We start from the raw sequence: 72,089 nt of genomic DNA on the forward strand, positions 1-72,089 counted from the left end.
AATCTTGGAGTGGTTTAGTTAAAAGGTTCTATCCTTCATTCATGATGAGATCTCAGAGGGCCAGAAGATATCCTTGCTATGATGGTGGTTCATCTAGCAGAAATGACAGGGAAAGCTGAGTATTATCTCCATAGCAATGACAACCCCTGTGAGCAGATGACCTGGCTCAATGAAATTCTGTAGATGACAAATGGAGGAGACACGAGCACCGAGCCTTGTGGAACTCATGTGGAGAGGAAGTGAGAGAGGGTTGCCCTTGCCATGACACCTTGCTTGAATGGCCAGTTACCTACTGTATATGCTTTGCCCAAGATGCAAATATCAGAGAAGACTAATAACAGAGTCCAGTGACGAACCGTATCAAAGGCAGTTGATCGGTCTAGTTAGTAGAATGAGGATTGATCTGCTATCAAGCAAAGATGATTGTGTAGTGACCACTTTTGAAGCCAGAATGGGAAGGGTCTAGGATAGGGGTCTCGAAGTCGAATAAGCCAAGGACCACTGAAGATACAATTATCTCATAGGAGAGCCACGTCAATATTCAAGTTAAAGAAAAAACTGTTTCAGAACATTTCTTTTATTTGAGTTATTAAAAGTTCCATTAAATTTGAAAAAAATACATTAATGCAGGAGTCTATGCATTATCATATATGGTTGTACTCAATACTTTGTGCAGGTAATTAGGGCCCGAGCACTGGCAGTGCGAAGGCCCTATTGCATCTGTAGGTATTCTTTCTTTATTATTCTTCTGACGAAAGGAGGGCCTTTTTGCCCCCCTAAACATGCCCCAAAAGTCACCAAATTTTGCACGCAAACCAGGCCTGGTGAAAAATTTGATATTTCATGGTTTGCATTAATGGCCGTTGCAAAATGGCTCAACAGCGCCCCCTATAAAAAACTTTGTGCCTAAAGCCCCACAATACGGTTTGATGTACATGAACGAAAATCGGTACACACCTGTATCATGTCGCAACTTAAAGAAAAGTCTCTTGGTGCCATGGCCGAAACCGAACAGGAAGTCGGCCATTTTGAATTAATCGTCGTCATTTTGGCAAAATATATGCCATTTCTTCAGCCGCTTCAGAGCCCGAACCGTAATGTGCACCCAGGTGTGTTATACATCAAAATGTGCGTCTCCATCCTGCGACGACGCGCATTGCTTTTCTTTTTCAAAAGCGTTACCGTGGCGACGCTAGATGCCAAAAAGCGCGTCCCCCCTTCATCTGATTGGTCCATTTTTGATAGATCCCCAAAAGTCACCAAATTTTGCACGCAAGCCAGGCCTGGTGATAAATTTGATATTTCATGGTTTGCATTAATGGGCGTGGCCTAATGGCTCAACAGCGCCCCCTAGAAAACTTTTCTCTGCCATAACTTTTGAATGGTTTGACATAGAGAGTTGTGGGTGGTGTCATTGGACTCGGTATTGAGTCCTTGACCATAATTGGCATGAATTAGCCCTGCCCCTTCTTCTTATTGGTCAATATTTGATAGTCCCTATTTTCTGGCATAACTTTTGAATGGTTTTACATAGTCGTGGGTGGTGTCATCTGACTCGGTTTTGAGTACTTCACCATAATTGGTGCAAATTAGCCCCGCCCCTTCAACTGATTGGTCAAGATTTCATAGTTCCTATTTTCTGCCATAACTTTTGAATGGTTTGACATAGGAAGTCGTGGGTGGTGTCATTTCTGAAATGCTTATTGGGGGTGGTGGCCATGAGTGCGAGGGCCCGTTCATCGCTGCTTGCTTTTACACTAAATAAAAATGACAACTTGGCAACAAAATGGCACTGAAAAAGAAAAGTCACATTCTACTTCTACTTCTGCCTGACAGCATTTCTGCTCACAAAGTTTCGCTACATTTGGCTTATTAGAGTTCACAGTTGAAACCCTGAGTACTGCTTCAAGATTGTTCTCACTCAGCCTGGACCTGTACTTGCATTTATTAAAGTTGATAGTGGAGAAAAGTGTCTCACAGAGAGATGCTTCTAAAGAGGCACATCACATGACTAAACACGTTTGACAGATCTGGGAAGGATGGAGGCAGTTCCCTCAGAAAATGTCCAGTCATGTCTGCTGATTCCTGTGCCTCTCTGAACGTATTGACTTGCAGTGCAACAGCCTGGTAAAGACTAAGTTCAATTTGCAACACTCTTAGGATGCTGTCCACATCAGCTGAAAAGAGGTCTGCAAAAAGCTGGAAAGTGTCGTGGTGTGCCTTAACATCAGCAAATTGCTGATCAAACTCCTGCAGCAGGTTATCAATAGCAGACATGTAGTCCTCACCACAGAATGCTGTGCCCTCCTCCACAAGAGATTTGCATGTTATGAAAAGGCTGATGTTTTCTGCATAAAGCTGCCTTTTCCATAGCTTCAGTTTTGAGGTGAAAACTTTCAAACTGTTATAGGCTGCTGTGAAAAGATGACCAGCCTCTGCAGCTTCAGGTTAAGGATCTTTAGCTCCTGTATTATGTCCACTAAGAACGAATGAATGAATGAATGAATGAATGAATGAATGAATGAATGAATGAATGAATGAATGAATGAATGAATGAATGAATGAATGAATGAATGAATGAATGAATGAATGAATGAATGAATGAAGTTTATTCAGTGATGACAACACAAAAAACAACACAACACCAAAAAACATTGTGGACAGCATTAACATTTCACACAAAACCAATAATCATGTGTTGAACAATGACTGAAAAGGCATCGGCTGAAGCAAACTGCTTATAAAAACCTATCCTATATTATCAACTTTCTTTTTTTGGCTACCAACCTCCAAAAAACCAAAAAGAGAAAAGAAAAGCAAAGAAACAACAGAAAGGCAAAGAAACATTAACAGATAGTCAATGGCACTTATAAGCTTCAAAAATAGCTTTACAAACCATTTTCTTAAAAACCAAAAGAGAATGACATGTTTTTAAATTTGTGTTGGCATCATTTCTGAATTTAACTCCAGTAATGGAGACACGTCTCCTTTTTTAGCTTTTTGTACAGTAAAATTGCAGACACCTCTAAGATTATAGGGAGTCTCCTGAATTGAAAAGAACCTCTGTATTGAGTCAGGGAGCATTTTTGATTTTGCTCTGAACATAATTTGCATGATTTTATAATAAAACAAATCATAAAATGTAATGACATGATAATTTAGAATGCAAGATCCTTTACCCATTTGGGATCATCAAATTCAGGAACATCCATTCGACCATCTTCCATGAATTCTTTTCACCTCTGCTCTCAATGCAAACAAAATCTCTTCAGCTGTTTAGCCAGCACACCAAAGTGAAATAAAGTACATCACCATATGCTGCCTCATTTTTTGAAAAAAAAAGGCTTGGAACTGGCGATGCTGTAAGCTCCTGGACCTGATGTAATTTATACACTTCAGGACGACGGATATGACATGTTTATGTTTCAGACTTTGGCTGCACAGTGCCTATTGGTGAAAAAGTGCAAAACAACAGCTGGATCTGCATTTTCCTCCTCCAACTTCCTTTGTATCAGTGCTATCAGCCCGTGTTTTTTACTGGTTGTGGACGGGGCTCCATCAGCGGCGATGCCAACCAGTCTGCTCCACAGCCATCCAGCACGCTCCAGCGCGTCACACAGCTGCAGAAATACTATGCTTGGCTATTGTGTGACCATGCATTGGACACAAATTCAGTAACTCCTTTGTTATTTCAAGAGGCTCATTGATACTACTCATAAAAATGACTAGCTGGGAAATGTCCTTTATGTCCGTGCTCTCATCAAGTGCCACAGAGTAGCCTATGCAGTGGAAGTTTGAGCTTTGATATGTAACTATTCATAAATACCACTTGATAAGTTGCTAATGCGCTCCGTGACCGTGTTTGCAGATAGAGAGAGATTAACGAACAAGTTTCTCTTCTCCGGACACAAGATATCAGCAACTTGCATCACACATTTTTTCAGAAATTGTCCTTCAGTGAATGGCTTTCCCGCTTTGGCGATTAACTCGCTCTCCACGTAACTTGCTTCAACAGCGGTATCAGCGTCCTTCTCGGCCTTTTGGAAAAGACTTTGCTGAGAAGTTAATCCGCAGTGTAGCTGTGTCGCTCTTTCATTCCTCTCGTCTCCCCCGTATTTCTCATACTGCTCCCAATGTTTAGCCGAGTAGTGGCGTTTGAGATTGTATTCCTTTAAAACTGTGACTTTATCTTTGCATATCAGGCATGTTGGACATCCATTGAACTCCAAAAAGAAAAATACGGCGATGTCCAGAGTTTGTGAGAAATTCTGTGTTTGCTGTCCACCTTTCTTTTCTGCTTGAGCAACATCTTCGTTATCAGCTGCAAAAGGACCTTCTGAGCACAGATACCTGTGAGCCTTTGTTGCCAAAAAAAGTCACAGCATAATATATGTGTTGAGTACGGAAGAGTATTAGGGCCAGGCAGGAGAAAAAATATTTGAGAGGGGAAGATATTCTTCTATTGTGCACTTCGAGAAAAAAGTCAAAATGTCGAGAAAAAAGTTGAAATGTCGAGAATAATGTTGAAATAAAATTTCAAGAATAAAGTCAAAATTTCGTCTTTTTTCCCAATATTTCAACTTTTTTCTCAACATTTCGACTTTTTTCTTGAAATTGTGCTTCAACATTAATCTCGACATTTCGACTTTTTTCTCATCATTTCGACTTTTTCTCAACATTTCGACTTTTTTCTCAAAATTGTATTTCAACATTAATCTCAACATTTCAACTTTTTTCTCGAAGTGCACAATAAAAAAAAATCTTCCCCTCTCAAATATTTTTTCTCCTGCATGGCCCTAATACTTTTCCGTAGTTGGGCGGGCCGGATGGAGGGGTGAGTAGGCCAGGACCCTGGTCAAGGTGCTTGTTCAGACACAGGAACTAGGAAATCCTTTTTTTTTTTAAACTGCTCCTTCATTTACTGTAGACAAGAAAACAATGTTGAGGCCACACTATGGTTCTCAACTTAAGCAGGATTTAAGAAAGTGGAGGCTTTACATGCTCTCGTCTGAGGGTAGTGGGAACTGTCCCTGGACCGGAGGAAATATTGATTACATGTGACAATGTTCAACAGACAGGGCATTGGGTTGGCGGAGTCTTGTAGGGGTGGGATCGAGTTGACATAGCCAGAGTCTTTCCTTTCAATAGCTGACCAACTGTACTAATGTTTTCCCTGCAGTTTTCATCAATTAACTTTCAACTGGATACAGAAGCTGCACATGACCTCTTCTGAAAAGTGAGGCCAATGAATAGTAATTGCTCTCAACCCTCTTTCTTGCTAAAATCCTGCAAGGTAAGACTACTATTGTTGCACAAATGAGAAAACTATAGAAATTGTAGAAAAAAAAATCATACTACTCAATTATCTTTATACGCATGCTAAGTGTATTGTAACTGTGGATAGATTCCTCCTTTTAATAAATCAGAATGATCTTCACTTAGTAAATTAATCTTTGACTTATTGTAAAAAGCAGGAGTTCCAGCTGGCAGAAAACTAGGTTCAAATGTGTGACTGTCCATCTTTTATGTACAGTCTGGGCTTTTGACTGGACCCACCCATCAACTTAGTTCTCCACATATTTTACTAGCCCTGCAGTGAATAATTCTTTCCGTCAGAAAAGTTCTAAAGTTTCTTTTCAGAAAACTATATGACACTCTTATGTGCTTCACACCTTGTTTCCTTGTTTATTCAGGGTTTTGTACATTTTATCATTTAATTAGGGCCAGAGCACTTACAGTGTGAAGGCCATATTGTATCTGTAGGAATTTTCCTTCTTTTTCTTTTTTCTTTTTCCGACGAAATGAGGGCCTTGAGGTCCCCTAGAAAACGTTGTGCCTCAAGCCCTACAATACGGTTTGACGTACACGCACGGAAATGGGTACACACCTGTATCATGTTGCAACTTAAAGAAAAGTCTCTTGGCACCATGGCCGAAACCCAACAGGAAGTCGGCCATTTTGAATTCATTGTGTAATTTTGCCGCAATTTATGCCATTTCTTCGGCCGTTTCTTCGCCCGAACCGTAACGTGCACCCAGGTGTGTTATACATCAAAATGTGCGTCTCCATCCTGACGACGTGCATTCATTTTCTCAGTCAAAAGCGTTACCGTGGCGACGATAGACGCCAAAAAGCGCACCCCCCCCTTCATCTGATTGCTCCATATTTGATAGTTCCTACTTTCTGCCATAACTTTTGAATGGTTTGACATAAAGAGTCGTGGGTGGTGTCATCGGACTTGGTTTTGAGTCCTTGAGTCATACAAGCTTCCACTGCAGCCTGAACGTGCACAAGGGTGTGAGGCCCGTTCATCGCTGCTTGCAGCTTTAATTTAACTCTGGGTTTCCTGCAGGAACTTTTTGTGTTTGGGGAACAGGGGGGGGCTTCCCTGGCCGGACGCAGCCCCCTCAGCCACCCCGGTGCCAAAGAAGGCAGTGTGTAGCCCACGACTGCTGCATGTTTTTGTGAGGGTCACATTAGCTACCCGAGGGAACACAGGGGAGAACATGCAAACTCCACACAGAAAGGCCGTTCGGCCAACCCCACCGAGGGGGAAGTGAACACGCCCTAGAAGGTCCTGGGTTCAATTCTGGTTGGGGACACCGTGGGTACGGTGTCCCCAACCAGAATTGAACCCAGGACCTTCTAGCTGTGAGGCGGCTGCACTGCCATGCCCCTTGCATTATCTATATGCATCTTGCATATAGATAGATAGATAGACAGACAGACAGACGGACGGACCGACGGACGGACGGACAGACAGACATACATCCTTTGGGATATGGATAAAAATTGAAGTTTCCATCCTGGTGAACTTGTGACTTCCTAAACACCCCTGATTCCAAAAAGTAACCCCTCTCAATTAGCCTCTTGTCTGTAACAGCATCTGTCCTGACTGGCCAGCTGCCGGTTACACATCTGTCTCTTCAAGCTTCTCAATAAATTGCTTGCTAGTCTTTAAACTGATTCACTCACTACATTGTCAAACTTGTTGCATCATTAACTTCAGAAAATCACCTCAAGCAGTCTTTCTAGGGAATCACGCTAGAGCTAAGATCAATCCACAAAAGAAGGTGAGTCAATTAACGACATTGAGACTCCAGGTGAAGTCATAGTTTGCAGTAATTTATCGATTACTGCAAACTTCAGACACCTTCTGCAGTAGGTTGAGGCAAACATTCTTTCTTTATAGGTCTATTGCTTTCTTTCCTCTGGCTTGACAGAAAGAAAGAATGTTTCAGAGTCCAACATTGCTTCAGCCCCTGGGATGGGTGTCCCCTAAGTTTCCAAATTTAACTTTGTCTGATATTAACAGTCTGATCAACCTGATGTCTTTTTGCTCTATTAGTTAGTCTGATCTAGCTGGTGTCCCCTGTGTCCCTGCGTCCAAGTTCACCTCTGTCTCTCCAGTCTCTCCTCAGGCTTGTGCCGGAGATTTCAAACTCCTCAGTGCTTTCTTCTCCTTGAAACCTTTCTCAGCTTTTAATGAAACTTGTTCACAATTCAACCTGCTTAAAACAGGACGACCAATACCTTTTACATTTATATAAAGTCACTGAACACCTTACAATGGGACTCTATCTATTATTATTTAAAATAACAAGGTTATCAAAAACCCAGCAAAAGGAGAGGAAATCACAATTTTCATAATGAAAGAAAGAGGAAAAAATATATTTTCGCAATGCATTATACATTTTCACTAAGGTACTTCTTAGAAAAGCTTTTCTCTGCCATTTTCTTCAATATGTAATCCGTCTGAAAGTGTCTCCAAATGACTACAGGAACCAATACCAATGCTGATAAAATGTAAAGTGAACACGCTACCTCCGATGGATTCAGGACCGTCTATTTCAGGACAAAGATCACACAACCTGCTGATCAGCGCGTGGAGGGGGAACTGATGCCACTCTGACGGGCGATGACACTTCCTGCATGATATGCCAGGGTATGATAATGAACCACAACAGCAAATGATCCCCGGATATACTAATGTGTCCCATCCCACCTCTCCATCATCTCCACATCCCATCAACCCCACTCTGTTGATCATTTACAGAAAATAGATACAAAAACAAACCATATCCAAACCAAATGACAGAAGAGGAAATGGCAATTTCTTATAGAGAGAAACTTTGTTTTTGTTCTATTTTAAAGGTTTATTTGCAAATTGCAGTCACTGTATACATTTATAAAAGTAACAAACATTGGCTGTTCCTATTCCACCTACTACTAACAAAATATACCTTCTCGCATCATGTCTGCTGTAGGTCACTCCCCATGCCCGTTTGCCATGTTGTGACAATGATTGCCCTGAATCTGCATGACCATATGTCCAACTAGTTAAAAATATCCCATTTAGAATTTCAGAGTTTATTACTGAATTCTGAATGAAGATATTGAGGAAAGAGGAGCTTACAAGTTTGATGTTTTACAATGTTGATCTTTTTCTTTTCTTTTGATCATACATCATTTAAGTCGATATTCCAAACTTGCCTTTGATTTTAACAATAACATATTTATGCTCATGGAACATTTAAATCAACTTAAGAACAAAAATAAATTAATTAATAAAACTGTTAAAGCTCTGAAAATATCAGCCCCCTGTGAAGATATTAAACCTTTCCTGTCAGCATTCATATTACACCAGTAAAAAGTTTACTTTTAGTGGTTAAATGTATGCACATAGTCAAAGTCTGTTAGAGCAGTCTTGTGGTCCTTTATATCTTTGAAAATACATGTAATATAACTGCAACAGAAAAACAAGCCTTTTAAAGTATTTTTAAATGTGTAATGTGTCATTTGTCATCTGGAAACAATCAATATGAATACTTAAATAGATGTTTCCCTTACCTACTGTACTTCACTCACAAAAATCTAAAGTGGTCTTACTTTAGGGGCAGGGTAACGGCCCGGTCAGGCGGGGGAGAGGTTTGTCCGTAAAGACTCCTCTCCCTGGCCCTGCCCCTTCTCAACCTTTCCCCGACCCTGCACCTAACCTGGGGCTTGCTGATTGGGCCGGAGCTTCAGGAGCTGGTGCTGGCCTGCAGTCCCCACCCCCGGTCATCCCGCTGCTGCTTCCACCTGCCTGTGGTCCCCACCCCCGGTCATCCCGTTGTTGCTTCCACCTGCCTGCGGTCCCCACCCCCGGTCATCCCGTTGCTGCTTCCACCTGCCTGCGGTCCCCACCCCCGGTCATCCAACTGCTGCTTCCACCTGCCTGCGGTCCCCACCCCCAGTCATCCCGTTGCTGCTTCCACCTACCTGCGGTCCCCACCCCCGGTCATCCCGTTGCTGCTTCCACCTGCCTGCGGTCCCCACCCCCGGTCATCCCGTTGCTGCTTCCACCTGCCTGCGGTCCCCACCCCCAGTCATCCCATTGCTGCTTCCACCTGCCTGCGGTCCCCACCCCCGGTCATCCCGTTGCTGCTTCCACCTGCCTGTGGTCCCTACCCCCGGTCATCCCGCTGCTGCTTCCACCTGCCTGCGGTCCCCACCCCCGGTCATCCCGTTGCTTCTTACACCTGCCTGTGGTCCCTACCCCCGGTCATCCCGCTGCTGCATCCACCTGCCTGCGGCCCCCACCCCCGGTCATCCCGTTGCTGCTTCCACCTGCCTGCGGCCCCCACCCCCGGTCATCCCGTTGCTGCTTCCACCTGCCTGCTGTGTGCTGTTGACGTCCCCAAACCCCCAGTCTGGCCCTCGGCAAGAGGGTCCCCCCTTATGATCCAGGTCCTGGTCCAGGTTTCTTCCCTCCTAAAGGGGAGTTTTTCTGGCCACTGTTTGGCTTAAGGCTTTTCTCCCACTATGGGAGTTTTTACCTGCCATTGTTTATGTAATAATATGTAAGCGTCTGGAGACAACTTTTGTTGTATTAGACACTATATAAATAAAATTGAACTGAATTGAATTGAACTTTATCCATTGCTAGCAGTATCCATATTTACTGAAGTCATAACTGCCTATAAGAACTGCTTTAACTTCAACTGGGAGTATCGTGGACTCTGGGTTTTCATTGATATCATGCGTCCCTGCACGACCAGCTACTACTGGTTAGGAATTCCACCTGTTCCTAGAAATATGGCCATGGTTTCGACCTCTGAAGTGTGGATAAGCAGTACAAACGAAGTCCATCAGCCACTCTTAATGCCTCATTACCTTCCTGCTACCAGAGGAGGCGCCACCTGCTCCTGCTTCAAGGTTACACCGTCCTCCCTCGCCTGGCAAACGCCAAAAAAAGTGGATAGTTGGCTGATTCCAGGCCCACCTCCACACTCTGCTTCTCTTTATCTCCTCTTCAGTCTTTCACCCTGCCCTTGACAGAAGTCGGCCGTTGCTGCCAGAACTGCTGACGGGAGTCCAGGGCGAGTGTCAGCTTTGGCCACAGTCGGATGAGTGAAAAAAATGGAGGGAAAGATAGAAAGATGGAAGGAAAGGAGGATTACTTGATGCTCTCTGCCAAAAAAACACGCTCTTTTTGAGTTTTGGCACAAGGAATGGTGATTAGACTGCGACACAGGACGATAACACAGTAGTTGGCTTCTAGTTTTGCTGTTCCACTGAGCCACCTGCAGATTACAAAGATCAAGAAACTCTAACACAGAGAAGCTACCATTTAAAGTGTTGCTCTGGGATAAATCTATCTATCTATCTATCTATCTATCTATCTATCTATCTATCTATCTATCTATCTATCTATCTATCTATCTATCTATCTATCTATCTATCTATCTATCTATAGATAATGATGAATTTGTGTACAGAGAAAGAGAGAGGCAAGAGAGAGTGTGTGACTGAAAATAATCATTCTCAGTTTGAAGGTACAGCTCTGCAGAGGACTTGTATTATAGATAAACAGATAGAAACACTGTGCTTCTGCCTGTACTTCATTATTTCACAAAATCCCAAGTACAAATCAGCATAAATTCAATGATAATAATGAAACAAGTTGAGGGAACAAAAACCTTTTATTTCTGTTTCATTCAGAGTTTCATTCTTCTGACAAATCAGAAGCCTTGCAAATGTAGCACGGACACGACGGAATGTGAAAGGAAGCCAAAGTACATGGAAAAAACCTACACAAACTTCATTTGTGCAGGTTAAAGCAAATAAAATAACTCTTTTTTTTATTTCCTCATATGAACCCAACTTTTTTCTGATTTGTGGTGTATTCTGTTAAATCACTGAAAAGTGTGGGCATATTTGCTTCTCATAATAAGCCAGGTAATAGTTTTCTCAGTAACATTACTGAAACAGCATCTTGGAAACGTGCTTGTGCATCTCTGGATGGTATGAAATTGAGTTTCTGCATTTTAACTTTATTGGCTCACACTCCAGCTGGCAGCGGTCCAACACAGTTCATTGTAAAACATTTATCTGCACTCAGGCAAAGAGGTCAGCTCTTTTTTCTCAAATCAGCATGTTACCTTACTATGGTATGGTTTGGTCTCCATGGAAACTGCAGTAGAAATTCTTCTTAATGTTGAATCCACTGGAGGTGGTGCAGCACATCATGTCTAAGGAGCAGTGATTTTGGAGAACTGCTGCCTGCACACACTGCTGTGATGGGAGAATAGAAAACATGTAGTCTGAGTCCCAAAGTTTTCAAACAACTAAATGTAATGTAGTTGTTTTGCAATAATTTGAATAACTTGGATTTATTTATGCAGGAGGACATACTGTACAAACATTTTTTCTAGCTATCTCACACATAAATATTATTCTTCTATGCTCAACACATACAAATTCTTACAAATTCCTAAGAATAGCAACTCTAAATTAAAGTACAGGACTGTCTCAGAAAATTAGAATATTTTGATTTTCTGTAATGCAATTAAAAAAACACAAATGTCATCCATTCTGGATTCATTACAAATCAACTGAAATATTGCAAGCCTTTTATTATTTTAATATTGTTGATCATGGCTTACAGCTTAAGAAAACTCAAGTATCCTATCTCAAAAAATTGGAATATTCTGGGAATCTTAATCTTAAACTGTAAACCATAATCAGCAATATTAAAATAATAAAAGGCTTGCAATATTTCAGTTGATTTGTAATGAATCCAGACTGTATGACATTTTTGTTTTTTTAATTGCATTACAGAAAATAAAGAACTTTATCACAATATTCTAATTTTCTGAGACAGTCCTGTATTAACTAAAGACCTTTTCATCAGCACAAGCTGATCAAAACTTCATTTTTGATTAAATAAGCCAAGCACTTCAATCCGTCAATCATGTTCAACTTTGTTTTACTATGACCAAAAATGCCACTGTCCATCCCGTTGTACGAACATATTTGGTTCTCGATCGTGTCTAAGCAAACGCACATTGCAGCACACATGCTGAGCTTCTTCTACTGTAAGTGGTAACCATAGATACCACATGCTGAGCCTCATGAAGTACAGTGGGTCCATCTCACGTGGGAGAAATCATGTATTTATAGAAGCAATTTGGTGTGGCCAGAAATTAGTTTAGACAATGCACTTTTATGAGCACTAACAAGGAGTGAAGAGGTGCAGAATGAAAGGAGGACTTTGAGCGACGGTGCTCACGTATGTCAGCAGATCATTTAGATCGTCTTTGAGTGTGTGTTCTTTACAGTAATAAGAATATGTTCTACATGTGAAGTGTTCAAAGTGCTAAACTAAATATGTACAGTAGACTAATTAGAATATCACAATCTTCAAGAGGATCTGGGTTTCCCCTTTTGTCTTTCTTTCTGCAGCCTATATTTGTCTATTCTATTTCTGTAGCTCCTCTTCTTCTCTCGGAATTATTTTCTTAATATTTGTATCAGTGGTTAACAAGGGAACTGTCTTGTTCTCTTGTGTTTTTGCCGTCTGAGAGCCCCTGGTCCCTCAAAAGATCGCCAGGTTTTGGAGGCTTTCATGTCAGAAATGTGCTAACTCTGCATCCAACTGCCATACGTGTTATGGGGAATCAAATCTGGAGCGTATATATCCTGATGTGTTCAATTAAATCCTATTTTGTTGAATAATGAACTCATTAACAAACTCCTACTGAAAGCTTTTTTTTGTCTTCATCAAGACACACTGGATTTTGAAGTATTTCCCCTTATCTTCCAAGCAATTGTGCTTCCAAAAATGACATAATTGAATTCCTTCCCACTCCGGCGTATACGAGGTGCATTGTTCTCATAGAATGAAGCATAGTTAATTGCAATCCATCATAATCACTGCGCCTTTTTCATCTCAGTTCAGAGTCTAAGTCTAATGAATGGTTAAGTGATTATATTTTGAGGAAATATTGTCCGTTAGCTATAATGACCTCCTATTATATGAAATTGTTCACTTGACATGGGCATTAAAATGTAATGACCAATTACAATGAAAGCATGACCTGGACCAGATGGAGTTGAAAAGGAAAAATGTCGCAGGATGTTTTGCTGTGGCAGCGTGATCACTAAAACCAGTGGACGGATTCTCCAGAGCTGACCATTATCAGTACCGACATTTAGGTTCTAAGATTAATGTGTTTTGATAAGACAATTTGAATTTACATGGATTCCACTTAAGTCAGTATAACCATCTGCTTCTCCACTCCCTGCATCACTGAGAGTATTTGGGGCACCGTCCTGCACGGAGTGTCCCGGCAGACACTGACCCAGTCAGGAACGCAAGCGCTGCATTTTCAGAGTTGGCTATAAGGCAGTTTATATGTAATTAACCTGTTTAGGAAACATGTTTGACAAGTCAGCAAACCCTTATCTCATTCAGCCATTTAACAATCTAGTCAAGCCCTCAAACAGAAAACAAGCTTGCATGTGGAGGAAAGAAATAACGATAAAGTCAAAAGAATCACTTGAGGAAAGGAGGACACCCATGCTTTTTCACAAATCTTAGTGCAGATTTTGCACCCTGATTTAGGTCATGCAAATCACTTGGACTTAACGCAATACTGTGCACCTACATAAAATGTGTGTGACTTTTCCTACAGAATGATTCTGATCTTGTCCTGGCTCATCCACAGCCTGAGCTTATGACAACGTAGTGAATGAGGTCAGAAGCAACACATGGCCATCGCGCTGCAGCCCATCACATGAGTCAATGGGATCAGGCTGATCATAACATTGGGTTTAGATTATTACATTGTTGACATGCAAACATCAAAAATAAATTTGCCACTGAAGCCCCATGTGCCTACTACGGCTGCTGCTGATTTTCCCAGCGTTGTTGCTGCATCTACTACTTTACTCCCACAATAGTCCTGTTATTGACATTAATGGTCCACTCGTCACTTCTACTCCAACATTTATGACTATTACTATTAATATACAGCACTGTTACTCTTAGAAAATAGGTTAGGAAAGTGTATAAGACAACATATATCAAACACAGCTCATCTCAGTATGCCCAGCGAACTTGCCGCTACGTTTGATGTCTATTGAAGAAACTGTTTAATCATAACTTCTCTGAAGAAATGCATATATGATCTGTCTTTGTAGAACATGTGGAAACACAGTAGACACATCTAAAATGAAATCTTTACTTTTCCTTATGTTTACCCTATGAAGATACATCCATGAGTGATCATACGGTATATTATAGCCACATCTAATCTCCTTTGAAAACACTGATTCTGAATGCAATTGATCTGAGAGTGATGCATTGTTTGCATATGATTTCAGCATGTTTTCAGGTCATTACATAAGTAGTGTTTTTAGCACAGAGACCAGAGTTGAATGGTTCATGTTGCGCAATCAGTCTTCACGTTTTAGTGCTGTCAGAAGAAAATCTCACATTTTTTTCTCCCTCACATGAATTATTGATCATATATCCATGATACTGCTTATAATGAAAAAGTAATGGCAAACACTTAAATAAAGTATTCTACCTCATTGATCGCTAAAGATATAAAACTACAGACGTGCAGACACTGATCACAAAGCATTGGACTATTTTCTTTTCTTTTGCAGGAAATCTTGTCTTTTTTTTCTCCCTCAAGGTTTGCTGTACTGCAAGAATCATGATTAGTCTTTTTTTCCTTTTCCCTACAGCAGTGGAGGTTGATACAATAATGATCCTTCCCATGCAGTGGTAGTATTACCTCCAACATGTTCAGCAACCTTCTGATAGAATAATAATCTATTGTGGCGTAAAAAATAAAGAAATAAATTAATTAATAAAAAATAAAAAGCTACAGTTGTGACCTTCTCCATTGCACTTGGCCTACACGTGTCTCATTCCTGCCCTGAGTGGATATCAGTGCAGATCACTTGAGGAGCCATTAGAGCTCAGCTGAGCAACACTGGGTGTGATAGAAATGCCTGTAATGTCTCTTGTCTGCTTATCCTTTGACAGCGTGGCGTGTCCCCCTGGTTTTTCCTCCGTGGCGTTTTGAAGGTGCACTAAATGTACCTACCACCCACTCCACTCAACCACCCAAACACTATATGAATCATGTTTTATCTCTAGTAGCATTTTTTTTTTTGACAAAGCCCTGTGTTTCCACATGCAACATGCACACGAGTATCCAAGACTGACAAGACAAGCCGTGAATATTCTTTAAAAATTATGCTTGCATGCCAAAAGTCCCCGATAATGTAGCTAAATTGATATGGGAGTATGTGCAAAGCTCTCTCTTCCACTTCTCCATCCTCTCTCTCTCTCCATCTCTCCATCTCTCCCAGCTGCTCAGCTTTTTTTCCCAGTCTTGTTTATCAACAGCACAGGAAGCGTGGAGATTTCGATCAAAAAAAAAAAAAAAAAAAATCAAATACACTACATTTTTTAAGTCGCGCATAGACAAACTGCGCACTGTATCTCTCACGAAATAAAGCTTAGTCTAAAAAGCCCCGCTGCCCTCCTCGCACCCTCCTCCTCCACTCTCTTGAAAACTCTTTAGGCTTTTCCAGCTGAGCGATTCAGGCTGAGGCGCAACCGCACTAGAGTGAAGTCAAGTCGTGCTGGAACCGGCGCGCTCTCCTCGCAACCAAAACCAGACCCGACCCGCACCCAATCATGCTGCTCCAGGATGGAATATGCTGATTTTAAAAGTTGACCTGGGATATTTTCCAGTTGTCGGATGTTTGCGAGGCATGGCTTTCCTGTTAACTTGCTTCTTTCTGTTTTGGTGAGTATGACAACTCTTTTCTTTGCATGTTTGTCGGGACTTTTACGCACGGCAAAAAAAAACAAAAAAAACGCAAGACTGTTGACACATACGCACGTGAATAAAGCCTCAACTATTTTCATATCAGTTGTAAAAGGGGAATTAAAATAAAGCTGTGCCACGATGTGTATGTGTTCAGTTACAGTGCGAGCAGTGTTTGGGGGAATGAGCACGGTGAGTCCAATATCTATTTGGATAATATCACGCGCGTCTTGGATAGATTGCTGGATGGATATGACAACAGGCTGCGACCTGGATTTGGAGGTATGTTAATGGTCAAATTAGCATGTTCACATAATTATCGGCTGGGCATTCCTTCCCTCGGGGGGATAAAGTTTTAGTTCAGTACATGTGAGATAGTCCTTTTTTCAAGAAAATGAATTTCAGTGTCTGAGGTGATCCTGCTCTTTCATGGAGCATGCATTGCAAAAATCCTTCTTTTCTAACTCCCTTTTTATGCAATATATAAATATATATTGAAGAAACAGAATCAGAAAAGGGTTTATTGCCAAGTTTGTTGAACAAACACAAGGAATTTGTTGTGGTGATTGGTGCAATACAATACAAAATATATAAGAGATAAAATGTATAAACAGAAATGTACAATATGAGGTTTTTAAAGTGCTGGAAATGAGTCTGAAACTGCCTGAGCCAAAGTTTTTTGACAAAATGAGAAACAAAACTACTTATTCTTCTGCTCTAGGTCCAGTTACAGAGGTGAAAACTGACATCTTTGTCACCAGCTTTGGACCTGTTTCAGATGTTGAGATGGTACGTACAGTAAACCACACCGGCTGCTGCAACACTGACTGGGAATTCACAGGCTGTCACTGCAACTGTTTAATTACGAGCTGATTGGAGCTCTATTGCAATGAAAAGAAAATATACAGTTTTCACAGCAACTCAAGGCACACGGTCTTAACTCATGCTTCTCCCAGCCTTCATTATTCCAGCATTTGGGCAGGATGTCATTAGTACAGCTTAGAATTTAATCTGGTTGACAATCCCTCACCAGAGAGGGAGAGAGCAATGTGGCTGATGCTGGGATGGGACGGGATGGCCACTCCTTCCATGGGATAGGCTGAGTGATATATGTATTTTGCGCACTACACTGCCCGAGCTTTGGAGACTATTTGACAGCTTATGAAAACGCTGATATGCTGTTGGCAGTTGTGGTGAGAGAAGCTTGTAAACAGCTCTTTAGGGGATCAATGTCCTCCATTTAAAAACCAAAGCTAGACTCACAGGAGACTTTGTTTTGACTTTACAGATACAAATCAGCTAATTAGTTGTATTAAAAGTTGTTTTTTTTGTTAGTTTGGTGTTGTTTCTTCCATCAATCAGTGAATTTACTTTATTCTCAGGCCTCATAGCTAATGATTACAATACAGGATGGTTTTAAGGTTGTAAAATTAGAGAAAAATATATTTTAAAGCTTGCAGTTATTTACGGATATCTTAGCTTTTCAGCTCTTAGCGGTGGAAGCAGTTGTGAAATAGACAGAAAAAAAGAAGCTCATCATATTGCCAATACTCTACGAAGCCATCTGCCATTCTCTCTGGGGGCACGAGATGATAATAATGGCGTGGGGAAGTAGATGCAGGAACAGAACCAGCAGGAGTAGTAAATAAAATATTAACAAACACTCTAACCCCTGTCTAGGAATACACCATGGACGTGTTCTTTCGTCAGACGTGGATTGACGAACGGCTTAAATTTGACGGTCCCATCGAGATCCTGCGGCTCAACAACCTGATGGTCAGCAAGATCTGGACACCGGACACCTTTTTCCGGAATGGCAAGAGGTCGATCTCGCACAACATGACCACCCCCAACAAGCTGTTCCGCATCATGCAGAACGGAACTATCCTCTACACCATGAGGTAACGGTGCCGGACCACCAGATCCAAACACGGCCAAGACCAGAATAGAGCACAGACCTGGAAAGCAAATCAAATAAACAAGCATCATCCAAGAATATGCACAGACATGAAAAGGAATGAAGGAATGAGTGCCAGTCCAAAAAAAAAAAGATATGTGCCATCTGATACTGAAAACAGGCCTTGAATGCGATTCAAACAAACATGACTCCTGGTTTGGTCCAAAAGGAGATGTATTATGGAAGAAAAGAAAGTGCCCTGGACTAAATCATGGCAGAAAAAACAGATTTGAAGTTAATTAGATTATATCAGGGGATCCAATTTATGATTGAAGATTAAGATTAAGTTGAAAAGCTTAACATAATCTTGTCAGTAAACTATGATATATTACAAAGCCATAGTGTATTTATGTTTAAAGAATTTTAGGATGAACCAGCTGATTAAAAACTATCAGTGAGAGAAAAGAAAAAAAAAATGTCTAATGACAAATAAACTAGATTCAAGAGTCTTTGATGGAATTAAAGGGCAAACATGTTCATTTCTTGCTCTTTTCAATTCAATTCAATAAACTTTATTTATCCCCAAAGCTATCTGACATTTGGCACTGGTGGAGGAATGTTCCTCACCTTGGTGTTGGCTTTTTATCAGTAGAATGATATGAATAAGAAATTGCTGCAGAATATAATTAGTTTTTATTAGCCACACTCTGACTTCTTGTGATAGCATATTAAAAAAAGTATGAAGTTATTAAAATATCGATACGCCTACAGCACATCCGCAATGGAACTTTCTAACTTTCATAGCGACACTGTATGCTTGTCTTCATTTTCCGTCTCCGGCTACCAACACATTATTTTGATTTTCTGCAAGTAGCCACATTAACAACAGACCTATATAATAGGCATACGCATAATATACTTACATTTAAGTAGGTGCCATTTCTGTGACTCTTTTATTTAGTTAGATTTCAGGAAAGATGGTGGATTTTGCAGTCTGACCTCACCAGTGAAATGATGCCTGCCAGTCTCAGTCCTTTTCATAGAAAGTTTTTTTTGTCTTTTGACAGTTTCTTTTTTAACACAGTACTTATGGAAGTCTTCTGACGTAAATAAGGGCTTGCACTATTATTTTGATTATAAACAAATGATGGTGTCAGGGTTTGACATTTCCCCCAGTTTGTGTTTTCTGTTCTGCCCCCCCTGTTTCCATCTGCCCTGATTGTTTGCACCTGTGTCTCGTTACCCCCTGTGTATATCTGGTCTCGTCTTTCCCTGCTCCCTGTCGTCCGTACTGTTTGCTTCCTCCATGTCTCCTGTAGTTTTTTGGATTCCCGTTTTTGTTCTGCCCTGGCGATCCTACTCTGTCACGTTGTGGTTGTTTTAGGACCCAAAAGCAGGAGAGCGAGAGGCAGGAGTTCCAAAAACTGAGTTTATTCCACAAAAAAACAAGAACCAAAAAACGCTGCAGAGGTGCGAACAATCAGGGCAGATGGAAAACAGGCGGGGCAGAACAGAAAACACAAACTGGAGGAAATGTCAAACCCTGACAGATTGTGGGTTGGATTGGTCTTGGTGAAATAAGTCTTTGTCCATCGGAGTGATTTGGATATAATTAAATGTACAGAATGGCACCACAATGTAAAAATCTTACTTGAACATCAACTCAGCTTGGTTTCTCCTCACCTAGCTGGCATCGGAGACTCAAGCAGAAATCAAACATTTATTCCAGTTATTGTCTGTTCCAACAGATTAACTATAAATGCAGAGTGCCCCATGCGTCTGATGAACTTCCCAATGGATGGACATGCTTGCCCACTCAAGTTTGGAAGTTGTGAGTGTTTTCTTCCGTTAAGCCTGGCTGATGTGACAGATGGTGTCACTCTCAAATCGCCACTCTGTCACAGAGTAACGAACCATATGACAAGCTCTCTTCAAACATCTCAGTGTGAAATTGCGGATTCTTTCATTCTTTTTTTGGTGGGGGTTTCATTTTAACAAAACTATTTGTCTCTTTTGTTTAGATGCTTACCCCATCAGTGAAATTGTGTACACATGGAAGAAGGGCCCTCTGTCTTCTGTTGAAGTGCCAGAGGAATCATCCAGTTTGTTACAGTACGACCTCATTGGTCAAACGGTATCGAGCGAGAGGCTGAAGTCCAACACAGGTGGGCAGAGTCTTTGTTCATTGTATTCTATCATTTGCTGAATCCAACCCAATGCACAGTACGTCCCCCTACTGGCGAGGAGGTTAAGACTCATTTATCGCGTCCAAAATGTGCTCGTTTGGTCTCTTCTGTCATTTCATTACTTTTGAGTGTCTTACTTGCCTCTGTCATCAAATCTGCGGTAGCTCTGTGAGCGAGTTTCATCGCTGTTGATGCGACATGATACCAGCGATTAAGTGATTAGCAGTTTAAAGCAGCACAATGTAACTTTTCCACCTTAATCTAATATTTCCAGAGTCATTGTGATGAAACATCAACTTCCAACAGGTTTAATGACACCTCTGTCATGGTCTGAGGGGTCTGTATCGCCTTCACTGGCACTATGTAACTTTGAGGTGCATTGTAGGAACCCTTCCACACTACTGGTAAAGCACTACCACTTTTGTCCAAAGGAGCCGCCAAACTCAACAAAAGCTGAAAGTTACATTGTGCTGCTTTAAGCTAGAGACCACAGAGTCCAAAGTTCCCGGTTTAAAAACGAGAGGATGCTTCCTAAAAGTAAGAAAATATTCATTCAAATAAAATTGAAACGGATAATTTAGAAAGAAAGCTTTTTGGGCTACTTTAGGTTATAAACAAGAAATGTTCTGAAAGCAAGTCCAATTTTGAATGGAAACATGTATTTTGATTGGAGCAGCTTTGCATCAAAATGGCTTTGAATGTAAGAAATGTCTGGTATTTATCCTGGCAGGTGAATATGTCATCATGACCGTCCACTTTCACCTCCAAAGGAAAATGGGCTTCTTCTTGATTCAGACTTACATTCCCTGTATAATGACCGTCATCCTTGCTCAAGTTTCTTTTTGGATTAATAAGGAATCAGTTCCAGCTCGCACTGTGTTTGGTAAGTTGCCTTTATTTTTACCCATAACTTTAATACTTTTTTGTGTTTAAACTGGAGAAGAAAAACAGATGCAGCATGTTAATTTGTCCTTGGAATGAAATAATAAAAACCAAAAATGTTAAGAGAAATCTGATTTATTCAGCCAAAAACTGCAGCGAAATGGTCTTGCAGATAAATGAGGTTATTTTCTGATAAGAAAAATTCCTCTGTTATAATTTTGCTAAACTGCAAGAGCTTTGAATGTCAATATCTTAGGAGAGTCAGTACAGATTATGTCAATGCAGTCACACCTGTCACGGAGTGGTTGATTTAGGACCCAAATGCAGGAGAGACACATGGGCAGGAGTTCCAAAAACCAGTGATTTATTCACTGAAACAAACCAAAAGCGTTGCAAAGCAGGGTTAACAAAAAACACAAGCGCTTACCAACTAGAGCAAACCAAAAAACCTGACAGGACACAAGAAGGGTGGAAACAGTACGGACCAGCCGGGAGGAAGGGAAAGACAGGACAGGAAATACACAGAAGGTTTGACGAGACACAAGTGCAGACGGTCAGGGCAGATGGGAAACAGGGATGTCAAGACGAAACTAAGGCCCCGTTTCCACGTAGCAAAAACGGTGGTGTTTTCATGTGTTTTGACCGTTCGTTTACACGAAAACGAAGCTCAATGTCTCCAAAAACGATAATTTCTGAAAACTCCGGCCAAAGTGGAGATTTACAAAAACTCTGTCTTCACGTTTGCTTGTAAACGGACAGAAACAGACATTTAGGCTTCAGAACGTCACATTATGAGACAGAAACGTCACCAGCGTCATTAGTGCGACCTGTGTTTACAATTTGTTTGGCCACGTCAATATTTTCTTGTATTTTACCTGTTTTATATTCTAACATCACACTTAAAAGTAACTCCACTTCTCTGTCACTCCAAACCAAAGACTCCCGTTCATCTTGGAAGTAACTGGAAGTTACTCGTGTCATTTGTTGATGTTTTTTTCCAGGATTCTGATTGGCTAGCATGATTTTATCTTCTCGTTACACTGCCCCCTGTAGGTTTGGCTGCTCATAGCACCTTAACAGCGTATTTATGCGGATTCGTGTAAATGTATTTTTCAAAACGTAGAGGGGGAAATATCTGTTTTTGTAAATACCTGGCTATGTGTAAACGTGGCCTAAAACACAAGGGATTTCAAAAGGAAACAGGAATTAAATACCAAAATACCTAGTCCCAGATTTTTTAAATTGTGACCATGCTGCAATATCTAATATTGAGCAGTTAATCACAATCATAACAATATGAAATCTTTTCATTGTTTAAAACTCAACTCATGTGATATGTTTCTAATGCAATTGTGAGGATGTATATATCAATGTTTCTGCACCACTCTGTAATTAAACTGCATGAATGAAAAGCTGGTGGATGAGTGTTTTCCTGCTGATGTGTAAAGTTCCTTAGTGCTGGAAGCGAATTTCCAATCTTTATTCTATTTAAAACGGACTGAGAGCTCTTCTTTTTTCAAATCAAATTCAGTAAGTGTATCACAACAACATGTACTTATACTTCTGTGGGAGTACACATCAAGTTTAAATGTAGCAGCAGTGTTAAATAACATAGAATCATAAATAAAGCTTTAGGCTTGATCAAACACACATATCCCTATATCTTATGCACATTTATTGATTGGAACTTCACATAAAAACCTTGTAAATATTTCAATGCAACCCCCTATAGAGACCAAAGTCAGACACAGTCATCACAGTCTGTTTTAACCTCTTTTCATTATCCCTTTCTTCCTCCACTATAGTGGAGCTGAATTAATTGGGTATAAATGTCCTTTTTGAAATTGGTCATGCCAGGGCCAGGGGAGGGGGGTGTTTACTTGGCTCTCTTCCGAGCACTCACAGGTTACGCTTGCTCGCATTACATTACGCTACAGTTGCCACCGAGCTCTAGCCCCGGGAGCAGAGAGGGCGAGAGGAGCTGAACAACGCCGGGGATTCACAGAGAGAAATGACAGGGACAAAACGAGGCAAAGCAGAAACAAAAGTCACGAAAATAAATGAAACAACAGGGGTATTGTCAAAATGTATTGTATTTTATTTATTTTTTAACACATTTCAACTTTTAGATGTTAAAACGAAACAAATTGCAGTTGAGGGAAATTTAACATTGTTGGCTTTTTTGAATCTTGTTTTCTCCTTGAACCAACCAGAAGTCAGTCAATGCATAATGCACCAACAAAACAAATATATGCAGGACTGTCTCAGAAAATTAGAATATTGTGATAAAGTCCTTTATTTTCTGTAAAGCTTAAGAAAACTCAAATATCCTATCTCAAAAAATTTGAATATTCTGGGAATCTTAATCTTAAACTGTAAGCCATAATTAGCAATATTAAAATAATAAAAGGCTTGCAATATTTCAGTTGATTTGTAATGAATCCAGAATGTATGACATTTTTGTTTTTTTAATTGCATTACAGAAAATAAAGAACTTTATCACAATATTCTTATTTTCTGAGACAATGCAAGAAACAAGTTCTTCATGTAAGACAGTTGAGAAGAGAAGAGAAGGGAAGGGAAGAGAAGGGAAGAAAAGAGAAGGGAAGAGAAGAGTGTATATTAAGTTATAGTATGTTGTGGGCTGGCTTGTCAACATCCTCCCTCAGAGCTGAGAGTCCCCTGAGCTCAAGTCTCACAGACTTAATTGAGTGTGGCCTAATTTGTACCTTACTTTTTTCCCTATAAAAGCACATAAATGCCCCAAGCATTTAATTTCTATCCTGTCTTTATACTTCATCCCCCTCCCTCCTACACTTCTCTTTTCTCATTCTCCCTCCTAGCTCTCTTTCCCTGACAAGCTTTCTTCCCAAGCCCCTCCTCCTTTTTGCAACCGTTCAGCTTGTGCGTGTGATTGAGACAGTCGTGCTGGTTGACAGCTGGGGGAGGATGGATTTGTTTGAGAGTTGTGAGTTTCAACTCAAAGTGCTGAAAAAAAACATGCTTTTGATGCATTATTAAGTACATTAAATGTCTCTGTATGTTATAACATTGCTAATGAAATAGGCCCAACTACGCCAGCGATTTGGTAAAAGCGTGTACAGTATCGTGCAATGACACTTTCCTCAGCGTGCTTTAGCTTGATGAAAGTGAATTATATGTACTTTGTTAATGGACTACCGAAAGAGTTGTTGATATTTTATCTATTTTATAAAAGTAGGGATTAAATCTGGGCAAGAACAAAACTAATCATTTTATAAAGATTAAAATGCAAAGTCAATTTGAAACAAATGCATTTATTTACATCTCATGGGGATAAATCTGACATCAAATTTATAAACGGCAACCGATGGATGTTGTCTATATTACAAACCACTTTAAACTAATCATTTAATGTTTTCTTTTCAGCCTTTTGATCAAATATTAATAGAATTATGGATTTCTGCAATTAAATTTGAATGTTATAACATATATATATATATATATATATATATATATATTTGGTCTGTTTTACATCCATGGGACTATAGACTAATGGTTTTTTTCAGTTCATCACTGTTTGGTTTTTTAATATTAATGTGCATGATTTGTCCTTTTTGTTCAGATATAAACCATTTCTTAAACAAGGTTTCACTACATATTTAAAAAAAAAATCTAAATGATATTGTGATACATATAAAGTCCACCCAAAAATACAAGATACTTGGTAATTTAAGTTTAATTAATTCTTAGTATGAATAAGAACTTTATCAGACATTTGTTATTCATTCGGCACTATTTTATTAAAAGGGTTAACATAAAAACTCAAATTTACAAAGATTCTCACAGATCTAAAGAGCAGGTTTTGTTTTTTTGTTTAAAAGTGCATTTTCAATCATTTGCAATTTTGAAAAGTTTTCTGGCAGTAACACAGAAAACAAGAAGCTTCCCCTCCACTGAATATAGATATGTTGACAAGTCCTGCTTATTTCACAAAGGTTTTTCATATGTGCCTTCTTGGTTACCATGGTGATGAATCCAGCCTGATGCAGATGGTAACAACATCAGCAGCACTGTGAAGAAGCTGCACATTCATTCATTAAGACGAGGTCAAAAGTGAAGTTTTATTACTGTTTTCCAGCTTATTTCAGGCTCCACCAGTAATGTTGGTTTAAAACATCACGGAATAGAGAAAGTACACGCAACAATTGGATCACTCTTATATTGTATTCTGTTCTGTTCGCAATGCCTTCGTCTCCCTAAGTTTTGATAGTTCACCACAACCTGAGAATTCACATGTTACAGATGATTAAACCTATATAATCTCTACATTTCTATACAGTGACAAACATTCCCAGGTAATAAAACATGGTTTCTCAGAAACAGATGGATAAACAGCCGTACAGCTTCATATCAATACACATCGCTCATCGTTCTTAAAGTTAAAGTTCAGCTTCAGCAGCTGTCACTTCCACAGTCTTAATTCATATATGTGGCATCATATTCTTCTAGATTCTTTACCGTGCATCAGGAAAACTTTGATGGGCCACTGGAGAAACAATTATTCTACATCACTGTTTAGGTTTAACCTGACCTTTATTGTTAAAAAAAAGGAAAAAATGGCTTGCAAAATTTTAAAAGGTAAATTGTCTCTTAGCCAAAATAACATTTGAGACAAAACATGTGGCAAGATGTGAAATCCAGATCAACTTGTTCTAAATTTCCATCTGCTCCTTGTTTTCAGGTATCACAACTGTCTTGACGATGACAACGCTCAGCATCAGCGCCCGCCACTCCCTTCCCAAAGTCTCCTATGCCACAGCCATGGATTGGTTCATCGCCGTGTGCTTTGCCTTCGTCTTCTCTGCTCTCATTGAGTTTGCGGCCGTCAACTACTTCTCCACCCTGCAGGCCACCCGGGAGCTGCGGAAGGCGGCGGCCATGAAGGCGGCGGCTCAAGAGGCGGCAGCTGCAGCCGCGGCTGCAGCCACGGGGACCGATGGAGAGCTCTCATCAGTAAGTCTGGCTCACCCTTTCATACTGGTGTTTACATGTGTCAACGTACTGTACTGTATGTTCTAAAGCAGGGCTCGGCAATCCGCAGCTCTAGAGCCGCATGCGGCTCTTTAGCGCCGCCCTTGTGGCTCCCTGGAGCTTTTTCAAAAATGTTTGACCTTTTTTTTCTTTTGTTCTTTTTTGTTTTTTTTTCTTCTTTTTTTCCTTTTTTTCTTCCCTTTTCCTTTCCTTTTTAATCTCGAAATTTCGACTTTTTTCTCGACATTTCGACTTTTTTCTCAACATTTCGACTTTTTTCTTGACATTTCGACTTTTTTCTTGAGATTGTACTTCAACATTAATATCGACATTTTGACTTTTTTCTCGACATTTCGACTTTTTTCTCGAAGTTCATAATGAAAAAAAAATCTTCCCTCAGTTTGAACTATTATAGACACATGCAGCATGTGTTTCCTTCATTCTAAGGCTTATACAAGACTTTTCATTATTTGCAGCTCCAGACATATTTGTTTTGTGTTTTTGGTCCAATACGTCTCTTTCAACATTTCGGGTTGCCGACCCCTGGTCTAAAGTCAACATATGTAAACTTGTGCTTTGAGTAAACAAGCTGAAAATGTTTTTTTTTTTCTTTACTTTGTCTTACATAAAAACTGGGATATGATAACAGGCTTTTTCAGTCTTTTTTTTAAACTACACTCACAGAAATTCACTTAAAGCTCCGCAAACCACCACAGCACATTTTCTGTATTTTAAAGTCTCAAAAAGAGTGTGGAATTGTTTGAATGAAGTTTATAAAATATATAAGCAAATCATAAATATCTAAATCACTGTGATGGCTGTAAAAATGGTGCTGTACACCATTGCTGGTGTACAGACGTGGTTTAAAGTTTTGGTCGTGAATATAAATTTTGGTTTTTGGCAACCTTTGCTGTTACAGTATTTTTTAGACAATGTTTTTTTTTGTTTTTTTTTTATGTTTTATGTTTTGAGTGTGTGCTTATGATAATTTCATTGGTTCCAGAGGCTTTTATTGTCAAATACAAAGAGCTGATATTTATGTTGCCGATGCTGCTTTTCTGGCACTCTGAATAACAATTTCGTAGTCAAATTTGACTGATGCAAAATCCTTTCTTGCTGCATCAGTGCCCGGAGTTGATCACAACTTGTCATTTTTCTGCTTGTTCATCTGCTTTTTTGAAGATTGGCCACAGTTTCTTGTTTGGGATTAAGATTTAGCTAGTTTTCAGGCCACATATCCAACATTTCTATGTCATGATCTTTGAGCCACTGAAGTATTACTTTTGCCTTGTGGAATGCTGCTCCATTACGCTCGAATATGCTGATTATTACCAAATAGCTTCTGGATTGTTGGGAAAACTTACTCTAAGAAAATATTTTGATATCATTCTTTACTTGTAGCAGTATGTTTGGGTAGCACTGCAACCTAGTCCCTGAGATTCAACACAACGAGCAACATGATTACATCACTGAATTGGTTTTAGATCGCTCCTAACATCCTTGGTCATCTTTAGGTGTTCTTTATTGGAAAATAAGCTACATATTTGAAGTTCTCAAAGGGTATTTCTAGTGCACTATTTTTAGGAGCAATTTATGACACCATTTTCATTCAAGTCATATATGATTGCATGCTTGCTTTGGAGGTAATCCTCTCTACTACCAGAAGTCAATGTCATGAAATTCCTTCATTTTGTTACAATCAATATGCATTTATTATTGAGTCACAATGATAAGATCTGGTTCAGCTGACTTTCAGCTGACTGTACTAACTTTCATCCTTTTGGTGATCAGTAGATTGTTGAAATGATGCCAATTAGTTATGTTGTCCTAGGTTTCAAAATACTGCTGAAACTGAGCTTTGTTTCACTCCATAGTTTCCTCCCAAATGAGAAGTGAATACTTAAAGAATATAAAGGTTTGTCATCACAGCATGGACGCAATTTTGATTTCAGAGGTGGGGGGACACAACTGGCTTGAGAAAGGAGGGGGGGAGGGGGGGGGGGGGTTGAACTGCTTGAACAGGGCCATGATATCTACCTATAAAACTATAGCCTAGAGGCTTTTAAATAGTCATAGACAGAAATTTCACAGACACAAGTATGCAAAAAAAAAAAAAATTTTTAAGAAAACTCAAACTCTTTCAGTTCACTGTGTTTTCTAGTAGTTCTTCTAGTTTTCTATTGTTACTTTTAAGTTTACTGTTCCCTTTGTGGTTTGACTGGTTGTAAAGCATGTAGCTTTAATTATCATGCATGTAGCTAAAATTATCACCCAATTCTGTGTTTCACCTTGTTAGTCAACTTCACTCCAACTCATTCCCACCAATGTTACACTTATTTTTGGAATGTATGGTCAATAGACCTCATTTACATAAAATCATACCTCATTTTTGAATAAAGATAAGCAGAAATTCTGAATTATTTTGACTATAGTTAAACTCAGAGGCATATAAATGGATGGATTATCACAGACGGGTATATGTGAAAATGAAATGAAATCATTTCAAATGTTTGGAGCACCACCCAGCACCAGCCAGTGGTTGGTGGAGAGAATTTGAATAAAATATCCATAATTCAATGCAAGTGTAGTAGTGATCATCAACTTTATTTGAAATGAGTGTAACAGAGCCAGTTATATGGAAGAAAATCATATTTTTTGATATAAAAGAAAAGTGAACATGGGTCAATTTGACCAAAAGACCACAGAAGGGTTAACAGGCTTCAGCTCGAGCGGCCATTTTCCGCTTGGTCCTAGTGCTTGACCAGTCTCCATTTAATATAGCGTAACATTGTTTTTGGACGGTAGAAACTGCAGGGGACCTGTCTTCACTGGAAAAAGTGAATGGAGCAACATGTTGGTTAAGTTATAGCAGAGTTAAATCAGCCGTAGTTTCACTACAGTGTTCCACAACAGTTTTGGTACGAACACAGCGAGGGCCGTGCAGAAAGAGTTGGTACTGTATCAACAGCAGTTTTGAACACCATAAAATAGTTAATTCCAGTAAATGAATGCAGCAGTAGCAAGTTTTAGGTGGAGCACCAACATCTGGTTCATACTGAGCTAAACTCTAAGCTTATTTACGTTAATGATATTGCTCCATTAAAAGTATTGTTGTGCTCCTGTATGCAGTACACCAAACCAGTCCTGAGCTCGGATGACATCATTTGCTTTTATTCATTTATGATTTAGAGATGATAGGCTGCATTTTGCAAAGTAACATAAAGAGCTATTCAAATTAGGGGATTGATGGTCATTTTATTGAGTTTATGTAACTATATGAATAAATACAGGTTTGTTATTTATTCATATATTTTGTTTTGTTAATTGTCATTCATGCTTTTCATTTTTTGTCGTTTCATTTAATTTCATCTCTTTTTTTGACTCATTATTTTCTGCTGCTCGCGTTTTTTTATTAGCATATGCTTTGCTCTTTATATTCTATTTCCCTGAAAGGGAAAAACAACAAGTTTCATTGAAAAATAGTTACACTGTAATAAAAAAATTGGCAATATATATCTTAAACAAGATATTTTAAAGATTGTTGCACATGTTGTGTGCATGCATTCTGAGTTATTTGTTGATGAAGACAAATTTATTTTGAATGATATAGAAGTATTTAGAAAAAAAAACATCAAATAGCTTGAATATAGTTTTTGCAAAACTGAGTCCACCATCTATGGCTATACATCAATAACAACACTGTGATAGCTGTAATGATGCAACTATTTATCTTAGATTCCAGGTAAATGTTCTTTTATTCCATTTGGACTGGGTGAGTGTTCACTATGAGCACATATGATTATACAGTAGTTTGAGTACGTACCTGTACTTACAGGCTCTTGGTGCAAAAATGACTTTTCTCCTGTTTGAAAACATTTATTACATTTCTTTTTTTCTTCCATCGCTCATCACTGACTGAGCTCTTTGTGAGAAATACTTATGAGCCGCTTCTTCCAACCTGTTCTTGTTCTCAACTCATCACATAAAGAAGTGTTCAAAAAGGGCTCCTGACCACAATTCAGTGTTACCATGGCAATAGGGAAAATATTGGCGTAGCTTTCAGCAGTAAAAAAATAAAAAAATAATTTCACTGTGCCTTTTTCCATCCAAACAGGATGTTTTTCTCAATTTTAATTATCCATGGCAAGCCTTCATAGGGACTTTTATTTCATACCTTAAAAGGTATATTCATTTTCTCTTCTTTTTAAATAGGGTAGATTGAAATACTTTTTGAGTACTGCCTTACCTGCAGTACAGCAGTATTCAGTGCACTTTCAGAGAGGAAGTTAACAATTAAGAGTCAATTTTTCATCATTTATATCTTAGTGCTTCCAGAAAACACTGGAATGTCTAATTTTACACCGTGTCACACATCCAGTGTGTGTTCTAGTATCGCTCACATTATTGCAAGCCAAGAAAAGAGAGCGATGCACAGGATGCTTTTATATTTCTTCAAAAGAACCAAACAAAACAAAACACTGCATATCCAATTCTTGCAAACTAGCAAACAGTGCAAGACTTTATTTTGGGACTTAATCTAGCTTCCGCAATCACACCCTGGGGAACATTTTGGGTAGCACTGAGACAACAGTTCTAGGACAGGAATGTTGTGTTTATATTGAAAATCTGAGAAAGATAGCCAGAGTGGTTACAATTTACACACCATTTGCATTAACTTGTGTAACTGCTCCTTGAAATCATCCCGAGCAGAATGTGTCTCAGAAGGCACGACCTGTTAGTTAAGACTACAAGAGGATAGGACCGTGTCATGTAGGACTTTCTAGGGACCAGACTGTTATAAAGATGAATTTAAATGGTAAATGGTAAATGGCTTACACTTATATAGCGCTTTCCAGCTGTATTCCTACAGCCCCAAAGCGCTTTACACTGCAAACATTCACCCACACACGCACACATTCACACACCGGTCGTCGGCGGAGCTGCCATAGACAACGGTGCTGGCCTGACAACCGGGAGCAAATTTAAGTTTGTGCTGAGGCATGCAACAGAAGATTTAGTGGAGAAATGCTTTGTGTGAAACGTCCAGCCAACTGTCAGTGTTCAATGGCGAGATGAACGTTTGTGTCGATCACTTTTAGTACTTTATAACCATTAACTACGTTTACATGCAGTCAAAATTCGGGTTATTGCTAATATTCCAGTTACTGAAACATTCAGAACATTTCGTTTACATGCGTGAGCAAAAGGGTTATCCCTGTATACATGGTAATTAATAATTTGGAATATCTGGATCAAACCAGCGACGCACGGAGAACGTCATGACGCAATTCCCGTCATTTCTGCTTCTTCTTCCTGTATCCAAATTCAAAACAAATGCTGCTTTGCGCAACTTTTCTCTCACCTTCTTGTAAATCTTCTATCCCGGTACTTTCTACCGTCTACAAATGCAGAAATGTTCATATCCTTCATTACATTTATGAAGTGATTAGTCTCCTCCTGGTCTTGGTTTCTCCGTGTTTATAAGAACTTCCTGGACTCAAAAGACCAGGATTCCTTGTGAACAGAGCATGTGCAGAAAACACATTCCTGTTCCGTTTGATGGGGATATTCCGTTTGGTGTTTACATGACTGAATATTCAGGTTTTAAAAGGAGTAACCCAGGGCTCATATTCAGGTTTTTAAAAACCCGAATATGAGCAAATTTGGGTTATTCAAAGGGGTTATTGGTGTTTACATGGCCGTGCAAGTTCGAGTTATTGCCAATATTTGGGTTTTTAAATTGACTGCATGTAAACGCAGTCTTTGTTTACTGTGATCAGTTTAATCTTATCGGAATCATTACTTCTATAATGATCATCCAGAGATTCACAAATAAATTTGCAGTTATAAATCTTCAGACACAATCTAATGCACGTCAGTAAGAACCTTTGTCTCAAAGCATCGTTTGGCTCTTCTTGTTGAAGCCCCGACAGAGCACTTGAGCTGCATTCAAAAGCAAAGGGAGGCCCAACCCAGTTTTGTGATAAAGTGAATGTGTTTATTTCTACTCTTTAAATAACTCAACTTAGAGAAAAAAACAAACCTGTCTACTCCATCTATGTCACTTGCAATCATTTGTGCTGCAAGTAGAAGGCAAACAAGAACATATGATCTATTTCATTTTCTGCCATATGTCTGAAAGGAGTCATGCTCTTGCTAACAACACAACCATATCATCATCCAGTCTTTTATTTTAAAACCAGTCAAGCACATATACATGTACATGATATCTTCCCTCAGCTTCTGATTGTTCTATGCTCCCCTGCTGTGACCTTAATGCAAAACCTTCTATTCTTGCTTCATACAGTCCTTTCCTGTGTGACGCGCATGCTCGTCTCTATACCATTGATTTTTTTGCCCTCTTTTACTGCCGGTGTATTGTCCACATAAGCAAAGCAAAACAACACATCTTAATTTTATCTACAATTGTCCCCTTACATTCACACATATGCTGCGACAGACCCTTCAAACATGTTATACGTCATTGCACGTAATCTGTTCCGATTTATGCCCATTCCCAATCAGTTTGCTCCTCACTCATAACAGTGACTGTGTTTCCATGCATCAATAACCCTTTTAAAACCCGAATATTGGCAATAACCCAAATTTGCATGGCCATGTAAACACCAATAACCCCTTTGAATAACCCGAATTTGCTCATATTCGGGTTTTTAAAAACCTGAATATGAGCCCTGGGTTACTCCTTTTTAAACCCGTATATTTGGTCATGTAAATGCCAAACGGAATATCCCCATCAAACGGAACATGAATTTATCCTAAAGTTTCTTTTTTCCAGACAAAGTTCCGACTTCTTACCTTCAATCTGACAGTTTTGGCGGTTCTCCTGCCTTCCTCAGAGTGTCATGTGATGGGAAGTGACAACGTCCATATCAGCTGTTTTTACTATGAGGGCGTGGCCAACCTGCCAGGTTTGACAGGTCGGCCACGCCCCCCGCTGTCCTCCCGCCGCTCCAAGATGCTGGTCCATGTGTGAGAGAGCATGTACGCTCCCTCATCCCCGTTTCATCGTTTGTTGTCCTTGTTTCCTTATTTCTATGGCCTCCAAAATCCAGCGCTGGTGTCTTTTGTCCTGAGTGCGGATGATTCTGGCTTTGTCCCAGGAACATGAATTAGTTTTCTGCACATGCTCTGTTTGCAAGGAATCCTGGTCTTTTGAGTCCAGGAAGTTCTTATAAACACGGAGAAACACAAGACCAGGAGGAGACTAATCACTTCATAAACGTAATGAAGGATATGAACATTTCTGCATTTGTAGACGGTAGAAAGTACCGGGATAGAAGATTTACAAGAAGGTGAGCGAAAAGTTGCACGAAGCAGCATTTGTTTTGAATTTGGATACAGGAAGAAGAAGCGGAAATTATGGGAATTGCGTCATGACGTTCTCCGTGCGTCGCTGGTTTGATCCAGATATCCCGAATGATTAATTACCATATAAACAGGGATAACCCTGTTTGCTCACGCATGTTAACGGAATATTCTGAATGTTTCAGTAACCGGAATATTAGCAATAACCCAAATTTTGACTGCATGTAAACGTAGTCAGTGTCTTCTCTCTCCATCTATCTCCAGTATATCATTCAGCCATCCCTTTCTCCTAGTCCTCCATTCTTTTCCTGTAACTGTGTGATAACCACAGAGAGTGACACGAGGGGACAGCCAGTGGCTCTGTGAACGATGATGCAGTGGATTATGTAAGAGCCATAGATTAAGGGAATATCTAGCAGATCACTGCAGGCTCACAAGAAGGAGGGCAGGCACCAAAATGAAGCAGAGTGGGGGCTGAGAAAGCAAGCCCAGTCCATTTTTATGGAGAAAGATGGAGAGATTGAAGCAAGTGGCCAGTGTGTGCGCTTGTGTGGTGAGGGGAGTTACGCTGAGAGAAAGAGGGAGTAGGAGGGATGCATCATGGAAAATGACTGCTTTCACCAAATATGTAGGAGGGGATACTCTTCACCACACAGAGTAAAGGAAAATTACATACACACACAATACAGTGGCCTGTTGACAAGTTAAGCATTAACAGGAATGAAAATGTCAAAACAGAAGACAGACACTTTCTTTAATTTTGCTTTTTAAACATCTGGAGGGGAAAGGAACACTTGCAAGACTTTTATTTATTGATTTTTCATCTGCTTTTAATACAATTCAACCCCATGTTTTAGCTTCAAGGCTTTTAGAACATTTTAACATGAGCAAAAATCTTGTGGGCTGGATTCTGAACTTTTTAACTGACAGGAGACAGAAAGTGAGAGTGAATGGAACTGTTTCAGAGCAGGTTTCATCCTCCACTGGCTCCCCACAAGGATGTGTGCTCTCTCCTCTCTTGTTCATCCTCTATACGGATATGTGCCGTAGCAGCAGAGAGGATAGAACTATTTTAAAGTATGCTGACGATACGGTCATTGTCAGCCTGCTGAAAAACAATGAGACGAGCCAAGGCCCAGTTGTCAATGATTTCCTTGACTGGTGCAGTAAGTCTTATCTTCAAATGAACATTTCTAAAACAAAAGACATGATCATTGACTTTCGTAAAAACAGTGCTCCCAACCAAGAGGCTACAGTTTTACAGGGTCAGGCAGTGGAGTGTGTCAGCACATATAAATATCTGGGAACTGTCATCGACAACAAACTGAACTTTGAGGAAAACTGTCAAGCTGTGTACAAAAAGGGACGCCAGCGCCTGTTTTGTTTGAGAAAACTGTCTTCTTTTAACATTTCCAGGACCATGCTCATCTTGTTTTATCGTGCTTTTATAGAATCGGTTTTATCTTTCTGTCTTGCTTCATGGTTTGGAAATGCGTCCCTTAAAAACAAAAACTGCTTAAACCAAATTGTGAAATGGTCGAGCAAGCTGATTGGAGAGTCTCAGCTTCAGCCAGAAACCCTGTTTTCTAAGCAGTTACAGAGGATAGCTGGCTCCATTTTAAAAGACAACTCCCACCCTCTTAAATGTGAGTTTCAGCTGCTCCCATCAGGTCGGAGGTTCAGGGTACCTGCTGGCAAAACGAAACGCTACAGAAACAGTTTTGTACCAGCAGCCATCAGTGCCATGAATAAGTGAGGGAACTGCAACATAACTTTGTATTTATGTTTTGTATTGTTTCCTTTATCTTGTTTTTATGAAAAGGCACATTTTTTATCCTTTTGCTTGGTTTTAATATTTTGTGTTTTTATCTACTGATGTTTTAACTTATTTTGATTCTTATCTTGGGGCCGTCCTTCTTGTTCTTTGTTCTTTTAGCCAAAGCTGTTGTCACTTTATATTATCCTGTGTTGTTGAGTGTATGGTTTTAGATTGTATGATGAGGCACTCACTGTGAACCAAATTTACCCAAGGGTACTATAATAAATCTATCTATCTATCTATCTATCTAATGATTTAAACACACATCAGTGAAATAAGTAGGTGGTGTATGAGTATGTGGCACAGTATGAGGAAGATGCAGGAATCTAGGCAACAATAAAATATTTGAGTGAAGCGGCTTCCTGCTTTAATCAGGACAGTCTTATTTAGACATGATCCTGGTGTCCCAGCATCCTGATAATTAGCTTTAACCTGTTCACCCCTAGGGATTTTGGAGGTGAATTTCGCCTGAACAAGCCTATCCAAATTAAATTAACAATATCTCCACAATTATAAGGACAATATGCATAATCTTGGTCTCAATGAAAAGCTAAGACCTCACAGCATTTCCATTGTCAGGCATGTTCACATGCCTGAGCAAATTGTGATAAACCAAAGAAAAAGAAATGACATTTTTATTCTCGTCCAATTTTTTTTTAGTTTGCACAGTGGAAAACACCATGGTAGCAATGCATATAATTATAAAGACACCACTACATGGATTCAGCAACTCCTTTACTACAACTGTACCAAGTTACATGAGAATAGATTAAAGCACATAGATTTTATAAAGGTTTTAGTGTGGATAGTTCCAGACGGACTCTCTATTTGGGCACTTGGATAGCTATACTGTGCATAATGTGTTTTTTATCCTTTTTGAAGGAAATATGTCTATAAAATACTTTGATGATTTGATGATACATGATTTCATAAATATAAAATCCCAATCCAAAAATCACTGCGCTCTGTGCGAGTCTCTCGGTTCGTCTCTCTCTCTGCGCTGTGCAACTGTGTGTCACTGATCCAAGATGGCCGCCGCGCTGCAGAGTTTACGCTCAGCGGTAGAGGCTTGATGGATGAAGTCTCGTTCAAGTGTAGTATCTCGTTTGAAAGCTTGCGGGATGTAGAATGTCAACAAACTTTATGTAAATTATCTAAACAAAGTCTGAAAGCAGCTCAAGAGTTTTTGAAGACAAAGAAATTAAACATATAGACCTCCCTGAGTTGACCTCAGTTGTGAAAAAAGCTAAATCATCCATATTTCTTTTAGACTCCACCCGATTCGAAATATTAAAAAATGTTTGTTTTCTCTTATTGGTACGACAAATTTGGATCAGCTCAACCAATCCCTGCGATCAGGGTATGTGATGCAGGTTTTTAAAGTCACAGTAATTAAACCTTTACTCACAAGAATTCTGCGGAGGACATAGAGCCTTCTTTGCCAGTGATGTGCTTTTTTTGCCAGTGATGTACAGTTGGCTGTCCAGGACAGGTCCTCACTGATGTGCACCCCCTGCTCACTCACAGTAGCATCATTGTTGGTCAGTGGGGGGTGTTTGGTGCGGCCTCTTCTATGGAAAATCTCCTTTGCCACATTTAAAAGGAGATGGTTATTGCTGCACCACACGGACAGATGGCTGACCTGCTTCCTGTAGTTTGTCTCATTATTGCTTGAGATGGACCCACCACAGTCATATGGCGCTTTCACACTAGTACCTACTTGGCTCTACTCAACTCAGCTCGGCTTGACTCAACTCGGCCAAGTTTCTTTTCCATAACAATTCAGCTGGAGCAGAAGTGGCCAGGGTTGGAGCGAAGCTGCTGTGACAACAAAACTAAAGATGTAGAACATGGAGGAGATGATATATGCTGGGTCTGTGGCAGGGTTTCCAAGTAAATCTCTGAATATCCTCCAGCTGATCCAAAATGCAGCAGTGAGAATGCTGACAGGAATCAACAAGAGAGACCACGTCTCTCCAGTGTTAGCCTCACTCCATTGGCTCCTCTTAAAATTCAGAATCCAATTCAAAATTGTATTACTTGCGTATAAACCCCAAAACGGCCTAGCTCTGCGATATTTTCAAAACCTGATAGTAACGTATGTTCCTAACAGAGTTCTCCGTTCTCAGAGTGCAGGTTTACTCGTAGTTCCTTGAGTATCCAAATGTAGATTTGGAGGACGGTCTTCTGCTATCAGGAACCGTTACTATGGAACCAACTTTCAATCTGGGTTAAGAAGGCTGACACCACCTCCACCTTTAAAAACAAACTTAGGCCTATAATGTTTCTGTTTAGTAAAGCCTATAGTTAGTGTTTAGTAAACCTCTAGTTAGTGTAAACTTTAGTATGTTGGGGCCAGTAGTCATAGCCGCAGATACAGGACCAGACTAAAGCAGCTCGTCTTAAATCTATCTTTGTCATAGATATGCGTCCATAGACTTACGCTGCAGGGAGACTCCAACATGATCCACTGAGCTGTGCCCCTCACCCTTTTGCTGTCTTCTCCTTCTCTTTCCTTTCTTAAGCTCAGTCCACAGTTATTAATTATCAGTATCTCATAACCATAACTGCGCTCCATTGTTCTTGTAGTTTGTTGTGCTGGTCTGCTCCCTTCTTTTCTCGTCTGTGCATGTTTGCAGGCCAGAGCTTCAGGAGCTTCATGCTGCCCTACAGTCCCACCCTCTGATCATTTCAGTGTCTGCTATCTATATCTGTTTATTGTCTCTGTAGTGCATCAACTAACCATTTACCAATATGCACAATTAACTCTTGTTCTCCTGCTAATTAATAATTAATACTACTATAATCTTGTCTTTTGTACCTTGACAATATATCTGTGCCTCTCCTCTCTCTGTTTTTCATCTTCTCCCATCTCCTGTGCTACCTGGCAGGCCTTCGGCAAGAGGGAACAGGTCCTGTTCAAGGTCTCTTCCCTCTCAAATGGGAGTTTTTTTGCCACTGTTTGTCTTGAGGTTTTAGTCCCACTAGGGGAGTTTTTACCTGCCATTTTCTATTTATTAATTTCTTGGGGTCATGCTGTGGATCTCTGGATAGCACCTGGAGACTCGAAATAAATGAAAATGAATGGCCAAGTGTGCCATGTGATCTCAACCTAGTATATCATGAATATTAGTTATTTAAGAAAGGCTTGCAACCAGGAACTGACAGTGATGGCACTGAAGGCCTTGTAAAGTCTCTCTAGGGAGGACATTGGCTCCAGACTTCAGGCAGTCATTGACTGCAATGTATTTTCATTGAAGTATTACAAATTAGGGTAGACTCAATGTGTCCAAATATTTTTGAGTCTCTGAAACATTAAGTATTTTTGCATAGAATTATATCCATGGTAAATGTCATCTTGAAGTGAAAGTTGAGACTGGAATCACATCTTGGTGGTTTTACTTCAAATCCATTATGATGGTAGAGGCAAAATCATGAAAAAATGTGATATTATCTTTTAAATGTCATTTTTCTCATCCCACCTTAGTGTATCTCACCCGGTGAACCAAAAGATGTGATGAATGCAATTCTTTTTTTTATTCATTATATGCTTATATATGTTCTCGAAATATCTAAAACATTTCATATGTATATCTGCTTTCCTCTCTCTCTCTCTCTCTCTCTCTCTCTCTCTCTCTCTCTCTCTCTCTCTCTCTCTCTCTCTCTCTCTCTCTCTCTCTCTAAACATAAAACTGATTTTAGAGATCCCCTTTTCACAAAAGTAACTATAGTTATAGAATTAATGAATGTCCTTTACACTCTTTTTTACAGCTTCAGTGTAACATTTACAAATTCAAATGTACACAAACACCTTTTTCTTTTAATAGAAAAATCAAGTCAAATTTATTTATATAGCCCAGTATTCCAAATTCCAATCTATATTCTTTCCTTGAGCCATTGATTCAGATGGCTAACAACCGCACCCACATCTTTAAAATGAAAGAAAAATGAAAGAAAAAAAAACGTAGTTTAGCATCAACAAAACAGATGTGCCTTTAGAGAAAGCCTAAAGTACCCATACAACTTTTTAAACTAGAGTTTTAAGTACTTCCACAGTTTTATTTTGCTTCTTAGAAGCTTTTTCATTCTTATAGACTATTTTTGTCATCAACAGACCAAACCCATTGATGGTTTTGGGCCAAAAACCATAATTCAAATGAAATATTTGGTCTTAAACACTACTTTCACTTCTTGACAGCCATTTAATGGAATAATTGTGATCTTTTGCAAGAGGGTTTCTGTGAGGACTTTGCATGTAAATGAGTCAATGAGGTCAAGCAACTTTGTTAATGGGCACTTTCAAACCTTTCATTTGTCTAGAAGCAGGAAGCTGAGGTGGTGGTGTAGTTTGATCATACATATGTATCTTCAACAGTGTTACCTAAAAGTCAGAACACTTAGTAGAATTTGAGTAATTTAAGTGGTTAAAAATAGATTGCACTTGAAGTTGACGATCAAGTAGTTTGTGTCTTTCGTCTTGTCAGCTTTATCTTTCAAGTGTCATTTGTTGTGTGTCATAGCTACTATATTCGAGATTCTTACTGTCTTATTTAAAATAGACTATATGCACAGTGCATTTACAGACACATCTGCATCATTTTCACCCTTTAATAGCCATCCACAAATCTACACCCACTCAGCACCCACAGAGATGAACCTCCATATACTCAACAACACACTACGGTAGTATTGCACCTATAGTGTAACCTTATTTCATAGAAACACCCACCCACACACACACACACACACACACACACAATGAAACGTAATCCAACAACAGTAAGCGTGAAGCCCCACAGATGCACCTAAACGACAATTGTACAGCCATCAGGCAACATTCATCCTTCCTGCGACAAAGTGGGTCTATTGAAAATTAGAGCAATGGATGAAAGGAAAGAAAAGCTCATTCCTTTGGGATTTGACCAGGAAGAAGCAAGACTTTGTCATCACTGAAAATAGCTTGTCATTTGGAGGAGCTGAACATACAGTGGTTGCAGTCTGTGCAGGAATGTGTATGCTGTACTGAGGATGTGACACTTACAGCAAAGGCCACAGCTTGTGATGAGCGATGAGTTAGCGTAGGTTGAGCTGACAGGCTTTACTGTAAGAAAGGTTTAAAAGCCGGAGCCATTGCCCTTTGTTGAGTTGCTTCTTTTACACAACATACCTTTTGAGATCCTCAGTTACATGTTTACACTTACCTCTATAAAGGAAGACATATTGAAGAGTTTGTGGATTGCCCACAGAAATTCTATATGTTTCTATCCATCCATCGTTGCAGCCACAATCATATTAGTGCACGTTACGGTTCGACACACCGTGATACAAGTACCTGTGTCATCAACAGAGTTGTGCAGACCTTGGTGACAAGCTAATGAGGATCATTAAAGCAGCACAATGTAACTTTTCCACCTTAACTTAATATTTCCAGAGTCATTGTGGTGGTACATCAACTTACAACAGGTTTAATGAACCTCTGTCATGGTCTGAGGGGTCTGTATCGCCTTCACTGGCACTATGTAACTTGGAGGAGCATGGTAGGAACCCTGCCACACTACTGGTAAAGCACTACCGCTTTTGTCCAAAGGAGCCGCCAAACTCAACAAAACCTGAAAGTTACATTGTGCTGCTTTAATTAGAATCAGGTGTGTTGGTGCAGGGAAACATCTCAAACATGCAGGACAGTGGTACTCGAGGACCAGGATTGAGAAACACTGTATTAGTGTGTCGAGCCTGAAAGTTGTTCAGTTTTTGTCCCAAAACTGTAAAGTGGAAAAAATACAAGAAACCCACAGTGACTTGATTAAACCCAGAAGCTGAAATCAGGAGAGTTCAGTGAACTATGAGACGTTTTTTATTTATTTATTTTGAATTGTGGGCAACTCTTCAAACTCTGCACTAAAGCACCTGCTATTGTTAAAAAAGTATTAACAAGAAGTCATATCAGGTTTTCTGTTAATATTTTAAGAACAACCAAAATATATACGACTAAGCAAGCCTAAAATGATCTGAATACAATAGTACTGAGTATCAACTTTGTTTGTAAATGATTATAATAATGTTGTGTAGTCAAACACACCCAGTATACAATCCAACAGTCAAGGGTTTCACAAGACCATATACGCTATTGATTCTAATGTGCCTCCTCATGGTCATATGTTTAATAATTCATTGGCAACACTGTTCGATTTACCAGAACTGCCTTGAAGATTGTGCTGCGGTTCATCTGTTGGAACAACACTACTTTGCCTTTCAGTCTCTTATGTTCCTCTCTCTGGCTGTACCTGCAGGAAATGTGATATTCCTTGAACCATTTGCTAGATGTATTCTCCCCTCCACTCTGTACACATACTGTATCTGATTTACAGCTCTTACAGCAATATGTGTTGAGAACACAGTTTAATACTGAGAACTGAAGAGGAATAAGATAAGCACGAGCCAACATGCTGAGCTACCTTTTGTTTAATTTGCTGTCTTTATTTCCCAACACTAAATGCAGTATATCTTGATAGATTTGGTTCATTGAATCAAAAACACAGAAACAAAAACATAATTGATTCATTTTGTTTCTGTAAATGCATACACTTTACTTATGTGCTAGTAAACTTACAACTAGTGTGTGACAGTAATGCCAGGGATTAAAAAAAACAATTGTTATTACCTGTTGCTTTTCATGTTTGTAAAATAAACTTCTACTAAAGTGTAGACTCTTGGCACCGACAGGTTTATTACAGCAGTGCACCAGTTTAATTATCAATACTGTACCTGTATATTTCAACCTTGCAATTTTCTTTAGTCTGAATTTCTTTCCTTTTTGCCCCTTGAAGGTGGATGCCAGTAGTGTGCTGAAGAAGAGGATGAACTCTGCCCCGCTGTTTGAGCGCCCTGCCAAAACATTTCCCAACCCACCTGTCAATGCCCAAGCTTTCCTGCAGCAGGGCTCAGCAGTCCCGGCCAACAACGTTCTGACTGGCACCAGCATCATTGACAAATACTCACGCATCCTCTTCCCCCTTTCGTTCGGCGCATTCAACCTGGTCTACTGGATCGTCTATCTCACCAAGGACACTATGGAGATGTCCAGGTGAACAGATGGCATGACTGGCACACATAGTTCAAGGATTTGTGCAGTACGGAGATTATGTATAAGAAAATGTGTGACGATGGGGCTGACTGATTTTATATGCCTCCAGCTTGCAGAGTCATTTCGTTTTTCTAGTATACATATACAGGACTGTCTCAGAAAATTAGAATACTGTGATAAATGTCTTTATTTTCTGTAATGCAATTAAATACAAAAATGTCATACATTCTGGATTCATTACAAATCAACTGAAATATTGCAAGCCTTTTATTATTTTAATATTGCTGATCATGGCTTACAGCTTAAGAAAACTCAAATATCTTATCTAAAAAAATTAGAATATTCTGGGAATCTTAATGAGCAATATTAAAATAATAAAAGGCTTGCAATATTTCAGTTGATTTGTAATGAATCCAGAATGTATGACATTTTAGTTTTTTTAATTGCATTACAGAAAATAAAGAACTTTATCACAATATTCAAATTTTCTGAGACAGTCTGCAGTATGCTGTGTGTGTGTGTGTATGTATGTATATATATATATATATATGTATGTATGTATGTATGTATGTATGTATGTATGTATGTATGTATGTATGTATGTATGTATGTGTTTGTACTTTTATGTGTTTTATACATCTGTGTTTGTCTGTGGATGGTGTAATCTTTAGTTGCATAAATCAGTATGGAACAATAAGTTAATTAGGTTGGTTAAAATTACAAGAAATATAAATGATTAATAGTCAACCGTAGTTTGAAAAAATGTGTGTACAGAACATGTTAAACGAAAAGAAAAATGTTGCTGACAGAAGTACCCATGGTTACTTCACATTTCAGGACTTATTACATTGATTTAATTTATTAATACACTTTCATCCCCTTATTTCAGACCTGGAACAAATTTCAAAAAAAACTTTTTTTATGGCTACTACCTTTGGTAAGATACACTCTGATAAGTGTTGCAAGTGGATGGACTACATAAATAATAATGGAAAATATTCTCTTATTTCTGGACTCCCCTCTGAGTTGGTTCAGCTTTTGAGATAAAACATTGGTGAAGAAGGCAAAGTCAGTACTTTAAAGTGTTTTAGTGCTTTATATACGATGCTGCCAGCTCTTTCTGCCAGCTCTCTCCTTGACTATAAGTCAGCCTGAACTACCAATTTTACTCAGCATCAGACTTCTTCCTCTTTCGACTTTCCCCCTGCCCGGACACCCCAGTGGATCATCCGTTTCCATTTCAGCCTGTCTCCTGCTTCTCCCTCCGTCACATCAGCCAACTGTATATCCTCTTTCATCATATCCTAAAATCTTCTCTTAGGTCTTCTTCATTTTCTCCTGACTGGCAGCTCCATCTCCAGGATTCTTCTGCCACCGTATTTACTATCCCTCATCTTTATGTGTCCTAACAATCTCAGTCTGGCCTCTCTTACTTTATCTCCAAGATTTCTAGCCCTGGCTATTTTTTTAAATGTGGTTGTTTTTGATTCTATAAATCTTTGTAATGTCAAATATGTATTCAGAGGAAATGTAAAAAATATTAATAACTCTGAAATAGATGGATTTTTTTCTTAATCAAGGTAGACCTTTGCGCTGCTAACGATGCAGACGATGAGAGGCTTTTTGTCTATGTCTTTGTGCATTTTCCCTGTTCCTAATAATAGCTTGTCTTTTTTTCATGCATAGTCCAAATGTAAGCACATGAATGATGATAGGGTTTGACAACACTTCACAGTGCTTTTCAAATCTGTCTTTTAAATGCCCCCCATCCAAGGATTCAATATCCATAAATTGAATAGTAGACTTTCTTATCGTCAGTCCAGGTAGTGCACAGATTGATTTGCTACATCTTAGAGTCTTCTGCGACTGTACTATTGACCAGTAATTGGTGCTTGGCTCCTCTGGTATTATTTCCAGTTCCCTTCAGGGGTGCACTCATGTGTCAAGCCATGTGTTGACTTATTTTGGCCACAATGATGCCTGAGAGGAGCTTCCACTTTGTGCAGAAACAGGTTATTGGTCAGTGGTTAGATGAGATTGCCTCTTTTTCAGGGTCCTTCATAATAAGGATGGCCCAGCCTTAGGTTAACCATGCTATCTGGAACTCATCTATCAGCAACTGCTTGATTTGTGCTCGTAGGTGCTCATGGAGTGTGGTAAGGTTTTTCAACCAGTTAATGAGTGTTATGTTCAGTCCTGGTGCTGTCCAAGTTTTCATATTAAAGACAATTTTAAACGTCTGTTATTGTGAGTGTTTCTTGTTTTGGGAGATTGCTGAGACTCTTAGATCCACTGGCCATTGGGTATTAGTGTTATGTGATGCATCTTTCTTCTACATGTTTTTCCAATACTGTTTACTCTCACCCTTGGGTGGATCGATTGTAATGTATTCTCTTTTTAATCATCCTGCCACTGAAAGTACACTTTGAATGGTACGGTAAAGAACATCCTGGTTATTCCCCTAGATCCAGCTTCTGTTGTATACCTTCTCAGTCTGGAAACCAAAGCTGTGACTCTTCGTTTGACAGATTCTGGTGTCTCAGGTACTTTATTTCTTCATTGAACTTTCAACGTTTTGGACAATTGGCTTATGTGTCTCCATGCAGCCTTGATCGTGGTTTCTGACTTTCATAACTGTGGAGATCTCTGGTTAACTGCTGCTGTGCTGTTCACCAGATGATTGGTCCAGTAGGTATTGTAGCACCACAGTCATATTTTCTGGCAGACTTTAACTTCTATCTCTTATTTTTCTATCTTCTTTCTCTCTCAAGCTACCCAGCTTAGTTATGATTTAGCTTCTCTGGTCGGCTGCTCTTGTGTTCAGGTCATCAGGGCATGTTAATGGGGCTAGGTATCCATTTTCTGAGGATGGAGTGGATGATATATCCTTCCTGACTTGTTGTCCTGGGTACCCCTTGTTGTGGAATCTTTGTCAATCTTTGATATCAAATTCTGCTTCAAGACATTGGAACTCCAAGCCGCCAGGTGTTTCTCAGATCTTGGGTCTCAAAGTATCCAAAGGTGGCACATACATCGTGTAACCTCCCATACTGAGGTTGTCAGCATAATAATGTTCCATGTGTGTCTTGTTTGAGTAGCCCATTCCTCATCAGTGTGATCAGGTTCTTCAAAAACTAGCGAGGACTCTGTGAATCCGGGTGAAATTTGAACGATATGGTGTTTCTATGTCTCTCACTGGGATTAACACTATGAGTTCCCTACAGGGGATACAGCACTGTATGTTTTGCGTACAGCTTCTAATGCTAATATCTTTATTTTCTTGTCTTCCAGGGGAATTTTCACATTTGAAATATTATTCTCAAAATTCTGCTGTTATCGGTTTCAGAGAGGAAAGAGGGAACGAGGAACTACACATTAGTCACATAGAATAAGCCTAGATCATCACATCAGACTAGAGGATTCCAAAGCAGCATGCACATATCTGTGTAGCAATATTTCTAAAACTAAGCAAGGCTCAGCAAGTAAAATGGATACTGAGTGGAACAAAATACAAAAAAAGTGTCTCCAAAAGGCATCAAGTTGTATATTCTTTAATATTTTGAACACGTTTGAGACTAAGCAAACAAACTTTGAATTATTGTTTCAAATATTTTTTTTTACAATCTTGTGGCTAAAGGTTTCTTTTTGTGTAATTTGTTATGTCTTATTTTCCTAACAGTCCTTGGAGCACTATCAGAAAATGTTCTGATCCCTTTAACTGAACTTTCTAAATTACTTTTGAAATTGAGGAAACTGTTCATACCCACAACAAGCAAATATGACCTCAGTTCAACCTAAAATATTATGGGGTGCCCAAAGTTTAACCTGGTGCTCCTTTCATTTTCTTACAATGCTAACATTGTACACATCAAAAATAATACTGAAGTTTAGAATTATGTTCCATATTCTGGCCATGTTTTACCTCTAACTTTGTGAATCTCACCATCGTACAAATGCATTCTTAGCTAGCAAATGTGATCAATTATTAGGGCCCGAGCACTGACAGTTCGAAGGCCTTATTGCATCTGTAGGAAATGTTTTTGTTTTTCTCGTTTTTCTTCCGACGAAATGAGGACCTTTTTGCCCCCCTAAATGTGCCCCAAAAGTCACTCAATTTTGCACGCAAGCCAGGCCTGGCGAAAAATGTGATATTTCATGGCTTGCATTAATGGGCGTGGCCTAATGGCTCAACATCACACCCTAGAAAACTTTGTGCCTCAAGCCCCACAATACGGTTTGCATGCACGAAAATCGGTACACACCTGTATCATGTCGCAACTTAAAGAATTCTCTTGGCGCCATGGCCGAAACCGAACAGGAAGTCGGCCATTTTGAATTAATCATGGAATTTTGGCACGATTTATGCATTTCTTCGGCCGTTAATGCGGCCTGAACCGTAACGTGCACCCAGGTGTGTTATACATCAAAATGTGCGTCTCGATCCTGCGACGATAGGCATTACTTTTCTCAGTGAAAAGCGTTACCGTGGCGACGATAGACCCCCCCCACCCTTCATCTGATTGGTCCATATTTGATAGTTCCTACTTTCTGCCATAACTTTTGAATGGTATGACATACAGAGTCGTGGGTGGTGTCATCGGACTCGGTTTTGACGCCTTCACCTTAATTGGTGCAAAGTAGCCCCGCCCCTTCTACTGATTGGTCAATATGTGATAATTCCTATTTTCTGCAATACATTTTGAATGGTTTGACATAAAGACTCGTGGGTGGTGTCATCGGACATGGCATTTACTTTTATTGGTGAAAATTGTACGCGCAAGGGCCTGTTCATCGCTGCTTGTTTTGTGTTATTTCTTTTTATTTATTAAACCATTTTAATTTTAAATCTAGGATTCTAGAAAAAAAACACGCTGGCTTGTGACTTTCTGAGCCATTTGGTTCATAATCCCTGTACTAGTTTATAATTTTAATAAATACACAATGTGATTTCAAGAAGCAGAGAAAGGAGAAGTTATGTTATGTAGCTATGAATACAGATAATGAAGGCCGGGAGGCACATTTGAAGTGCAATTTAAAACGACCTTCATGTGTTTTCACAAGTGCCGTCTTTCATATTCACACTAGAAATTGAAGCATATGTATAACCCACAGCAGTTCATGCTTGTTTCTAGATGAAATAGAATGGCAGTGTTTTAATGACATCAAAATGTATGCTGCTCTCATACATCACCTCTCCTGACCCTGATCCTGACAGTTTGACAGAACGCTAATGCTTATTCTAGTTAAAGGAAAAAGTTTATACATAAAGTGTGTGTGTGTGTTTGTGTGTGTGTGTGTGTGTGTGTGTGTGTGTGTGTGTGTGTGTGTGTGTGTGTGTGTGTGTGTGTGGCTCATTCACACATGTGTTTGATTGGCTGTACATCCTCACACCTGACGTGAGGGTGGTTTAAACTGTGGAAAGTGGAAAGCTCCTTGCATTCCCTACGTTTCTGCTCCTCCTCTGAAAAGGAAAAGCCCCCTGAAGCAAGAAACAAGTCAAGACAGAAGTCATGAGTGTTTGCAGGCATCAGGATAGCTCTGTGTGACTAACCATTTTCGTGACACTTTCTTAACTTTTGCCATTAATTGATAGGGACTTTAAGCTTGAGAGAGGGTCCTGACAAACTGTTTGTTGGAAAACAGCAAAGTGACTGCCTTTCAGACATGGGAATCAGAAGCCATCAAAAATGGGGAAATTTAATTGCCCCCACTTATTCAGTATGTGTGGTTAAATCAAAACAAATGTCCATGCACAATGCATTGAAGGCAGTTGTGAAGAACAAAAAAAAAAACTAGTGATCCAAAACATTTTTGCATCAGAGCTTAAAACTTGAAATCCCAGTGGTGTTACAAGCAGCCATCACAGATCTTTGATTGATTGGGGCAACATGTTCTTAAAAGTAAAATTCAGGACATCTTACATAAAAAATGTCATCTAAAAAAAACATTAACTTTGTGTTGTCTTTTTTTTTAGCTGAATTTTGAGAAACTTTGAGCTATATCCATTCAATTTCATAAAATGGCTCCTTACCAAGCTTGTATGATGAGTAGCTGCTTGTTTGTGAAGAACTTGGCAAGTCAGCTTTGGCATCAAGCATATTTACCTTCATTAAAGAGGCAGTTAATGAGAAAGAAGAACAAAACGCCACACTACTTTAGTTTTAATGAAGATACAACATCATCTTGGTCAAAAAAATGGGTGGGCCATACGTCTGGGTAGTATTTCTGTGTTTGCTGAATGAGGAATTCAATATCCTTTGTAGTGCTGGGCGGTATACCGGTTCATACCGAATACCGGTGTTTATTTTTCTTATGATATGAATTTTTATATACCGTAATACCGGTGAGTAGCGTACACAACGTTGGGAACGCCACGCGGCGCGGTGGAACGTAGCGCAGCTGGACACCGTTTGTGAGGGGACTGTTTAGCGAGTGAGTGAGTGAGCAGAGCCGGCAGGGAAAAGTCAACAGTGTCCGCGTGTAACCTAAATCTACCATGGCCTCAGCGTTAGGGCTCGGCCAAGTGAGGCTTTATAAATATATGGACTTTATTAATTTATTAAATATATGAGCGCGGAGTTGGCGAGGAGCACGAGCCGGGCGCACATTGAATCGCGCTGTGAAGCCTGATGGTTCCGCGTTAAATCGACGCGGAGCTTTCGCCGTAGGGTACGCCGTAGGTCGCGTAACCCACGGCGTAGGGGCCTGCGTTGGTGTAACGCGGAACCATAAATCAGCCTTAAACCACACCTGCAGCCCGTCGGCTCATCAGGAGGAGAGGTTAAAACAGCGGGGCTGCGAGTTGTTCATTGCTGGTTCGTTTTGTTAACTCTGAGAGCTTTATTGGTTTGTTTGTTAGCTTGCTGGTGTTTTTTTTTCTCTCTGGGATTTTTGAGTTATTTATGAAGAAGTTCTGAGTTCCGTGTGAGCAGTACTCGAGATGAGGGGGGTTGTGATGGCACCCCCCCCTGAAATTAAAAACGGTCCAAATTATCTCCCCCTGATATAAAAAACGGTCCAAATCATCCCCCTGATATAAAAAACGGTCCAAATCATCCCCCCTGAAATAAAAACGGTCCAAATCATCCCCCCCCTGAAATAAAAACGGTCCAAATCATCCCCCCTGTAAAACTGCCATCCCCCCTTTCCATCCCTTATGTAATTTCATCAATGAATGTGGTTTTACTGCTATTTCAAAATTTAGAGTCATCACCAGAAAAATAACACCAGAGAAATAACTTGTTTGACCATTTTCACCTGTTTCAAGTAAATTTTCACTTGAAATAAGTAGGAAAATCTGCCAGTGGGACAAGATTTATCTTGTTATTACAAGCAAAAAATCTTGTTCCACTGGCAGATTTTTCTACTTATTTCAAGTGAAAATCTACTTGAAACACACTGATTTATTGCTTGTGTAGTTGAAAAATACATGAGAACAGGACCTTGAAAAAAAATAATCGCATATTAAATCGCAATCGTAATATTGAGGAAAAAGAATCGCAATTAAATTATTTTCAAAAATCGTTCAGCCCTACATTAGAATCATAAGTGCTGCCACATCATTGTAAATGGCATCATTTTGTGAGGCCATGCAAACCTGTATTTATACTAGTGTGGACATTAATGTTTTTCTACAATATTTCCTCCTCGTGACAGTAAAATAGGCCATTCTAAGCCAATTTACTGCAGCAATTCCTTTCCAAATCATTAGAAAATGTGGTTAACACCCAGTTGTGCATGAAAAAAAAAAAAACGTGATATACCGTGAAACCGATATAATTTTGAAAAATACCGTGATATAAATTTTTGGTCATACCGCCCAACACTAATCCTTTGTAACAGTGGATAAAGAGTATTTCTGGTTAAGCATTTCTTTGCTTGACAAAAAAGGACGATGATGACATCAAGCTTATTGTTAAGAGAATTAGATAACGGTAAAGTTAAAAAAATGTTGAAATAGTCCACCTGATATGTCAGGAATTAAATGGTAAATGGACTGTATTTGTGTACCATTTTTGTAGTATTGTTAACCACTCAAAGTACTGTTCTACTGTACTACTGGCCAAATTCACCCATTTGGACTCATACATTCATACATTCAAACAGCACATAGATTAATGCATCACTTTAAGCAATGTGGGATTCTGTGGGCATTTCAACATGCGAAGAGGCCAAGGATTTAACAACACATAGTCAATATTGTAATGGATTTTTCTTTTGGAAGTACTGTAATTTCTTTCCCCTGGGTTGAGTCTCCACCCATCCATTAACTTCTGCATATCCAAATGTGGGCAACAGGGAAACAACTTAAGCAGCTTGTATTAGCCAACAAGACCACATCATCTGCATCAAGCAGAAATGCAATCCTTTGGTCTGACAACTAGACATGATATGTTCCTTTGCTGCACCTACAAATCATATCTATCGAAGTTATGGAGAGAAGTAGGGGCAAAGGGCTACTACCACATGGAACGCGTCTAACTACTAATGCAGACCGCACTCTGACTTCATTTGTATTGGTGGTGTATTCATCAGCAATTTTTCTATTTTCCCTTCTGCCATGTTCTTTTTTAGTACAGGCTTTCTCTTGTAATTGTTCCAAACAAGTCTTACCACACTTGTTTACCATGTTCTCACTAATGTCATTTTACTGCCATGAACATTAATATTTAACATGCTAACTGAGGCTGAGATGTAGCTCTTGGGTTTTTGCAATTTCTCTCTGCATGTTTCTCTCCTGTCTTACCTCAGAATGTCCACTGATGGGAAGATTATTGTTTGCCCCCCTCCTCCCCTCACTGTATAATGTTGGACTAAATGTTATAATGTTGGGTTGGAATGGTTTGGAAATAATGTTAATGTATATATGTTGAGCCAAATTCATCTCACCAGATTTGTTGAAAGCGATATTCTTGTTTTGTACCCTGGATCACGGATTCATCACCACCCAGTTTTTGATGATGACATTTTTTAGAGTTAACGCCACAGTTATTTTACTACTCCTATTTAGCACCACTCACATCTGTGAGTCTTACAGTACGTTATAGGACAGACTCACCGTGGCCAAGGCATTGTATTAATTAAAGGAGACCTATTATGGCATTTAATGTATATTTTAAACAGGCCTTGAATGTCTTAAAAACAATCTAAAGCTTGTTTTTTCTACATAAATCATAAATCCAGCCTGTGGGCCCTGTCACTAGTTTTACCGCTTCTAACCTCTTTTTCTGCGCCTCATTTTTAGGGAAGGGGGGGGTATGATAATGAGGCTCTGTGCTGATTGGCTCCCTGAATGACGTGTAGCAGGGGAGGAGGATAAACCTCGCTCCGCCAGAGCAGCCCGAGCCTGTAAATTATCACAACACTGAATTTTCACAAATGGAAACTTTATTGTTAAAAAAATAAAATATGAGTTGTATATAAATAACATTTATGCACTATTTAAGCCGGAAGCAGCGCGCATCACCGCGGCTTTAACGGGGGAATCTGACCGGTTCCGACTGGCCGGGACCGCAGGAACCGGCCTGGACTGGTAGCAGGGACTCCCGGGGACCGACCAGCGGAATTTCAGCCGGATCTGCCCGGCGGATTCTGCGCGACGGGCGCCGCAACCGCACGGCGGGCGCACAGATCGGCTCCGGGGCGCATCCGCGGCGCATCGCCCGTTATCGGTGATCAAACCGACAGATTTGCCTGAAAATCTCGGAGGGTGAAGCTGGTCCAGCCTGGGACAGACCCCCGAGGACCCAGCTCCCAAACCACCCGGGAACCTGGATGATTTAACCCGGATCCGCTCCGCCGCGGCGCAGCGTCCGACTGGCTGAAGGAAGCGCCGCTCCAGCAGCGGACAGAGCTGGTTGTGGGCGTGGTTTCAGCAGCGGAGGCCGAACCTATGGAAATCTGCTCCTGTCGTTACGTAACGACGGGAGCAGATTCTAATCGGCTCAAAAAAAACCACGTGACACTGGGGGACTCTGTCCGGCGGGGGTCAGAGACCTTGCAGAAATTCATGGTATTTTGTCTCCCCTGTGCTGGCAGGGTGAGGGGAGACCACTTTATATATGTTAAAACAAGAAAAAACGTGTTTTTCATAATAGGTCCCCTTTAAATTAAATTTGGTATTTGTTTTTGTTCAGGGTTTTATACAGATCTTCAAAGCCCTATATGAAAGTAAATGGCACTGCATGCAACAGGATCCTTTTTGCGTTGTATATTTTGCTTTTAATGAAGGCACTTCTGTAAAGATGAAAAGCTTTTATGTTTATGTAAGTTTGTGTGCAGGTGGGTTTTTGTGTGCTTTTCTGGCCGGGTATGGATATACAGTTGTATAAATGCATTATGGCAGCAACACATATTGAGTGCAGGTATTTTAATGAATAGAACCATTCAGGGAGAGACACTAATGGCGCTTTTATACTATTATCTACTCAGCGCGACTCGCCACGCCTCGACTCGCTTCCACTCGCCTCGCCCTCGTTTGTTTTTAAACACCCAGATCAGAAGTAGGAGGTTGGAGCGAAGCCGCTGTGACATATTTGATTGTGTGATCTAAACAAAGAAGACAACCACACTAAATATGTAGAACCTGGAGGAGATGATAGATGTGCTGCTGGGTCTGTGGCTTGTGTTCGATATCAAGTTAAAAAATGAGAGTGAAAGAAGCTTCAAGCGGCAACGCTTTTTTTTAAATTTTGTTTGTCTCGGCGCTGCTGAAAAGTCAGCTGGAGCCGTGAGCAGCTATGAAGAGACAGAGCTCCTGGTAGATCGGGTCGTTCCTTATCTCCCTTCTACATCCCTTTTTAATTCTTTCCTCAGCACCAGGTTTATGAACATCTGCACCTTAGAGTTGGATCATGAAACAGACTTTTGCACTGCCATTGCTGGTCGAATAAAATGAAGAAGCCGCAAGTCGCTCTTTCGCTGATTTCCGCCTCCTGACTCAAACGTCTGATTGGCCAACCCCCCGACCAATCGGTGGCGTGTATTGTGATGACGTCAGATCCAGGGCCGACTCAGCACGCTTAGAACCTCGGCAGAATAGATACAGAAAAAGTGTCTAATCGGCACGCCTCCACCCGCCTCCACCCGTAGTGTAAAAGCGCAAAACCGGGACGTGGCGAGTCGAGTCGGACTGAGTAGGTACTAGTGTAAAAGTGCCATAAGTAAAAAAAAATAAAACATTTGTGGAAAATGTCTCCTTCCACGGAGAGTCTCTTGCTGGTTCAGTGACTGGTTGCTGGCTCACTGGCAAGCTGACTCGTGTTTGTGTGGTAAGAGCAGACGATGAGCCTTATTCCTCTTTATTGGCCATCAGAGTCCCCGCTTTGAAAAACAACTTCCTCACTGGTGCTCATAAATCAAAACCACTAAATGCTGTTTCCAACTCAATTCCTATTTTTGACTGCAGGGCCATAGCCATAACTTTGGTGTAATGATCATTCAATTACAGGGCACTCAGACAAGGGGGCAAAGAAGACCGATAGAAACAGTGATCTCTATCTATCACGTTTCCCTCCTGGGTCTTGTAGGAATTTCTACAACTGCCTTTGTCATCTAGTTTATCTAGGCTTGCATGGATGCAGCTCTCACATATATTTTTGTGTTTACATGGATCTTTGTGTGAACACTAATTCAGAGTAATGCAAACATTTACCCATTTGCTCTCAGTGTTAGATTAATTCTTCGGTAATACAAGCTTTGTCTTTCCTGCTTAACCATGTCTAAATTGCTAATCTGCTACTCACTTTATCTGGGTGTTGCACTCTCAAGCACTCTCCGTCCTTCTCTTAACTACTAACCCCCCACCCCTACACCCATCTTTGAACTCCCCCATCTACCACCTGTGTCTCTTTATTACAGTGCACTGCATCCACTCTGTCTTCTTTTGTATAACACCGGACAGCTCAACAGACTAAGCAGAGTGGGTCTTGCTCCATCAACTTCTTTGCATAAAGTATCCAGTCAGTTCTGAGCAAAGATTCTTCTTTTTTTGTAGGATTGTACCAAAATCTCCCTTATCAGTGGCCCTTACTAATGCAATAGATAATCTTGACTGTTGAGTTTCTTTGAGCAAACACCAAATAATATTGCAGGACAACCTTGAAAAATTGCACCATTACTAAATGATTGCAGGTTCAGTCTCTTTAAGAGACAATATTGATATGTCATCATTTGTATGAAAATGCACCATAGAGCCCGGTGACTAATAGTCATTTTATGTTTGACATAATATGTTTGTCCTGTTAAAATGCCACTTAAAAGTGTGGACTGGGCTCCTACGAGTCTCTGTACTGAAAGTTTCTGCAGTGCCTGTTGTTGTCTCTCCCACTACATGATGCTGATCCTGGTATAAGACTTGATGTTGTAACTACAGATAAAACAGAATTTGTATGGACTTGTAACACGGTGGGTGGATGGATTGATGTATGGATGGATGGATGGATGGATGGATGGATGGATGGAGAACTCTGGATGGATGGATGGATAACTCTGGATGGATGGATGATGGATGGATGGATAACTCTGGATGGATGGATGGATGGATGGATGGATGGATGGATGGATGGATGGATGGATGGATGGATGATAACTCTGGATGGATGGATGGATGGATGGATGATAACTCTGGATGGATGGATGGATGGATGGATGATGGATGGATGGATGGATGGATGGATGATAACTCTGGATGGATGGATGGATGGATGGATGGATGATGGATGGATGGATGATGGATGGATGGATGATGGATGGATGGATGGATGGATGATAACTCTGGATGGATGGATGGATGGATGGATGGATGATGGATGGATGGATGGATGATGGATGGATGGATGGATGGATGGATAAGTAAGTAAGAAGTGTATTTCAGCTGCAAAGCACTTTTGTGTTTGCTGTTGTTTCCCAGCCATTCTAACAATAATCCCCCTCAGCAAAGTTGCATCAAAAAGAAATGGATTGAAAAGAAGAACCAACCTTTTTATTATAAGTGAAGGGAAGGAGCTTTTATCTCACCCAGCCTGCTGGCCCTGTAAGAGGCTGCTCTCTCTCAGAACTGCCTTAACTCCAGAAACTGTAATTTATTCTTAAACTATTGGGGCTTCGTATCTTGTTCAGATCAAACATGAGTAAAACCCACCAGCGGCAACAGGTGTTTAAAAAGAAAAAAGTCTCTTTTGGAAAGTTATAACGACCTGGTGAAAGATTAAAGCTCTGTTAGAGACAAGATCAAACAACTAGAGTGATGTTCTTGAGATAATTTTAAACAGGTTTTGTCTACAGGACATAACTTCCTTGCAATGGTACAACACATTAAAATTCAGTAGGTCCTGAAAACACATCATTTCAAGGATGTTGGTACTTGTGCCAACCGCACAGATTTGTATCTTTTATCTAGACAGCAGCAAAACTGAATAAAACAAAATAGAGAAGATGGGTAGTCAATAAGAAATGCTTAAATGCAATAAAATATTATGCATCTATACAGGACTGTCTCAGAAAATTAGAATATTGTGATAAAGTCCTTTATGCAAAAATGTCATACATTCTGGATTCATTACAAATCAACTGAAATATTGTGTGAAATATCATGGTTTACAGCTTAAGAAAACTCAAATATTCCATCTCAAAAAATTTGAATATTCTGGGAATCTTAATCTTAAACTGTAAGCCATAATCAGTAATATTAAAATAATAAAAGGCTTGCAATATTTCAGTTGATTTGTAATGAAGCCTACGGAGCCCCTCTGGTGACATTTGAAAAAAATAAAATAACTAAATAATAATAATAATAATGGCCACGCATTAATAACTCGTGGCCACGCATTGATTATCTCATGGCCACGCATTAATAATTTGTGGCCACGATTTATTAATGCATGGCCACGCATTATTTTATTTTTTTCAAATGTCACCAGAGGGGCTCCGTAGAATCCAGAATGTATGACATTTTTGCTTTTTTAATTGCATTACAGAAAATAAAGAACTTTATCACAACATTCAAATTTTCTGAGACAGTCCTGTACATCTGATTTTAGACTACAACAAAGCCATATTTAAGGTCTGAACTACTTTAGTAACTAAGGACATGCTGCTATGGTTTAAAAAAATAATACGATGCCCACAACAACATTGCACAAAACCAGTAGCAAGGGGGCAAATACAATTATATTAACTCAGAATGTACACAGGGATTTACTGGAATAACAACCGAGAGCGTAGTTACATCACAGTTTTTTTTATTTTCATGAGGTTGAAGCATAATGAAAATGTAGTAGGTGTGCATGTGTAGGAGTCTGTATACATATACCAAAACTGTTGAAATATGAAAAACATATTCTCAAAAAAGACACAATTTAACTTTTTATATTATTATTTTGTTCTCTAATTTAACATTTCCTTTTCTCTTTTTCTTTCTCTTGCAGAGACACCGTCTAAGAGCTTGTCTTCCTGGAAAACGTAGACACGTGCACGCACAGTATTCACAAATTAAAATAGATGAGAGACGCTTGCCAAGCACTCTTTTATGCCACCTCAGTGCATTGTATTTCTTTTTTAAGTAGTCCCATGGAAAGTGAGTGTTTTGACAGCAGATGCACCACTTCCTGTTGCCAACCTCACCAAGGAGCTCAAAGCCACGTGTTCTCGGAACAATTTCAAACAACTACCACTCTCATTTTATTTTATTTTAGTTTTTTCTTACTCTTCCCCCGATATAATAGAAAAATAACACTTGTAAGTTAGAGCTTTTTGTTATTTATTTATTTATTCTATTTTATGTGTCTAGCTCGTGTCCCTTGCCTGAATTGATTGGACAAGATCTAATGCTAGTTTAACTGCAGAGGCAGAAATAGAACAACTGCACAAAGTTGCATTGTTGTATGTATTGTTTTTCTTTATCTGTGCATGCATTTCCAGAGATTTTGCATGGAATGAACTTTCCCCCCTGCTTGAAAATTAGAACACTATTAAGGTAAATGAGCTGCAGCAACTGCCAATTCTCTTTTTTTTTTATTCCTGATTTTTCCTGTTGTTTTTAGTTCTTTAAATTTTTTTCTTTTTTAATCTACTCAAGAGTAGTATTTTTTGGGGGATCATTGGCTTAAATTCCCCCGGCTGATGGAATACAGAAGATGTGAAGCAAAATCTTCAAACAGGTTTATATTCTTCATTCCACGGATACTCTTGATAGTCTGGTAGAATATTCCCTCTCACGTGCAGATGAATTGTAGAAGGGTGCATATGCAAACATAAGATATAAAAAACACAGACACTTCAACATGCTCATGTGCAAAACATTTACACTTAATGTTTTGGAGATTTTCACTTTGCCTGGATTATATGTCCTGGATTTCCTATAGACAGAAATAAACTTAAGCCTCTTTCACATACAGTCCTCTCTGTTAATCTGACAGTAACTGAACATGTTAGCTTCATGTCTGAATGAATACCCTGGCCATTTTGTGTAATAATTGATTTGGCATCCATTTTTCATGATGTTTGCAGATCAAACAAATAAATAAGCCTAAAGTGCAACACAATTTCACAATGGATATTAAGCAAAACCAATCGTTTCATGATTTTCTGTCTGTCCTTTCTTGTAAGCAAATCATCATTTAAATGATTGGGTACAAATTTATAGATCAGTTGGTAGTCTATGCAGTTTCTGGCCCACATTCAGTGTGTATCTTCTCACCATCTGCTGGCTGCCCATTTTTTGAGTACAATGTGTAAAAAAAAAACTAAAAAAAAACCCAGCCCTCCTACACAACCCTGGCACCATAAACTGGTAATAAACAGAGTGGGGGCAGAACTGCCTCCCAAACCATAACAAACATCATCCCGGCCAATCACCGCCAGGGAGAGGGTTTGCGGACGTCCACACGAAGTGGAAATGCACATTCAGCAGAGAGCGTGTTTTTTCAGGGAGGATTCAGGAGAAGATGAAGGATGGCACAGATCTCCCCCTCCCCCATCCATGTAAAGTACCAGTGCACTGCAAAAACTCAAAATCTTAACAAGAATATTTGTCTTATTTCTAGTTAAAATGTCTAATTTTTATCAAATCAAATCAAATCAAACTTTATTTATATAGCACTTTTCATACAAATAATGAAACACAAAGTGCTTAACAAAAAAATAAATAAAAAAAAATAAAATAAAAAATAAACATAAAACTTATTAATGCGCGCTGTGAGTTTTTGGTTATCTAAATTGCACCTGATGTCATTTAAAATCTTTAAAAGTGCTGTCTCTGTACTGTGGTTCATCAAGTAAAAAGAAATCTCATTACACTTAAAACAAGACTCATCACTGGAAAAAAAACACAATTTTCACCCGTTTCAAGTAGATTTTCACTTAAAATAAGTAGAAAAATCTGCCAGTGGAACAAGATTTTTTTTTGATTGTAATAAGAAGATAAATCTTGTCCCACTGGCAGATTTTTCTACTTATTTCAAGTGAAAATTTACTTGAAAAAGGTGAAAATTGTCAAATAAGTTATTTTTCTGGTGATGACTCTTGTTTTAAGTGTAATGAGATTTTTTGACTAAAAATTAGACATTTTAACTAGAAATAAAACAAATATTCCTGGTAAGATTTTGAGTTTTTGCAGTGTGTAAAGAACTGGAATTGCCAGTTTTCAACTGTACAGGGATTGATGTGCAAACTGTCAACACTGTAATAAGTGGGTGACCTGCTACATCATCTATGTTAGGGACATTTGCTCCCCTTTTCTTATGAGAGATACTCACCAAAAAGTATGAAAAGAAGCAGTACTCTGACTTGGAGCTTGCATGTCCCCCTGTGCTTGCATAGGTTTTTCTGCAGATACTCTGGTTTCCTCCGACAGTCCAAAAATATATTTGTATGTTTGGATAATCAATCATTCTGACTATAAGAGTGTTTGTTTGTCTATATGTGGCCCTACAATGGACTGGCAGCGTGTTTGGGGTATACATAAGAAAACCCTTCCCTTTCACCCAGACAGCTGAGATTGGCTCAGGAGAACCGCTTGTTCTTATAGTTTTGATTGAAAAAGCAACAAAATCGAAAAATTAAGTCTATCATCATCAATTATACAAAATGCCAAAACACATTAATTTATAATCTACTTGTGAGGATTTGCATTTGATTATCCAGTGTTTCCAATTAAGTCACAAGAGGGTAACATGTTAAAACCATGTGGTTACTAAAAATAAGCTGGTGTGTTTACTTCCTCATGTCATCCATCTTCCAATAGGATGTTCTCCTTTAAAGTGTCTCTTATTAACAAAAGTACCTTTTGAAATTAAACATCTAAACAAAAAAGCAACAGTTTTTTGCATAGTTTTGTAGTATTCTTGAAAATTGTGCACTTCTAACAGATATTTGCTTGTGATTAAAGTCCTCGCACAATCTTTGTTAGTTGGTGAAAAAAATATTTGGCCCAGTTCTAATTTTTTTTTTTTTTTTTTTTTTGGGGGGGGGGGGGTTAAGTCAAATTTATATGCGTTTGTAAATAAGAAATAACATGGGTGTTTATTTCCTAAACATTTCCTATTAAAGTAAGTCTCGTATTTCTTTAAGTGTTTGTTTTTCATGTAAACTTGGCCTCAGACCAGCATAGAAGCTCACTGCAACACACTAATACAATCATTCAGTAATGCATGAGAAAATGAAAGAAAATATGCAATGAAAATAGAATGCAATATAAATATAAGCTGTAAAGCATTCATTAACTGAATTTAGCAATTGAAGAACATAAGAGTTTGTTTTTTTTAAAGATCCTATGTAAAGAAATGCAAATTGTTGCTATCTATGGTGTCTCTACATGGCAATTTTATTTCAGCTGTAGAAAGGTAAGAGTAAAATAGCATTTTTCTGCCAGCACCTAACGTACATGAAAGTCTTTTGTGCATGACCTGGACTTTTGTGAGTCCGATCTTTGCTCAGTTGACATTGAAGTGATGTATGACTATGGTCTTGTGTTCTACAAAGGATTTATCCATTGTAAGGCTTGTTGCTGTTTGTGTCTTTTTTTTCTTTTTTTTCCCACATATACAGCAGAGGCTTAAAGGATCAGTGGTGTCAGCCTCTCTCTTCCTTCCGTCTTTCTATTTTTCAATCATCAACCCACTCCTCTATGTCTTTGCTGTGGAGGCTGAAGAGATGGTGGTATTTCACCCGTTAATGCCCTGTACATCAGGCTGCATTGTTGGGGGACCTGACGGTCAGTGAAACTGCTACATGATTGCTGGTTCCAACCCAGTGGACCCTCGGAGACTCATGATGACCTTTAATCTACAGCAGGGACTGTTTTCTGCAGAAGAAATATCAGTCAAATAGTTCAAAAAGAAATAACTGTCAATGAAAGAGAGAGTATGTGTGTGCGTGCATGCGTGCGTGCGTGCGTGCGTGCGTGCGTGCGTGCGTGCGTGCGTGCGTGCGTGCGTGCGTGCGTGCGTGTGTTTGTAAGTCCACTCCTTCTACCAGAGTGAACTTGTTAACTGATCTTCTCTTTGACCCGTAGCTGCTCAGCATCAGCACTTCACTGCGAGAGCCACGCATCACATCTTCATGTGCTTAGTTTTCAGTCCATATGCATAGACTTTGCTGATTGTTTGATTTAGCTGATGCTAATCCATTTGTGCGTTTTTATAATGTCATTTGCCTACAGATTTTAAAAGACGATGAATGCTCTAAACCTTTGTTTCTTATGTGTACATTTTGTGAATATGATTAAGTATGTATTCCTACTCTATGACTCTTCTTGAGGATCATCTGCATTGTATTATCAATGTTTACTGATTTGAATGACAGACAGCAGTTTTAATCTTTCTTTCATTTTTTGGAATTGCTTTGATTTGTTTTTTTTGTTGATTTTTTTTCTGAAAATACTTTTCCATTAATTTTGTTCTCAAAGAAAGCAAGTTTTTATTGCAGCAGGAAACATATGCATTTTTGAGCCCTGTAAATAAATGAGCTTGTACTCACGTTTCCCAAAGTTTTGTATATTCAATTTTTTTAGATCAAGATTTAACTCAAAACCAAATTTTGTATGCATCATGTGAGCATAAGTGCATGTAAAGAATCATATGGCTCTTATCAGGCCATTAAAAAGCGGTGTATATATACACTAAAATGAATAATAACCAAGACATGTCACATTGTGTTAATATTTATCAATGTAATGTATCTTTGGGGATAGATAAAGTAAATAAAGCATTATTGACATGACGTGACTTGAATTGAACTGAAGTGAAGAGTATTTATTCAACAAAATCAAAATGCAAAAGTGGAAATAAAGTAAGAAAATCATTTTTTCCCTTCAGTCTACAAAAGGTTAGACGTCAATTTCAAATCAATCAAACAGTTCTTATTCGTAACAACCAAGGTTGAACTAAGTGCTTTTCATAACAATTTAAAACAAATAACATGAACAATAAAATAATTAGAAACATCTGTTGAAAAGGATTATTAATATTTGTAAGCACACCATACAACTCTGAATTTCTTTGGTGTTCAGAGGAATTCAGAGTTAAATGTGAGACAGCAGAAGCTCGGGGTAAACAGGGCCATGTAACAGTCCAGTGGGTCTTAGGACACAACCAAATCTACAGCACAATAGCTGATAAAGAAAAGTATTAAATGTCGGCAAAAAAAATATGTGAGAAACTGATCACATCATACATAAAATTTAAAACAACTTTAAACTGGAGTTTACAGTTCATACTTATTTCACAAACTCGTCCTGTATTTGTGCTTTGTTTTCTTCTGTACTATTCACCATACCTGTCAACTCTCCCGTTTTGGCCGACAAACTACCGTAGTTTACCCCTCTTTCCCGCCACCCTCCCGTATTAGTATTTTCAGTTTTTATAGTATAATCATTTTTAAACTGCAAACTGAATTCTCACTAACCTCGTAACAATTGCCACCTGCTGTACCCTGGGTCGCAGTTCTCACGAGGTTAGTGGCAACAATGGGAACAAACTCGGAAGAACAAATCAGAGAGATGCATGGGTGTAACGAGAGACAAGACATTTCTGCCAAAAAAAGCGAAGACTTCGTGTAAATATCTCTAAAAATGGAAAACTGAATTTACTTTCCTAAAGGAGGAGCAGGATGGAGATCAGTTACCAGTCACCCGAAAGATGTGTAACTAAGATTTTAGTGTCTCTCACGGGGGAAGGAACGATGTCCGTCAATACTGTGTAATAATCAGTCAGTGAATGCCAGAGAGCCACATGTGTGAAAATGACAAATGAAAAGAAAATGTAAACGTGTATATAAACTGAAAATATTTAAAATAAGTGTGTTTTGTGTTTTCATTGAGGCTATTTATTTATCAGGCCTACATAATAGTTTGTAAGTGTATTTATTTTAGATTTCTCGTAGATGTCACAGGGTGTGGTAAGACGCAAATGCAACACAACTCTCAGATAGTAGTAACAGTGATCTTTATTTATACTCAAAGCAGGAAATCAGTCAAACAGGCTCATTACCAGTCCTGATACTAGCTTGAAAAGTCAGGTAGAAGCCGGTTCTCCTGGGTGGCAGGCGAGTAAGTTACTACTGGACCAAGGGGGCAGACAGGCTTGAAGATGATAACAGGCAGGGTTGAGAACCAAGGGACAGGCAGCGAAGCAAACAAACCCGGAGAACTCAGACTCCTCTCGTGGTCAGGAACAGAAGGCAGTAAGTGTTTCCCGGGGCAGAGACAAGAAGAGAAGATCAGTGGCAAGCCGAGTCGCTACCGGAAGGTCAGGCATGAAGCTAAGGATGGTTTCAGACCTGTGGCCCGTTTGTTTTGTTCCGATTCAGGGGCTAAATCGATACAGTTGTTTCGTTTCTCGTTTGTGGGGTTTGTGTTCACAAGGCAAGCGTCTGTAGCGGTTCAAAGCTGTTAACAAATGCCATGCGTGAACCAGCTGTTCTCTGATTTGTCAGACATGAACGCGGAAGGAGTTTCCTCTTCCGCACCCCGGGAAAAACAACACGCCCCTTTCACAGAGAGGGCGCAAAGCGCAGACGCCGCCGGCTTTCCCGTTCATTTATGTGCTACCGGCGCAAGAGCGGACCACTCTGCGGGCGAGAGGGCGCCTGCCGCGGCGTTTGCGCTGCGCAAACCCTGCCCGAATTGAACATTTTTTTATTTCACCGTGCCGCGCTGGGACGACATCTCGGCACGTCCAATAGGAGAGAAGGTGGTGGAGGCTGCGCCGACTCTTCTCCTTCCGAATACACATGAATGGAGTTGTGTCGGTTGCTGTGTCGATTATGTTCTCACTCCAAATAAAAAAAATGAACCACTCCAGGTCTGGAATGTAAGCGAGCTGAGACCACCTCTCCTAGGCGATCTCGGCTCCCTTGTTTTGTGCCGCATCCGAGCGCGATTGCTGTGTTCACATGTACCAAATGATCCGATCTTTAGGGGGAAACACTCCCTGTTCCGGAACAACTGCTCCAAACGGGACAGGTGTGAAAGCACCCTAAGACAATCTGGTGGTGAGTGAATGAACTGGAGCTGCCTCTAAAGTGGCTGGGGAATGAGATCCAGCTGGGAGACCAGGTGTGTGATTGGGCTGATTGGGAGGTGTGGCCACTAGGTGAGTGAGTGGAATTTTCCACCACAGCAGGGGAACAGCAGAGTGGAGCGTGACAGTAAATTTGTCTTAAAATGTAAGATACTGGTCCCCGGTTGGGCTGGGTGAAGGAAAATTTCCCATATTTTCAAATCCAAAACTTGACAGGTATGATTATTCACACTGGACTAAAATGAACTCTGAACCTGCAGCTATTCTAAACCTACACCCGATGTCTGTGTTTAGTTCAGTGCATTCATACTGGATAAGTGAATTCTGTGTTTAGCTACGTTTTACATACATTGATCCCCAACAATTACCTTTTATTCAACACAAATTTTAAGTTAAAAGCGTCTGATTAGACACTGCATAGTTCAAAATCAGAAAAAAGTGCATCTGCCTATGTGCTTACGTTGGCATGATGACAGTAACCTTAACAGTAAATGCTTTGAAGCCTAAAGTTTTTGTGCTGTTAGAGAGGCATTTCAATGACAGATTAAAGTTTCTTATGATGTGATGCAGCCATGCATGTCACCATCCCATTCTCGCTCTTTTGCTGATCTGGGCTTAATGTTGATTGATTTATTTATGTTTATAAACTAAAACTATCAGATCATTACATTATAAGTGGTGGATATTGGCTAAAGTTGTAATATAATGTCACACCATGTACCACACCTGGCATAATTAAACCCAGTATGAGACAGAAAAGGCAACGAGAAGAACTCTTTCTAAAAAGATTCCTGCCCGCACATCACAGAGTTACTAAGATATGCATCCGCACAGAATTAAAATGATCTCACCACTTTGGTGTTTGCTGACATCAGGTAGGTAATTTGGAGTGAAATTTTTACTTCACAAATTAGACACGATGCATTCCCACTGGATTAAAATCTCTTCCATAATTATTACAAATTACCGCAGATCCCCAGATGATTGTAATCTAGCGTAAATGTAGCACTAAACCAATAATGGCACACTGTGTCTTGAATTGTTGCTCATGTCAGGTTATAATGACATTTTTTAATGTTCTACTTTGTTTGAAACTATGAATGGCACAATGAGGAATCCAATGTCTTAAAATAACTTCTGAAGCATGTCTTAATGTTGATTTGTTAGAACGCACTTCTCAGATTCCCATAGACAGCCCTTCAGGACATTTTGTTTTTCATTAAGATTGCCATACACTTTAATGTGCAATATGTAGGCTAAAAGTTTCTTTTCATTTTTATTTTCTTAATTCTTTTTATAAAAAAAGATTTGTTATTTTTTGATACAACTAATTTTGCCACTGTAATTTAACTACATTGTATCAAGCTTCCTATTTTTATTTCACACATTACTTTTCTCAACATGTGCCTCCTTAACCCCCTTCCACCAGCCAGAGTAATGATTTCATATGAGGTGTTTTGAGAATATGCTATAAATACGGTTTAGTCGGTGAGTCATACATTTATGTAATTCAGTCTCTGAATGCTCTATTGTGCGAGTAGGTTCCAGAACAGTAAGCTGATGTGTTATTACACATCACCAGTGTATGCATATAAACACTTACAAAAGTAATACATGGCCAGGCGTGGGTTCAAATGAAAAGATGTGGATTTAGTCTTTAAGGAAAGAGCAGTACAATTTAGCCATCAGACTCTCTCTCACAATACTTTCACTCTGAACAATGTTATACTAACTATGCAGAGGTAACAAATATTGTATTATTCCCCTGGGGGGTGGGGTTGGGGGTGGGGGGGGGGTTGTCGATAATACATTTTATAATCCATCTTCCTGTGCCATTGGGATACGAATGTGTGCTTTCAGACCTGCCTTTGTGTGGGTCACCACAGCCAATCACAAAAGTGTAGAGTGCCATCTATTGGTGCATAACCTGAATCCTCTCTTTTCTCCAAAGCCACCTATCTCTCACTCACCCCCACAGACACACTGGCGCACGACTCCTACACACTGACTTACCATATGTTTTTACATATGCACATAGAAAAATAACAGTTTGAGCAATGCACACTGTAACCACAAGCACACAAAGATTGACATTTAAATATTTTGGCTTGACTACATGTGGGAACCCACATACATGACAATAAATGCAGGAAAAATGTGACGAATCCCAGTACAGAGATTTATACAAATGTTATCATTAAGAAATCTATCTCAGTGTAGCGCGGAAAATATTTGTTAACAAATGAGTTGTGTAATCAGTAATTAAAGTTATATATCAACTAATAAGTTTTCAAGGGAATGTATCAATAATATTGCATAAAATAAGATGTTTTTTTGTTGTTTTTTTTACAAAAGACTACATCAGTTACAATGACATGTATCTAGGTGTGTGTGTGTGTGTGTGTGTGTGTGTGTGCGTGTGTGTGTGTGTGTGCGTGTAAATAAGATGATGAAAGTAGATACATAAATTAAGAATATTAATTTGAGAATAAATAAGTAAACAAATAAATAATTATCATATAGAGTGGTGTAGCACGATATAATATAAATATAGCCTAATAATATAGTAATATCCTAATATAACATAATAAAATAAGATGGTTTAATTGAAAGCAAAATATATTCAAAATGTATTACCATACTTAAAAAAGTATTGGTCTCATGACACTCAATCAACAGTTTAACATGAAACAAAAGTGTGTTACATTTGGCATATTTAGGCTTTTCCATTTTTTCAATATGTTTATGATTCAAAAGGTACAAAGACAACTGTAAATGCTCACCAGAGACTGTACAGCTGAGATATGCTTCAAAAGTAAAACTACATGATGATTTACTTTATAAGCTCAGCTATCTTTGGTTGTTTTGGGGATCAGGCTCTAATTGGTCCGGCCTAATGCTGGCGGTTTGGGGAGGGGGCTACTTGATTGGTGTGCAAGGAGGCATAAGCCCCTTTTACACTGGCGGATACCCTGCATTTAGCATGTCGCCTGTCCTGTCTACAATGACCGACACGGGGGGGTGTGCCGAGCTGCCCTGTGGATAACTCTCCTCCGGGGGTCGTTTTAACCCCGAATCAGGTCTAATGTAAACAGAGATAACGCAGGGTGGCGGGTCGTGGGAGGGGTTTGTTGATCACTTATCCTCAGTACAACCCACCGGCGGAGTTTTTATGTATATTGTATTATTATTACTTTATAAAATAAGGAAACAGCTGATGAGAGTAACGACAGCAGCAAGAGGCCCCAGGTAGAGCCTATATGTGCAAGATGAGTAACTGGGGAGACGAGATCCGCAAGCTACTCAGCCGAGGAGACGAGGACGCCATAAACCGCCGTATGTCCGCAACCACAAAGGATGGTCCATTGTTTGAGCAGGTGGCCACAAATATGAAAAACCGGGGCTTTACAAGAAGCAAAACCCGGCCAAAAAACACTTATCTTGACGTTCATCCATCCTCGTTTTGGAAATCACACCTGTCTGACGGCATATAAATCTTGCTGATGTAGTGATAATACGTCGTTCTACATACCCAGGTTACATTATGTTTCGAAGATAATGCCTCCCGACTCGCCTTCCCTCCCCACAACTAGCCTTGAGGCACCAAGTGACAAATAACATGCCTTATTACCCAGCACGCGTTAAACACACGTTCATCATCCAGCGATAATAGCAGGATCCGATCTAAAAAGGCTTATAAATACAGGAGGAAGGCAATAGTCATGGCTGAGGCTCAAAATAAACCCTTAGCAGACTGCCTTGCATCTTTCGTATGGTCTTCACCTGAGATATTTTCTGGTGCAGTCTCCAAACTCTATTGACATGAGCCTGGGGCCTGCTCCTGTGATGCCATGATTAGTTTCCCTGGGCTTTCCTTTAGACAAGCTTTTTCTAGTGCGCAATATGTTTAAAAATGCCCGTGGTGCACTTTCTGCAGGGGCTTTCCCTTCCTTCTCCTCTTTCTCCCCATCCTCATTGGGGTTCAGCTCCAAGATTTTTAGCAGTTCATCATTTGGGGACATCTCTCAGATATTTTTCTGGATTTCCTTTGTTCAATTCTGGATTGTGGTTTTGATGTTCGTTAATAACCAGCCTCCATGCTTTGGTTTAGTGCAAAGTCTAAGATGCTGGACCATCCATACATTGTCAGGAGCCTTCTTGTCTTGTCATCTGTGGCTTCTATCTCCTTCTGTGACCAAGGTCATCACGTCACTGGGCTGTGTGATTACTTACAGGGCAGACGTGCTGATTGATCCGACATAACACAATCTGCAATAAACGTTATAGGTACTTGGTTATGTCTAACGTCCTTTCAGCCTCTCTGTAGTTGCCCTTGCTTGTGGGATCTTGAAGTATCTGTTGTTGTTCTGAACATGTTCTGATTCTGCATTGCCAGTTAGCTAGGTATAATCCCAACGTCTCTGTTCAGCCTGTCTGAATTTCCATAGGGGAACAGATATTAGGAGAGGACGGATTTATCACAGTAATATGGTGCAACCTCTGTGTGAAAAGGGCGAGAAGTAATACACAAGATTACTGCTTCATTAGCATGCATCCATTCACCAAAAGATATCTCTGCTACACAATTTAAAGACAGATTTGGGGGCAAAATACAGCTGCAATTTAATTTGCTGATAACATTACATAGGTTTTGAATGTTTTGAATTGATCAATTGTATGTATTGCACTTTAAGACATCCATGAATCAAATTCACTCTTTAATGGATGGAAATTGCAGAGAAGAAATATGAAAATGACTTTAGTGTATAAACTAAGCTTAGAAACACGCCTAAAATTGCTTATATTATTGAATGAGATTATATAACCCATTATGTAAAATGTACAGTGTTTTTAGGTGCCTACTTTGTTTCCCTCTTGCTTGACATCATGATGAGAGCTGGATGTACATACAGGACTGTCTCAGAAAATTTGAATATTGTGATAACGTTTTTTATTTTCTGTAATGCAATTAAAAAAACAAATGTCATACATTCTGGATTCATTACAAATCAACTGAAATATTGCAAGCCTTTTATTATTTTAATATTGCTGATTATGGCTTACAGTTTAAGATTAAGATTCCCAGAATATTCTATTTTTTTGACATAGGATATTTGAGTTTTCTTAAACTGTAAGTCATGATCAGCAATATTAAAATAATAAAAGGCTTGCAATATTTCAGTTGATTTGTAATGAATCCAGAATGTATGACATTTTTGCATTACAGAAAATAAAGGTCTTTATCATAATATTCTAATTTTCTGAGACAGTCCTGTATGTGTTTTTTCTTCCTGAAAAAATGTAAATTACGGTAAAAAGTAAAACTAACTTTCATTCTCATGGTGATGTACATTTTCAAAGAAGGAACTTGTATTGTATTTTCTAGGCAGTGGCAAAGGAAGCTAGTTATAGTCCTTCAACCTCTGGGAAAAGTTATGTGTTGTACACACTCAAACAAACACACCCATGCTACCAAGCACAAGCTTCTCCTACACAGAAACACTTCAGCAATCTGAGTAAGCAAAGTTGGGCCAAAATGTAGGTGTTTCTCAATGCTCTTCCACGGTGAATGATCTGCACAGGAACCACATCAGTACCACTCAAACGCTAGACTATATGCACACTGATTAGGCAACTTTTTGTGCAATCAAACCACAGGAGACAGACGTAATAAAGAAGGGAATGAGGGAGACAGTAAAGGAAGAGTAGAGGGAAAAGAGAGAAGGTGAGGAAACAGACACAAAAGATGGAAAGGTGAGAGGAAATTGTGGAGTTGTGGATAGTGACAAGATCCAGTAAAAATAAAATATAATATTGTAAACAGTAAGAGGTTGGCAATAGGAGATTCAGATAGATGATGGATAAATTGAAAGAGCTACCTAATGAGATTTTGTTTTTCATGCCAAGCTGGTGTTCACAATAAATCTAGCCAATAACCAGGAACTTTGAGTGTCACCCAGATACGAAAGCATCTCCGGCTGTTTCGGACTGTTCCTCTCTGTATAGCAGAGCCAGAGAACACTAGCAGCAATGTTTTGCATAGACGTGCCAGAAAAATCTCATTTTGTTTCATATCCATATCCCCCGAAGGATGTAATGTCGTGTCATACAGAAAGATCTCCAATTCCATTTGCTACTCAGTGGCAGTATAGCACATGAAACAATGTTCTGGAGGTGTCACTTGATGCAGAATCTGTTGAATGGAACAATCCACATACATATCACATTCAAGCTGTTGAATATATGGAAATAAAACGGCCTGAAGTGTTTTGAGAACACAGATTCAGTGGCGCTTTTGAGGCCCTTATTCACTTTATCTTTTAGTACAGCAGTGAGGAAATCCTAAATGTCAATTGATGATACAAGATTCAATGTTCCACTTGTAAATAGTAAATTAAGTCTGAAGGCCCAACAAAGCTGGACTGACTTTGTCACTTGTTTCAACACAACTTTCAACAGCAATAAAATGCCTTTTAGGTTGATCATGATATAAATGTGTTATTGTTGCTGTTTGTTGTTGAGAGTCGACATTTTTACTGACATTAAATTAGTTAATTGTTCAACAGGAGGAATTAGGGTACACTGGTTGTAGGAAAAGAAAATAAGAGTTAAATGGCAGTAATAAAATGTAGTGCCTCAATTCAATATCCAAACTTGTTTTAAAATTGGATTAACTCGTTCAGGAAAAACACTGTTGACTTTTGCCCTAAATCCATGAACATCCATTAGCCAGACAAAATAAAAGCAACAAATGGGTTACAAAACCAAGAAAAAAAAAGAAAAATCAAACCTTATGTTATCTGTAATTGGATGTCTTTCTTATATCTGAGCAAAACAACAACCTAGATTCAACAAATGAAATGAACTCCTCTGTCTGTTCGCCCCGACAGAGATCAGATCCATCCAGACGTTGAATTTCATTTGGCTGGTCCTGGCAAGAACAGCTCAGTTTATCAGTCTGACCATAGGAAAATAGACAACAGGCTTCTTCACAAAGATGGCATTAGAATTAAATGAATGTTCAGGAGTAAGACTTTGTTTTGACTTGGCAGGAGTAATCATATAGATTTTCCTGAGACACTCTCTCTTTACACAATTTCTTGAAACAGCGTACACAAATAATAGATAGTTCACAGTATACTCATTTTCACCCATTTAATCTTTCGTCTACCTATAGCTGCTTTTCACAGCATATTTCAAAAAGCCTGTTATTATTTTTCAACAGCAAATAATGACAAACAGATGGTTTCTGCAAATGAGCAAATGTGGGTAAAGTATTTTATACTGTATGTTACACACATTGATTAAAGGAAACTACACTATGATACTAGTTGTTTTGTGACGGTACTGTATATGCAGATGGCTGTTATGGCATTTATGCAGTGTTGTACAATAAATTATGAGTAAAATCACTGAGTAAAAGTGATGGTGGAGGTGTGATGATAGCTTGTGGAGTTTGTCAGTCCAAGGGAGGCGTTGTAAAGTCTGATGGACACATGCAGGAATTACTTCCTGTGGTGCATCTTGGGGTAATGACTCTATTGCTGAAAGTGCTCCTATGTTTAGCCTGTTGCCAATCAGGAACACGCATATACATGTACATATAAATAAATAATAAATGCTAACATTTCCTGTAGATGACCATAACACTTCAAATATTTGCATACAATAATTTCCTATTCTAAAATCAGATTTAGAATAGGAAAGTGTACAACGCAACAAACTGTGACAACAAAGATTGCAGGTGAACATGTCTGTTCTCTAAGAACTATGTGCATTAGCATAGTTTGTGTAACAGATTGTCATTTTTCAGTTTCCTACGCTCTATATTTATATTTTTGCTGTAGATACATGTGGATGTGGGAAGTGCAATAAAATACGGATTGTGTCAGAAAGTGTCTGCAGTCAACAAACAGGAAAGCAAAAAATGCTGTGATGAAACTACCTTACAGATACCAAAAATAAAGGCTGCGTTGGTGTAATAATCAGTCTAACCAATTAAAGGAGGAGTGAAGTTATTTTTTTTTCTTAGTGTGAAACAGAACATAAAAGTGTGAGTATGGGCACTGTATCCACAATGTTTGCACACAAATTAGTTGCAAATAAAAGCAGTTTACACACCAATTGTGGTTAAGACACATTCTTAGAGATGGAATAGTACCGACTTTCAGCTTTTGCTGGCCCAGAAAAAGAAATTGTATCCACTGAGCTATGGTCAGTCAAATTTCCCACACTTCTGCTTTTTAGAT

The 72,089-nt window shown here is 39.4% G+C and overlaps 1 protein-coding gene across 1 annotated transcript; it reads left to right on the forward strand.

The window, feature by feature from the left end:
* Positions 1 to 15,974: 15,974 nt before the first annotated feature.
* Positions 15,975 to 58,547, forward strand: gabra6b (gamma-aminobutyric acid type A receptor subunit alpha6b). Its single transcript, XM_061739427.1, has 10 exons — positions 15,975 to 16,094; positions 16,273 to 16,397; positions 16,837 to 16,904; positions 17,796 to 18,016; positions 19,761 to 19,843; positions 20,034 to 20,177; positions 20,929 to 21,081; positions 25,804 to 26,075; positions 42,066 to 42,322; positions 56,749 to 58,547. Exons 1-10 carry the CDS (start codon positions 16,003 to 16,005, stop codon positions 56,759 to 56,761), a joined length of 1,428 nt encoding a protein of 475 aa, XP_061595411.1. The 5' UTR covers positions 15,975 to 16,002; the 3' UTR covers positions 56,762 to 58,547.
* The last annotated feature ends 13,542 nt before the right edge of the window (positions 58,548 to 72,089 follow it).

The sequence above is a fragment of the Cololabis saira genome, chromosome 14, assembly GCF_033807715.1.
Source record: "Cololabis saira isolate AMF1-May2022 chromosome 14, fColSai1.1, whole genome shotgun sequence".
Taxonomy (NCBI): domain Eukaryota; kingdom Metazoa; phylum Chordata; class Actinopteri; order Beloniformes; family Belonidae; genus Cololabis; species Cololabis saira.

What these genes read in the sequence shown, in the direction of transcription:
- gabra6b (XM_061739427.1), top strand. Translation starts at nt 16,003, where the DNA reads ATGCTGATTTTAAAAGTTGACCTGGGATATTTTCCAGTTGTCGGATGT. An exon ending in CTGTTTCAGATGTTGAGATG is followed by an intron (nt 16,905 to 17,795) that starts GTACGTACAGTA and finishes ACCCCTGTCTAG; the next exon opens with GAATACACCATGGACGTGTT. An exon ending in GAGGCTGAAGTCCAACACAG is followed by an intron (nt 20,178 to 20,928) that starts GTGGGCAGAGTC and finishes TTATCCTGGCAG; the next exon opens with GTGAATATGTCATCATGACC.